The 72,089-nt window shown below is 39.9% G+C and overlaps 5 protein-coding genes across 9 annotated transcripts; 4 read left to right on the top strand and 1 right to left on the bottom strand.

Annotated features, from left to right (window-relative positions):
- The first annotated feature begins 8,147 nt into the window (after positions 1-8,147).
- Positions 8,148-9,311, top strand: LOC122073689 (probable receptor-like protein kinase At5g61350). Its single transcript, XM_042638315.1, has 2 exons — positions 8,148-8,577; positions 8,767-9,311. Exons 1-2 carry the CDS (start codon positions 8,148-8,150, stop codon positions 9,309-9,311), a joined length of 975 nt encoding a protein of 324 aa, XP_042494249.1.
- Positions 9,312-13,080: 3,769 nt separating this feature from the next.
- On the top strand, positions 13,081-16,240 carry LOC122073158 (receptor-like protein kinase HERK 1). Its single transcript, XM_042637693.1, has 2 exons — positions 13,081-13,429; positions 13,683-16,240. Exons 1-2 carry the CDS (start codon positions 13,345-13,347, stop codon positions 16,019-16,021), a joined length of 2,424 nt encoding a protein of 807 aa, XP_042493627.1. The 5' UTR covers positions 13,081-13,344; the 3' UTR covers positions 16,022-16,240.
- Positions 16,241-27,712: 11,472 nt separating this feature from the next.
- LOC122074131 (receptor-like protein kinase HERK 1) lies at positions 27,713-31,286 on the top strand. Its single transcript, XM_042638992.1, has one exon. The coding sequence runs from the start codon at positions 28,416-28,418 to the stop codon at positions 30,894-30,896; it is 2,481 nt and encodes an 826-aa protein (XP_042494926.1). The 5' UTR covers positions 27,713-28,415; the 3' UTR covers positions 30,897-31,286.
- Positions 31,287-35,062: 3,776 nt separating this feature from the next.
- LOC122074834 lies at positions 35,063-36,096 on the top strand. Its single transcript, XM_042639803.1, has one exon. It carries the CDS (start codon positions 35,071-35,073, stop codon positions 35,746-35,748), a length of 678 nt encoding a protein of 225 aa, XP_042495737.1. The 5' UTR covers positions 35,063-35,070; the 3' UTR covers positions 35,749-36,096.
- A 2,355-nt stretch (positions 36,097-38,451) lies between these two features.
- LOC122072959 (protein RDM16-like) lies at positions 38,452-41,328 on the bottom strand. 5 transcript variants are annotated; one of them, XM_042637404.1, is made up of 6 exons: positions 41,199-41,328; positions 40,998-41,121; positions 40,406-40,879; positions 40,095-40,289; positions 39,830-39,990; positions 38,452-39,673 (listed from the first exon to the last, which is right to left on the bottom strand). In XM_042637404.1, the coding sequence occupies exons 2-6, from the start codon at positions 41,037-41,039 to the stop codon at positions 38,800-38,802; spliced, it is 1,746 nt and encodes a 581-aa protein (XP_042493338.1). In that variant the 5' UTR covers positions 41,040-41,121; positions 41,199-41,328; the 3' UTR covers positions 38,452-38,799. The 5 variants fall into 5 exon arrangements, with proteins under 5 accessions (XP_042493338.1, XP_042493337.1, XP_042493336.1 ...); XM_042637403.1 differs by having other exon boundaries at positions 40,406-40,698; positions 40,783-40,879; positions 40,998-41,292; XM_042637402.1 differs by having other exon boundaries at positions 40,406-40,704; positions 40,783-40,879; positions 40,998-41,292.
- Positions 41,329-72,089: the final 30,761 nt, after the last annotated feature.

Genomic DNA, 72,089 nt, shown 5'->3' on the forward strand with positions numbered 1-72,089 from the left:
AACTTAAATTTATGGATTATTTAATCATGAACTAAAAAATCATTTTACATGTAAAAGAACAAGCATGTAACTATTAGCAAAATAAACATTACAATGTTCAATTATCAATTATTTTAAGAGTGTCAATCAGAACTAAATTCCTGACCTTTGGGTTTGAAACATACTGGTCCACTCAAGTTTTTACTATTACTGTGAAACTTCTTCTAACTTTCAAAAAATACTGTCATCTTTGGATGTATAGCATCCTCTAGGTTGAGAAATCCCTATTTTGTTTTCACTTACTTTAACTTTGATTTCTCTCTAATAATGTCACATTTGGGTGAACATTAGCAACCTTGCTACCAACTATCCTTCTATGTCTTTTTAAATAAAGAAGACATTTGATTTGTATTCCATTGCAATAAGATTAAATTTTACCACTTTGGTGGATTCCATCCAACCTCACTGCAATAGTCTACAAATTTATTCTGGCAGTTAAAAGCGAAATTGTTTAAGCATAAACAAAAAATATATATAAACAAATGCATGGTCTATCATTAATCGATAAACAAGTTCATATGCTGATATGCAAGTAATGTATGGGCTGATTTTCTTTCATTTCTTTAAATTAAGAGGAAAAATTATGAAAAATCACAAAATTCTCATACTTTTAATTTTTACAAAATAGACTATAAAAGTTAATCAAAATTAGGCCCATAATATATCAAAATGAAAAGCACGAAAAACTGAACTCAACGTAAAAAATCAAGAAGCACGAAAAACTGAACTCAACGTAAAAAATCAAGGTAAAAAATTTCTCACTGTTTACCCATATAAGCCATTTGAAGTTGCAGAAAAAATGGTTCAAAATCAATTATGGTTTGTTCAAACCAATCGGTTTGGTCTGATTGAACCAAACGGTTCGACCCAAGCAGCCTAAACCGATTCGATCATATCAGTCTCGGGTCATATTATAGGCCAAAATCCAGATTTTGGAGTCGGGTATACGGGTAAAAAAAATGGGTTTCGAGTCATGTAGTCAACGGTCTGATCGACCTTTAACTAGGTCAAATAAAGTTGGATCAAGACCTAACTCACTATATCACCGGGTTAACTCGAAAATTATGATTTTCATGATTTGAGACCCAAACCCTATACAAAATCAATTTTTCTTTGATTTTTCAGTGTATAAAATACAAAAGTCATAAACCAATCATAAAAGATTAACCATAGGTGTAGTCCTTAAACCAAGAACATACAAACATGTGGATTTGATCACGAAACTCTCTCTCATGTGCTTGAGGATCAGTCCCATGGAGATTGTAACAAGGAACTGCATAATGGAGTCAGTCCGTGCTTCCAAAATCATAAAGGTGTTAAATGATAGCTGCAGAGACCGTTAGCTTCTATTTATAATAGAATCCCTAAAACCCTAATTCATTCTCACAATGGATTGGGTTAGGAGTTTCCTAATCAAAATAGGTCTATAATTGCTTGGGCCCAATGGATTAATCGGTATCAGTTAAGCCCACATAAAAATCCTAACAGAGGGGAGTGTGAAAACATCCTCCGCCGCACTCACGTTCATTAGTTTATAATAATGAATATGTGCTGATGTCGTCTCGATCATCCAATGCTCATCGTACCGCTACACTCACGGTAGACAATAATTACTCACCTACCCAAATCGGACGAGAAATCTAAAAAACATGAGTGCTCAACTGTGTAGGGCTGATTTGCAATGGTGATTGGGCTTGGTGAACTTCTGAATGAGTATGAGAGGATTCTACAATTACTTCAGTAGGTGTCTACATGATACCAAAAAAAAAACGTGTCTATACTCTAGTCCCAAGCACAAAATCATTCCTTGCACACCTTAAATACAAGGCAAGGAAGCGGCAAAGGCCCCAGTTGTCATGACTGATATGCTTACAATCTTTGTTCAAGCGGACGACATTCCTGAATCCAAGATGGAAGTATGATACCTCCTGACGTCTGCACTTTATGGGACAAATGGCATCCGAACCAAACCTCATGGGCAAAAGGGCAGGTCAACAAACGAGAGGTGCTTCCCATTACCACAATGCGGACATGTGAATTCAATTGGTTACTATTGATATGGCAAATCTTCCCCTACAACTAACCCAGCCACACATGCTTGCTAAAGGAAAATCCTGACCCTTGGTAGTGTCTGACACCTCTAAATCGTCCTCCACATAGCATGCGATATGCTATTCCAAAAGATTACTCTAGATGATGATGTGCTGGCTGCTTGTCTGCCTTTTATGAGTCTATGTTAGGGGAAGTGTTACGTATAGGAAAGTGTGGTCCCTGCACATCTACGAGGGCAAATAGGAACATATGAGTAAGCATCAACAAGAATATCATCATTTTACATTTCATGAGGATAGATTGATTATTTCGTACCCCATGTGTTAAAACGCAGGAGCCATATTTCCCCGAAGGAAACCATTTTTCCTTGTATCTATTATGGCAACTTCCTATGACAATCCTCCCCATGCCAATGTCACAGCAAGCTGCAGGTCTTTGATTCGAATTGGGGCCTCTGTGACTTACGTAGTTCTGAGTGTGGCCAGGCCATGCAAGCCTGCTATGTAAGGAACTTCGAATCAAGGACCAATCCAGCATGGGTCCATGACAAGCCCATATTGTCAGGTCTAATTTTCATGGACCTATGCTGGGCTTCTACTAAGGCTGTGAATAAAACAAAGCCCAGACTTATGTCCTAATTGGGCGGATGCTCTAGTTCACTCGATTTAAACATTCGACAACAATTTACAGGGGAGGGGATTCATGCACGGCACCCCAACCCCCATGGATGATTCATTGATCCATCAAATTGAGGAGGAGGAGGAGGAGGAGGAGGGGGGGGCGGGGGGTGGGGGGTGGGGTTGATATGTTTTTGTGAGTTTTCTGTCCCTATTGGCTGTCTTGTGCGCTAGAAAGAGCGATTTATCTGGAATCCCAGTTTAATAAAAAAGAAATAAAAAAAAAGGGCATATACTTCATCAACGCAATTGGGTTGGATCAATCCTAGAACCCAAGCCTATATATCATACTATTATATAAAAGCATATACTCATGCTTTGTAGCTAATCTTTCACTTGACTATTTTATCCCTCTTGCTTATTTAAATACCTTATCTTTTTCGTTATATTTTTTTGTCAATCTTTTTTACTTTTCTAATATTGTTGGTACCCTTTTATATTTTTAATATTTAAATATTCTTTAAAAATACTCAAATCCTTTTCCTATTCTTTCTCTCACTTTCCTTCGCCTTTCCTCCTCTCTCTCTCTCAACCGTTCCTACTTTTTCTCTTTTTAAAATATTTTTTAGGATTTATTTTCTTTAAAAAAAATCTAAAAATCTATATTTTAGGACTTTTTTCTACCAAAATCTTATTAGTTTCCTTATCAATAATAATTCCTCACCCTCCTCTCTTATCTCTCTCTTTCCCACTTTCCTTTTTTTGTAATAAGCCTTTCTTCTTCTTTCAACCGTTCCTCCATTTTTCTCTTTTTGAAATATCTTTTAGGAATTTTTTTCTAAATCTATATTTTAAGAGTTTTTTTCTACCAAAATCTTATTAGTTTCCTTATCAATAATAATTCCTCACCCTCTTCCCTTATTTCTCTCTTTACCATTTTCCTTCTTTTGTAATTCGCCTTTCCTCATCTCTCTCAACTGTTCCTCTCTTTTAGAAATATCTTTTAAGTTTTTTTTTTTTTTTTTTAAATCTATATTTTAAGAGTTTTTTCTATCAAAATTTTATTAGTTTCCTTATCATTAATAATTCCTTACCCTCTTCTCCCTCACCTTCCTCTCTTATCTATCTCTCTCTCTTTCCCACTTTCATTCTTTTGCAATAATCCTGTCCACCTCTCTCTCAACCGTTTCTCTTTTTCTCTTTTTAAAACTTATTAATAACTCCATAAAAGATTTTTTTTCCTTTTTAATCTGTGGCTAATGCGGTGAACCTTTCATTTATGCAGGTACCACTTGTGCCACAGTCCTCACCCGTGCTATATTTTCTGAGGGCTGCAAATCAGTTGCAGCTGGGATGAATGCAATGGACCTGCGTCGTGGAATCACAATGACTATTGATACTATTGTTACAAACCTGAAGAGCAGAGCCAGAATGATTAGCACAATTGAAGAAATTGCACAGGTTTATTTCTTTCACCCATTAGTTTTGTTGCAATTTTTAGAAGTGAAAGGTTGTAATGAACCAGTATGGGCTACAGTTACTGTTTTTTTTTTTTTTTTTTTTACTCAGCAGCTGATTTAATTTTGTTGGCTACAGTTCTTTCATTAGGGAAAAAAAAATCTCTAACTATCATAGTTTACATTAGAGTATTTATCTCAACTTATTTGTTGATTCTCTTTAGAAGATTGAAGACCTTTGTTGTCCAGGCTCTTTTTTCTTTCCAGGGCTGGTTTGGTCCCTGCTAAGGTTGTTGAGTCTGATCATGACAACCATCCGCACCAAGGCCTTATCAAATGTTATTTGCTCACAAGAGTTTGAGCCCAGCCGCATATGTGTGCATGTAGATTTTTTTCTTTTCTTCATTTATTGCTCTCTCTCTCTCTCTCTCTCTCTCTCTCTCTCTCTCTCTCTCTCTCTCTCTCTCTCTGAGGTAGGGCTTGTCTTATTGGAACACATGAATATAAATGCAACTAAAGTACTAAACATACTAGCCCCATTCCAGTTACTTGTAGTTGGGTCCAACAATTCTGTTGCTCCTTATACTCTATTTAAGTTCAATTGTTCAAACACTCATGCTAATGCATTTTCTCACTACAACCTGATACTCTCGAGATTTCCCAGTACATTTTCTTCTTGGATTCTCAATGCATATTTGTGTTTTGTTTTGAGGAAATGAATCAGTACAATTTGGGCATTTGTAGCCAAAGAAAGCTTAGGAAAAACTTATTTGTTCTTCGAATTGTTCTTAGATGGGCAATGATTATTTTCTTTGAAGGAACATGTGTTTGCACCTCCTTAAACTCCGGAAAAATAGCATGGGTTTTATTTGATTTGAAATATTATATTTCAATTTTGTTTTTTCCTTTCTTTTATCACAACTTTTATAATTTAAATATGTGTCTTTAACTCAATTTGCAGAGCACTTCGGGTGTGGGTAGTTATTTCAAGCCTCAAAAGGATGGTGGTTCGAATCCACCAAGTCCCTTGTCTATATTTTCATTTTAATTTTAGTGGTAGTGTCATGGGAATTGATACATATCAAATGAAAAGCGAAAATGTCCTATAACTTTTATTTTGACATAATGAGTTCTTTGTTGATATAAGTAATGTATAACATGATCTTCATTTGTAAAGTTATTTACATCCTCTAAATTATGTTACATTTTGTAGTTTTTTTATTAAATGGATTTTAATGACACATGAAACCATATTTATTAATATTCTTCTTAGATTTCCGAAGGTAAGAAAGTTTTATTTCTATGCTTATTATCATGATTGTAAATAACCCAAACTCAGTAGTTTTGTTTGCACTTTTGGGCTTCCATTTGGTATGTTTCTTATTTTCCCACTTAAAGCGTCTCTGATATAGGTACTAACACATCGCCCACTATTGGGATTTAGAAGCTTTGCCCTTCCCACTTAAAACATCTTTGATATGCTTGTTCAATTTATCACCGGCAATGATAAAGTTTTGCAAAGTTATTGATGAAATGGCAGCCAACTCTATTATCATATGCTGCCCCCCCCCCCCCTCTTCCTTTTTTTATTTTTATTTTTTGTTACCATATCTAGCAAGTTTTTGAGTTATAAAATAAATGTTAATATTAGTTGGAAAATTTCCATTTTGTTTATGTTTCAAGGGTTAGAAACTCAATTAAAGTGACAAATTTTACCCGAAATAATATTGACTTTGTGTCAAGTTGTCCATTGCACTCAATCATGTAAATCATTTGTTCTCTCTCTCTCTCTCTCTCTCTCTCTCTCCAAAATAGCATTTAACCATTGATTGTTGAAAAAAACCGTACGTATAAAAATGTTTGGCCACACGTGCATTTGCACTGTTTTTTTTTACTAGTATATATATATATATATATATATGTATATATCTTTAAAATATATATTATATGGGAGAAGGTTCTTTGCCTGGCAGATGGCCCATGCATGCCTCTGCGCTAATGCAGGAGCAAATCACCATTCTTAAGGGGAATTTTGACTACCAATAAGAGAAAAGAAAAGTTCTTCTATTTTCTTGTGTTTTAGGCATGACTTTTTTTGACACACAAAAAACTTCACCATTCTCCAAGGGAATTTTGAAATTCCAAAAAAGAATCTTCTCTTGGTTAAGTACATATCAAACATAATGAGAATTTCTTAAACCAAAAAAATAGTACAAGAGCTTTTTTCTTCTCTTTTCTTTTCCTGACTGCAAACATAGCCTTAGGCAGTGTTTGATAGTGAATGGATTTGCAAAGAAAATAAGTCCTCCCAAAAACGTCAATGAACCCATGTCCTACTTCATTAAATCATGTTCATGAATTCAAGGATCCATTTTGAATTCCATCATCAATCCCCATCAACGAAGACCGAAAGACTCCAAAGTGATTGAATGCCATGGCAAGTAAAGGTCAAATCTTTTGTGTTTAATGGCCAAACATTATGCTCCTCACCTACTCATAGTAACATGTTTTTGTGGAGTTCTATCAACTTCATAGTTGAGTCACTGACCACACATCTATGGATTGCCTAGATGGTTAAGATGAATTGGGGATTGTGTGGATAGGCACACGATTCCGAGTTCGATTCCCCATCTATGTATCTCCGATTTTCTTATTAGGGATGTCAATCGGTTGAACAGGGAAATCAATGGATATGATACTAAAATGGGTAATCAATTTACCAATTTATAATCTCATAATCATTTATTTTTATATTGGTTTCATTCAGTTTGGTTATTGGTCAATTCGGTTTGGATCAATTTTTAGTCGGTCCTAACATACCTCAGTCCAAAACCAATTTGATTAAGAATCAATTTGGTTTGATTCGAATTTTTTGGTCAATTTTGATCAATTTTATCTAGGTTTTGACACCCCAATATACAATACTAGTACTTGAAACCATGATTCCAAGATAAGTAAGTCAGTGACAATGTGACATTAACAAGAAAAAAACCAAAAAAATACCCTACCGACATAACACTGGGACCCACTAACCGAGAAGATTGCCATACTAATGTATTTTTATCGTATCACACGGTAATACCATATCCTGGGTTAAAAATATAAAGAAACTAAAATGTAAAACGAAACTTCCCGTTCAAATTCATATCTTCATCTTCTTCCCAAATCGAAACTCTTCACAGCTTTCATATTCTTCCTCTCCAACCATGATTTCGAGTTGCAGTTGCGAAGGAACAGGATCTGAAAGAGGGATTATACATCTATCAACTAGACAGAAAATGGAAATTAATGGAGTTGACTGAAAGGGAAAGGGTCGGTGACTCGGTGCACATAATTGAATAAAACCACAAACCCAGCTCAGCTCCAGTCCACTGGTGAAGTGTTTGTTTTGTACTGTTCAGAATCATAAGAAGAAATATAAGGAGAAATTAAAGAAGAATATCTATTATTAAGGAAGTTACAATCATCACAAACCTGTTCCTGATCTCCTACTATATTAAGACGATCTGGTATCTCAATCTCTCTAATTTTCTCCAACATTACTTATTACCGAACAGGCGTACAGGAGGAAAATAATCCTCTGTTTTTCTCATCCCTGTTTTTCCTTGTTTTGCAACCTGCAGAACGCGACACGTGGACAACTTTAAGACCAACACACCGGATGTAATAATTCTTACCCAATCTTGACTGTTGGTCTCCTTGTTGTCTTCGTGTCATGTTCTACAGGTAGAAAAACAAGGAAAAACATGAAGGGAAAAAACAGAGGATTTTGATCATAGGATGGGATGACATAGAGCGTCACAGTCATTTCTCTCTTTCCTTTCTTCAAATCAATCTCATCTGAAATTTCTTCCCGTGATGGGTGTTACAGAACTTAAATTTCTTCTCTGGATTCTGTGTGTTGTATTTGGTACTCACCTCCTTCGGATTTGTACCTCTGGTCAATTACCTAATAGATTGCGGATCACCCACTAATACGACGATGGTGAATCATGTTTTCGTTGCTGATAACTCCCAATTCCTTAAGACCCATCACGATATTATGGCTACCACTTCGAATTCCATCGCTTCTCCTCTGTATCAAACAGCTCGAATCTTCAATGGACCAACTTCTTCTTACAACTTCCCAATCCTCCAACAGGGAAGGCATTGGATACGTCTCTACTTCTTCCCATTTCAATACCAAGGATACAATATGAGTATGGCAATCTTCTCTGTTACTGCCCAAAATTTCATCATCCTCAGTAACTTCCAAACACAGAACGGTTCTGTATTCAAGGAATTCTCCCTGCCTGTAGTTTCAGACAACCTCGTCCACTCCTTCATCCCTGCCGAGCATTCCTTTGCCTTCTTAAGTGGCTTGGAAGTTGTTTCGGTCCCTGATTCACTGAACACTGATGATGCCCAAAACTGTTAACCCTTTAGGGGGATTTCATGGTCTATTGAACCAAACGTCGGAGACATTTTGGAGGGTGAATATGGAGGTCCAGTGATCACAACCCAGAAAGATACTCTTGGGAGAACTTGGGTTAGTGATCAGAATTTTCTAGTGAACCAAAATATAGCCCAGTCTGTAACTGGGTCTGTTAATTATTTCAAAGGTGGACCAACCAGGGATATTGCTCCTGATTTTGTCTATGGCACAGCCACAAAGATGAACTATGCAAATGCAACAGTAGAACCTAACTTCAATATAACATGGAAGTTCAAAGTGGATTCTGGTTTTCAACATCTGATTCGATTTCACTTCTGTGATATAGTGAGTAGGGCTCATAACATGCTCTACTTCAATGTTCATGTTAATAGTTGGGTTGTTGCTCCAGATCTTGATCTTAGTTCTTTAACAGCGAATAGGTTGGCTGCTCCCTATTATATGGACTTTGTTCTTGGGTCAAGTAACATAACCATACTCTCTGTAAGCGTTGGGCCTTCTACTAGTGTTTCTAGTAGAAACCAGAAAGCGTTTCTAAATGGGTTAGAGATCATGAAAATTATCTCCCCTCATGGTTCAAAAAAGACAAGGAGGAGAAGGAGGAGGTTTCGTTTGATTGTTGGTCTGGTTCTTGGGGTACTTGGGGTACTTGTTATGGTTCTTGGTTACCATCCTCTTCTTCATACTGTACAGAAGACGACGACTAGCATATGATCACCATTATTCATTGGGACGTTAAGTCTGCCAACACATGGGTGCACGCTTCGAGGTACTCCAAGAGGTTGGATCTAAGTTGTTGTCTCTTGTGCGTAGTAGAAAATCTTTACCAATATGTAGGTGAAGTATTAGTAATTGCAATTCTTCAAGCTACTCAATATATGTTTAATAAGTCGTTTAAATACAAAATTAGTATTATTGTTACAATTAGTCATTCTTGAACTTTACATCTTGCTAGTTCTTGTACTTCTTTGCTTATAGAACTATTGCAAAAAAAAAAAAAAAAAACCATACACCCATTAGGTAAGAGGAAAGAGGAACAACATCACAACCTAACAAGTCACTAGAATCATAGCTACATGGGGTCAGCTATATGGATTCTTGTAGTTTTTCTATATCTTTGGAGAATTTGGGACACTTGACTAAATACAAGTGCGCATGAGGAGGATCGAAATCCCAAACTCGATATTGTCTGCCTAATTTTGATCAAGGCTCTAAAATTTGGGATCAATATGGAAATGCTTAAGGCCAATATCGATTCAGATTGGACTTTATCAGACAGATTTATGAGTTTGGATCGTCTGCACGTATGTTCACCTGGATGTACATGTAACGATCCAACATCTGTCCTACGTCCTACTATTAAAAGGGTGATATCGTTAGTATATCTCTCGACAATCTCTACTTCAACATTTATGTTAATGGTTGGGTTTAGGGGTGTCAATTCCTAAACCGAACCGGTAAAACTGGCCGGACCGAATCGATAACAACACGGACCGAACCGAAGCCTTATTGGTTCGGTTCGGTTTCGAGTATTGCAACCCCAAAACCAAACCGAACTGCACCGAAAACCGGATGAACCCGAAACCAAACCGAAACTGGCTCAAAACCCGGACCGAAACCGAAACCGAAACCAAACCTGTAAGAAACCGAAACACTCCAAAATTCATTAAAAAAAATAAAAATTTGCATAGTTTTGTATACATTTGTATGGAAAGTCGAATCCAAACTAGACCAAAAACCAAAACCAACCCGGTTACAAATCAATTTAAGAAACCGAAGTTCAGCAGTTCAGCATTTGGTTGTTTCCCAATGGCTCCATACCGGTTTAAAAAATCGATCCAAACCGAAATGAACATGATAAATCCAAACCGGTACCAACCCCAACCCAAACCACACCGAAGCCGACACCGGACCGAAACCGATAAATCCTTAATGGGTCGGTTTCGGTCAGTTCCAAAGTCACACCGAAACCGGTGGAACCGGACCGAAACCGCACCAACCCGGACCGTTGACACCCCTAGTTGGGTTGTTGCTCTAGATCCTGATCTTAGTTTTTTTACCTTAAAAAAATTAGCCCCTCCATATTATATGGACTTTGTTCTTGGCTTTGGCAATATAGCTATATCTCTGTGAGTGTTGGGCCTTCTATTAATTACATAATGATTTTTTATGTATCTATTTCTCTTCAAATTAATTTTTTTTTGAATTTTTATTCTTTTCTTACTTCTAAACATATAAGGGCCCGTTTGATTTTGGTTTTAGAAATGTGTTTTTCTATTTTTTAATGTTCAAAAATGGAAAAACAGCCCAAAAACTACGTGATTTTTCTGTTTCATTTCACTTGTTTTTTTTAAATATAAATAGAGACTTATGTTTATTTCTGTGTCTAAAAACAGGAATAGAGAAAGAAGTCAAATTTATTTTTCCGTTTCTAGAAACAAGTGGGAGGGACAAAAATTGTGAAAACCCCGATACTTCACTCGACCTACCCCAACGCCAATCTATTGTTGAAACTTCTTGCTATCCAGATGTGGCGATTCCAACCTGGTTGTGCGAAGCTCATAGTTTCGAATTGCCTTCATCCTTCTGAAGCTTATCTTCACGAAACATACTTACAACTCTAATGTCATGCCTTCACTCGTGAGTTGCATACCTGCAACCTCGTGCCTTCACTCCTGTATTGGACTCGACTACACTGTTGAAAACGTTTCAAAAAAAAAAAAAAAGATTTTTGTTGTTTCTAGACATAAAAACAGTAGAAACAAAATCAAATGGCTCATAAGTGAGTTTCCCATAGATTTAGAGAATTCTAAAAAGCTGCTCAATCAGTACTATGAATATATTTGCAAGGAGAATAAACCCATAAAAAACAATTTTTGGTGAATAAATAAATATATTAAACCTAAGGAGGGAAAAAAGAAGAAAGAAAACTACAAAGCAAGGATGCCACTATGAGGCATTAGGGCTCGAATAAGAAACAATACAAGGATTGCTGAAAAATCAAAACTGTAACAAACTAAATTTCACTAAAAATGTTTAAGAGACATCAAATTTTCCAATTGGTTGAACAAAGAAAATAAAGGACAAATCTAATGTGATAATTTTTCTCCATGTTCCATGAAAAATCCCATAACTTCATTAATCCCTATTCATGAATTCAAGGATTCCATCCCCAATCCCCGTCAAAGAAGACCCCAAAAACTCCAAAGTAATTGAATGCCGGACTTTCATCCTCTACCGTGGGTGCAGCCATTTTGCAAGCGTCGGACGGCAAAGACGATATCGGCGCAAGCCCCGATGCCATGCCTGCCATCGAATCCTCGCTGCACGGCCGCACCCGCGGCAGAGGATTTTTTTTCGTTGAATGCCATGGCAAGTAAGGGTCAAGTCCACTGTCATTATTGGCCACACACTATGATCCTCAGTCCTCACCTACTCATAGTCACATGTTTGTGGACTTCCCTCAGCTTCATAGCTGACTACCATGTATACCATTGGTCAAGCACGATAGATTTTTAAAAAACTAAAAGAACCTGAACTCATTGCTGCAAGTTTTACTATCATTCCTCTGGAGTGCGATAGCCACAAGTACCATGATGACCAAGGACAAAATGGCAGTAGGGATTGTTGCTCCAGTGATTATTGGCAGCATAATCTTCCTTCTATTCTTATTGCATGAAACACTGCAACATAAGAAAAATTATCCCATATGATAAATAAATGAATAACACACATTTCTAATAATCTCAAAGATTTTTTTTTTCCATGAAGGTGGTGATGATTAGAAAAGGCTAAGCTTCAAATAACTTACTATAATTTTAATTTATTTTTTTTGGGGGAAAGGAACCGTACCCGTTTGCACTTTGTACATCTAAACATAGTTTGGTGTAAAAATATCCAGTGTGCATAGGGGTAGATGGATTTTTTCACATGTAACTGTCTAGACTCTAGACATAAGGAACACCAGATGAGCAAAGTTTTTTCTTCTCATATTTTTTTGAGAGAGAAATAATAAATAAATGAAAAATTAATGTTATTTTATAAGGATAGATAGAAATAAAGTTCTATTTACTACTGATACTCCTAACCCTCATTCCATCCGTATCCTTGCGAATCAATGGATTTAGATTTACTACAAACCACCTCAACAGCAGTAGGTGATCTCTCAAGACGCTCATCGAGTTTGACCTTGTCTCTCATATCTGAAAATACCAATAATGATATGTGCTAACATATCAAATACACATCAATATACTTTTGGATGGACTAATTATATCATTTTTATAAGGAATATGTTTCATTATTTACAAACTATATGATAAGAAACTCTATTGAAATAAGCACCAGAGTTTTCTTTTGATAAATGTACTATTTCGTGATTTTGGAGCGTCGTTCCAAATTTTTGACCATACCAGAGTAAAATAAAATAAAAAATTCCCCGTCCCCAAATACCAGATTGAAAACCCGAATCAAACCCGCTGAGTGAGCCCCAAATCCTTTTATCTTCATCTTCGTCTTCATCTTCTTCCCAAATCGAAAACCCTCACAGCAATTGTTGTCGTCTTCTTCTTCTCACTTCATTTTTTTCTTCTCCAACTGTGATTTCGAGTTACTGCTGCGAAGGAACAGGAACTAAAGAAGGGATAATACATCTATCAACTAGAAAAGAAAATGGAGTTGACTGGTCAACATGAATCAATAAAACCGCAGACCCAGCACCAGTCCCCTGGTAAATATATACGATGGGATGACTTGGGTCGTGAAGACTTCAGGAAACAGCGATACTGACATTTTCACCTCTGTACATGTGAGAGAGAAATTGTGTGTGTCAGGTACCATGTCTTCCATTTCATTTTCTTTATCATGGGTGTTGCGTTCTTTTGCTGTTGTTCTTCTTAAATCTAGGTTATGGTTTTAGCTGAGCTTCAAGTTCATATATTTCTATCTTTCCTTTCTTCAACTCCATCACATCCCATTTTTTTGTGAAATTTCTTCCCGTGATGGGTGTTGAAGAGCTTAAATTTCTTCTCTGTGTTCTGACAGTGTTGTCTTTGGTTCTTATCTCTTTGGGGTTTGATCCTAAAGACAATCACCTGATAGATTGTGGATCACCCACTCATACGACGGTGATGGATCGTGTTTTCGTTGCTGATGAATCCCAATTTATTAGGACCCAAAGTGATATTATGGCTAGCACTTCCAACTCTATCGCTTCCCCTCTGTATCAAACAGCTCGAATCTTCAATGGAACATCTACTTACAATTTTCCAATCCGGCAACAGGGAAGGCACTGGATACGCCTCTACTTCTTCCCATTTCAATACGAAGAATACAACATGAGTATGGCAATCTTCTCTGTTACTGCCCAAAATTTTGTCCTCCTCAGTAACTTCCAAGCACAGAACGGTTCTATATTCAAGGAGTTCTCCCTACCTGTAACTTCAGACAACCTTGTCCTCTCCTTCATCCCTGCCAAGCATTCCTTTGCCTTCTTAAGTGGCTTGGAAGTTGTTTCGGTCCCTGATACACTGATCAACGATACTGCCCAAACTGTTAATCCTTCAGGGGAATTTCATGGTCTAATGAACGAAGCGTTGGAGACAGTTTGGAGGGTGAATATGGGTGGTCCCCTAGTCACATCCCAGAATGACACCCTTGGGAGAACTTGGGTTCCTGATCAGAATTTTCTAATGAACCAAAATGATTCCCAGTCAGTAAATGGATCTGTCAATTATGTGCAAGGTGGACTGACCAGGGATATTGCTCCTGATTTTGTCTATGGCACTGCAAGGGAGATAAACTTAGAAAATTCCATCCCCAGTTTCAATATCAATATGACGTGGAAGTTCAACGTGGATGCTGGTTTTCAGCATCTGATTCGATTTCATTTCTGTGATATCGTTAGTATATCTATCTCTGTCTACAATCTCTACTTCAATGTTTATGTTAATGGTTGGGTTGTTGCTCTAGATCTTGATCTTAGTATTTTAACATTAAAAAAATTAGCCGCTCCCTATTATATGGACTTTGTTCTTGGGTCAAGCAGTAGAACCATACTCTCAGTAAGTGTTGGGCCATCTATTAATGATCCTATTAGTAGTCTGAATGCCATTCTAAATGGGTTAGAGATCATGAAAATTATCTCCCCGCCTGGTTCAAAAAAGACGAAGTTTGGTTTGATTGTGTGTCTGGTTCTTGGGGTGTTTTCTGTGTTATTCTTGGTTACCATCTTCTTCTTCATACTGTACAGAAGACGAAGACTAGCATATGATCACCCTTCAAAATCATGCTTTCCTTTCTCCTTGAACAGAGGAGGGAATACGCAGAGTTCTAGTGCCACCACAGAATTTGGATTCCGCTTTACTTTTGTGGCACTGCAGGAGGCCACAAACAACTTTGATGAGACCTTGGTTATTGGGGTTGGTGGTTTTGGGAAGGTATACAAGGGGGTTCTGGAAGTTGCAACAAAGGTGGCAGTGAAGAGGAGTAATCCCCTGTCCCAACAGGGCCTTGTGGAGTTCAAGACTGAAATTGAAATGTTATCCCAGTTCCGCCACCGTCATCTGGTTTCACTGATTGGCTACTGTCATGAGGGGAAAGAAATGATACTAGTTTATGAGTACATGGAAAATGGTACCCTCAAGAATCATTTGTATGGCAAAAATCTTCCCAGCTTGAGTTGGAAACAGAGGCTCGAGATATGCATTGGATCAGCCAGAGGAATTCACTACCTTCATACTGGTCCTGTGAAGGCCATTATCCACCGGGATGTTAAGTCTGCCAACATCTTACTTGATGAAAATCTCATGGCGAAGGTTGCTGATTTTGGGCTTTCGAAGACAGGGCCTGAGATCGATCAGAGCCATGTGAGCACTGTAGTTAAAGGAAGTTTTGGGTATCTTGATCCAGAGTATTTCAGAAGACAACAACTGACTGAGAAGTCGGATGTGTACTCATTTGGGGTGGTTTTGTTTGAAGTCCTTTGTGGAAGACCTGTAATTGATACATCCCTTCCAACAGAGATGGTTGGCTTGGCTGAATGGGCAATGAATTGGCAAAAGAGAGGGCAATTAGAGCAAATCACAGATCCTAATCTTGCTGGTAAAATTAGGCCTGAATCTTTGAGGATATTTGCAGAGACAGCTGAAAAATGCCTGGCTGAGTATGGTGTTGATCGACCCACAATGGGGTATGTGTTATGGAATCTAGAATACGCACTTCAACTGCAGGAGACAATAGCCACAGAAAATGAAACCGCTGAGAACAATACCAATCAAACAGATGAGCTCTCCACAATGATGAACGACGATATCGGCAGTGAGGAGACTAGTCTTGTTGCTGAGCATTCGGAGTCATCCCATGTGGATGATATTTCGGGTGTTTCCATTCGTAAGAGCTTTTATGCTACTGACTGTAGATATTAGCCTTATGTTTGTGATATCAAGTAGACCATGATGAATCTAATTTTATCAAATGGCCAAGCCTTTTCTCACCAAAGAAATGCTTCAGTAGTTTTGCCTTGTACAGGAGGGGCTGCCAGAGAGGGCTTGCTTCAAAAGAGTGCTAAAGTTAGTGCTTACATTTGCTTGTATCTTGATGTATAAGGTCCTGAGTTCTTTATATGTAAAAGTGAAGTTTGAGTATCAACGTTGCCAACTTTTCCTCTGCACTCTGCATCACCCCTCCTAACCTTCTACCCACTTCTCCTCACCCTATTCTCGCATCTCCTTCCCATCCATGTCATTTCAAGAACTTGGTCCGGTGCTCATGAATGCTAGGAGCCATAAACATGGGTATTTGCCTGTGGGGTTGCGAGTGCTTTGTAAGCATTTGGAAAGAGCTGCGGGTCTACATTTTCTACTGTTTCAGCAGTGCCAACATTGCCATTCTAGTCCAGTAGGCAAGATGAATCACTTTTGCAGTAACAGATCGTTCATTGATAAGAGGTATAGCTCTGATCTCCAGTGGATTCTAAATTCATATATTTGATTGTTTGATTTTAATTTCATTGTTGATGCTTTACAAATGATCCGATATTTCGTTCATTGTTGAATTATTGAAACAAAATTACATATAATAGTTCCTAATGTGAGATAATTAAGCATTTTTTTGTTGCTTTGGCTCTGGTGGACCAGGGCTGTACATGGTCTTGACCCGGATCTGGCTCCTCTACTGCACAATAGAGGTGGCAGTTCAGATCCAACGCCCTGGAGTAGGGGTGTCAATTGGACGGTTCAGTTTGGTTTCGGTCGGGTTGAATTGGTTTCGGTCTAGGAATGAGGGAGACCAAAACCAATCCATTAAGGAACTTCGGTTTTTGGTCGGTTTCGGTTTATCTCAGCTTTTCAATATCGGGTTAATATCGATTTATATCGGTTTATTATTGGACTTAAACCATAATGAAATCTTACATACATAACTTATAGTAACAAGATTTGATGAAAAAAACAGTTTTAGTTTATGATTATGATTAAATCATGGTTTATGGTTTTAAGGAACTAATATTGAAACCAATGGATAACAAATTACTAAGAAGATAACTAATATTGAAATCACAAATGAACCCTATTATATCTAATCATTCATTTAACTATCCAACTAGTTTTGTATAGTGAACAAGGAAATCAATGGAAGCATTATTACAATTTACAAATCAATTTCTCTATTCATAACCTAATATTTAATGATTTGTAACAATTGTTGTAACCTGACAGTCACTGAGAGGGGGGGTGAATCAGTGAGTCTAATTCCGATCCAAAAAAAAATTGTCTGATGTCTGACTAAGAAAAGTCTGATATACCTGTCCCTGTTTGCACACAATCGTATGCACACTCAGCCTCTCATAGGCACTTCCAAGTGTGCACACACATTCTACATTTCACGCACTTCAATATAAAATGTAAACAACAAGCACCCACAACACATGGTTTTTACGATGTTCGACAATTTGCTTACATCCCCGGAGTAGTGTCTGTAAAGACTTCGTATCTACTCAATACACTACTTTTAACTGCACCCACAGTCGGGAGCACTTACACCCAATTTTCTCAAGCCGAAGTTGGGATGGCACTCTCAGTGCCGGTACAATGTGTATCACCCACTACACGGGAGTACCCACTCCCGGTGCTTAGCACCTACTAAGCACCCAATAAAGAATACAGTAAATTTGGGCTTATATCAATGCCCTACAGTCAAGCTCTGCCTAACATATACATTTACAACTAGCTAGCATGTTTACAGTTCATCCACAACTAACCTAGCATGTATACATTCATCCACAACTAACCTTAACATACATACATGCATATAATCTAAAATCAAAGGTCAGAGAATCTCACAACCAATTGCTTGGGATGACTGAAAACTTGTACTGACAAGTTTGGTACTCACACCTTCTCTCTCATTGGCTTCTTGCTCTTCAAAGCAAACACATCATTGCTTTCTTCTCTTCCTCCTTGGCTTTGGATTAATGTATCATTAACACACTTCAACCACCTCTTTTATTAATGGCCTAAGAACATTTATCATCAAGTATTCATGTTCATTCAAGGACCAACAAAGAGGGGGAAGCTTCTCTTGCCAAAACCGTAGCCTTCCTTCTCTCAAAACTCATTTTTCTTGCATCCATAGTGTGGGGCTTGAAAAAACGAAGAAGTAGCAACTTGGTTCAACCAAATCTGAGTTAAATGAGGGAGATATAACCATTTGAAGTTGGAGCATTGAAATAGTCTGAAATAAAATCTTCGTAGGAGTGGCGTAGGCTACGCCGGCGGTGCGCGCAACAGGGGAGCAAATCTGGCCGTAGATCTCATCAAAGAGTATCTAATAATATAAGCCGTCGGATTCCCATAACGGATAGTAAACATGAACCATAGATCTAGGATCATATGATGTCATGATGACGTGGGCAGTCAACGTTGCGTCAGCGGTGAGAAGCGTTGTCGACATCCTATTGGTTAGGTCGGCACGATTCACAGAGGGTTGTCGGCTATGTCTCATAAAGTATACGCTACTCGCAGCCCTTGGATTGAGATCTTCAGATCTGGTTTAAATCAGATCTCATGAGATCTTGAGAAACAGCATCTATCTATGCCACTTTTTGCATGTGCGTAACACTGTAGCATCCTCGATCATGTGCAGCTCTAGCATATGGTTCTTGATAAATCCGACGAATGGAAAATCTCACGAAAGCATATTAAGCGTCTGATCCAGCGCCAATTCGTGAGCACTCTTAGATGGGAATCAAGCCTACGTGGTCGAATCTGGACGGTCCATTTTACAACCCTATACTCTCTTTTATTACAATCAAGCCCCTGCCTCTATATATTTTAGTGGTTAAAGACCGCCTGCAACTCAGACCTTCAAAATCTTTAAATTACACAAAAGCCCTTCAAATTTCAAAAATAAATTCTGAAAAATCCACCCAACACCGAGAGCATACTGATGAATTTTCGGTTTGGATTTTTAAACAGGCTTTACGAAAACACTTATAACTTTTTCAAACGATATCCGATCGAGATGAAACGAAGTGCGTTGGAACCGTAACTGGACGCTCTATGACTTTTCAGAAGACTCAATCATCTAACTCAACCATGTAAAAAGATCAAAATGCCCCTAGACCTTTCTAATGACGCATCTTTCTCATGCGGAATCGGAACACGATGAAATTAGAATCGTTGGAAAGATTGGATTTTTGTCGTATTGTTACATGGAAAACACTTCCTTTAAAAAATTCATCTTCAATGCTGAAACTGCCCTTGACTACCACAAAAGTCATAACTTCTTCATACGGTATCAGAATGTGACAAAATATAATGCACTGGACTAGGTAAATTACAATCTATCTTTTTCATCGGTTTTATCAGTTTGGGCTACGTTTTGACACCCCTACCCTGGAGTGTTTCGACATGAAACCCAACACACAACACGTACCTCGAGATGTTCTAAGGCATGGATCTGAGCTATCACCTCTATTGTGTAGTAGAGGAGCCTTGTTCGTCTTGACCCACTCAGGAAGTACTGCACTTTCTGAATACCAATACATGAAGGAATGTTAAAAAAAAAAAAAAAAAAAAAAAAAAAAAGTGAAGGAATGTGGATACTTGTATAGAATAAAACCAGCCTGTAATGTCCTTATTTATTTCATAAAAAATTATGATTGATTTTCTGGACAAGGGTCAACGTTTGACCAGTGAGAGCAGAAGTCGTAACCATGTTGATGGCTTGATGGTGATGACAATGGTTAGATATTTTTAGGGTAAAATGCTATGACCTTTCTCTTTCCTCTAGTGACTACTATGGTTTAGCTTATATTTTTACTTTTAATAGAAAAGATATATTATATAGGAAAATAAACGTTCTTTGATTGCGTAGTCCCTACACCTAAACACAGATCATGGCAAAACGACGCTCCCACTTGTGAAACTTGAAAAAATCACCTTTATTTATGCCCATATGCCCCCCTCATTCGCCCCACGAGACAAGGAGCACTCTTTTCCCTATTTGATTTTTTTAATCCCTCCCTTATATCCTAACCTTTTTCCTAGGTGAAGTAGGAAACTTAATCCTATGACCTCATGGGAGTATGGGACCCGGTTACATATCGTCAAGTTACCAACAAGTTGCACCAACTACACTAACGTTGTCTTCACTTTGGGTTTTTCCATTTTAAATCTATTAATTTATATCGGAAAGGTTAGTCAGATGGGCACGCCACTAGGTGCTTAGCATGTGTCATTATTTTTCCTCCTTCCTTTGGAAAAGGCCCTTACTTTTCTATTTCAGCCCCTCATTGGTGCATGCCACTAGCTTAAGTTGGCGGCATGCCCAACCCTCTCCATGTATATGTTAGAATCGTTGGATCAAGTGGGTGATAGCCCATGCCAACGAAAAATTAACATAAGCTAGGGAGAGTTCCATAAAACATAATTTGGTAGCATACATAGAAGCATCAACAATTGTGAGATGTCTATCTTTCATGGAGTGGGGTAGTCATTTTGCCCCTATGACTGAGGGCAAGGGCCGTATTGCCTTTCAAAGTTGTTTTTCTTTTAAAATGAAATAAATTAAACTAGGCATCTAAGTTTTAAGGAAAAGTTTTAATTAAACAAATAGAGGACTTAGTTTTCTTGTGTCCATGGTGAATAAAAATTTATTCACCATGGGGCTTGAGATGCACCACGAGAGGGGGAGGGGGAGGGGAAGGGGGTAACGGGAGTGTATTTTGAGAAAGTACTAAAATCCTTTAGGCATTTGTGAACCCTAGAATGGTGGATATATCATCCTCCGTTAGTTTATGACAAAAAATTTCAAAAATAATAAAAGGAAAACCATTGTGGAAAACATGGTTTTTAGAATAACTGAATGGTCATATCATCCTTCCTCTTGGTTTTTTTTTTTTTTTTTTATCTCTAAACTGATGCCCTTCCTTCCACACACACACACACACACACACACAAATTGTCTAAGGCCCCCAAAACCCTAAATTTGACCATTTCAAAACTTCCATGACCCATTCAACCGATGCAAATCCAGTATTTTAAACCATTGGGTTTTTCCCTTCGACTCCGTTTGATTGCAATGAGAATTTAAAGGGAAGGAAAGTGAAATTTTTATACTTTAAAAAGAAATGTTTATAATCATTACCCCACATGATTGTATAAACTACTTAATTTTTTTAATCATATTTAGTAACGATATATTTTACATATTATTGCAAAGGGTTTTGGATGCAAAGTAAAATAAAATTCTATAACCAAATATGGAATGAGTTGAAGTTAAATGTTAAAGTCACATGGGTAATGATTACATATATTTCTTTTTTAAGTATGAAAATTTCACTTCCCTTCTTTTTCATTCTCCTTACAACCAAAAATAGGTTTCAACCTGATTTTAAAATGTTTGATGAAAAATATTAAAATTGCATAGCCCATTCTCTTTCTCCGATTATCCAACTTCTAGCGTCTTAGAATTAATATGGCGTAACATATGAGTAAATGTTTTTTTAAGGACACTACAAACGTGGACTCAATGCATGACACGCTGGTTGTAGTCTTTGCTTGAAGAGCAAGTGCTAGAAGTATGAATAATCTAAGAATCGACTTCTGTCACATGTGATGTGCCCCTCTCCCTCCATCTACCATTTCCCCTTCCTCTCCATTTTTGGACAATTCCTTAGACTATGATAGTAAAAAAAAAAAAAAATAATGACATTATATCCTATAGAGTGCATACGGCCATGCAAACTAAGAAGACGCGTATACGTAAGCGTAACACGGACAACCGCGGCTGATTTCAATCCAATCATCAAGTTGCAGCATGGGACAAAATACAACAGCTAGGGCACCCAAAAGACGGGTATATGAAGGACCCCGGTCATCAGGAGTGGCAAAGAAAGAGTGGAAGTGACCCTTACTGGTTGCAGTTCCAAAGGGGCCAATCCAAAAACTGTTTTATAAACGGAATCTTCTGTTTGGTGCACTTATGGTCCGTTTCTGTTTTTTTGGAATAAAAAGTGAAAAAAAAAAACTGAAAAAACGAGATTGGATGGAACTCCATTTTGGAGTCCCGTCTTCCCAGTTTCGTTCCATTTTACAAAAAAAAAAAAAAAAAAAAGGTTCCTGATAAAAATCTGAAATTTTGAAACACCATTTTTTCGTTTAAAAATTGCATTTTGACACATAAATTGAAATTTTTGTTTTTGACATGAAACGGTGTTTCTGGAACAGAAACGATATCAAACAGAGGCTAAACAATCATAAAACTAGTTTCTGATCCAGTTTAATAATGGAACGATTTTCGATAATTGGATCGAATTTAAATTTGCTACGTACTACTGCCAAGAATTAAGTAGAGGAGATCCAAGGTCCAACTTTATGGAGCATATTTCTCTCTCTCTCTCTCTCTCTCTCTCTCTCTCTCTCTCTCTCCCCCCACGGCCCCACCCCAACTATGAAACTTAAATAAATAAATAAAATAATAGGTGGGGCCATGGGCATCCGACGGCTTTGTTTAATTGCATCTGCAGGTTCTATCTATCCTCAGGTACGTCCAAAAGCAATTAGATGGCTGAGAAGTGATGGGGTACTAGATACAAATAAAAGACTGTTCGTACCTACTCCCTATTATATATCAAATGTTAAAAGGCGCTGATGTGTGAACTACTCACCTTCGATTCAAATTGGATATGAGAGAGAATTGGGATAGGCTTCGACCGATTCCGATCCAAATCGGGTGGATCTGATCGATTTTTAAAACCTTAGCGGTAAAGATGTGAAACAGTCAATTCGAAGCGGTTTTTTACTTGTACTAATGTAAACCAAAGTTGAATTGTTAATTAAGGTGATTCGATATCGGTCCAATTCAATATTGGGTTTCATTGCTGAGTTGGTTTAATGGGCTTTTATTGGTCTGTTATAATTATTGGTTTGGGTTTTTTTATTTCGGTTCAAGGGTTAACCGTACGGCAGTTGGACTTGGTAAACGATGTAGGGTTCCACTCCCATCCATTGATCCGTGTTCCATGAACCAACCACAAAATTATGGCTGTGTTTGGTAGGCAAGAGAAAAAAAAAAAAAACTGAAAAAATAAAAAAAGAAGAGAATAGACAAAAAAATGAAATGATAAGAAAAAATAAAAAATTATGTTTGTTTAACTACAAAAGAAAACTTCACCATTTTTAAGGTGAATTTTGAAATTCAAAAAAAAAAAAGAATCTTCTCTCATAACATATCGAGCACAATTTAATACCAAAAAAAATAAAAAAAGACATATTGAGCATAATAGAATTTCTTCAACCAATAAAATAGTATAATTTTTGTATTTTTTTTTTCTCTTGACTAACAAACACAGCCTTACCAATAAATGAAAAAAAAATAATATAAAATACATAATGAAACAAAACTCATGATTATACAATTATTTTTTATGTGTCTACTCTCTCCATTTTTCTTTTCTTCTCTTTTCTTAGACATAGCCTATGTTTCACAACTTGGTGGGTAGGGTTAATCAGTTAGAAAGGTTGATGCAATGATCTCTTAGCCACCATTATTTTTTTAGATTTTATCCAAGGGATAGGGTTTCCTCTATGGCAGGAGTTTAAAGGTTCTTCCTTCAAATCTTTCAAAAGTGGATTCTTTAAGATATTTCAATATTTTGAATGAACAGTGAAATATGAGGAGTATTTAAAAGTGATTTATATACTGAGGTTGTGGAAATTTTTTCTCCTTTAAATTGTGTTTGTAGCAGAGAGAAGAAAAGACAAAAATACAAAAAATTCTCTTTGTGCTTGGCAATGTCCTAAACCAAGATAAATTCTTTTTTTTTTTTAATTTCAAAATTCAATTTGAGAATGGTAAAATTTTCTTTTGCACAACAAATTTTTTTTTTAATAAAAAACATGAGAAAATATAAAACTTTTTTTTTCTTCTCTTCTAATGATAGCCAAACACACTTACTTTTTCTATTTTCTTATCATTGCATTTTATTGTCTATTCTTTTCTTTTTTTCTCTTTTCTATAATTTTTTTTTCCCCTTTCTTTTTTTTCTCTTCTCTTCACTACCAAAGTACCAAACACAACCTTAGGTAATAACAAATTTGAGTTCTCTTTTAAGGGCTAGTGAAACTTTCTTCCAAGTGGGCAAAGGAAGAAAAATAATAGGAAAGAGCAATGGTGGTGGGTTTTTCACTTTATCCCCTTTCCTTAGATTGTCTCTTCCAACTTTTTCTTAGAAAAATGTAAGTTAGGAAAGAAAATTTTTTATTTCAAATATATGTGATTTTTGTGTCAATTTTATATTTATTCCAATCGAAGTGTTAGCCTTATTGACCAGAAAATATTTTTCTTATATATTAGGTGGTAATAAACCTTAATTCTTTTGTCAGTGCAAGTCAAGCTTTCTTCTAGGCGGGTCAAGGGAGAAACAACATAGGAAAGAGAACTGGTGGGCCCAGGTGGGACTTTCCACTTTATCCCCCGTTTCCTTTTTGTGTCTCTTCCAAACTTTTTCTAAGAAGAAATATATAAAAATAAAAGCTACAAAAATTATTGGGTAATTTACAACGCCACCCCCTGGAGAATGCCAATATTAGAGGGACACCCCCTCTCTTTCATCAAATTGGACTTAGACCCCCTACCGTCAGTCAACGTTACATAATATACCAAGAATGCTGACATCAGCAGTTAATATTTTTTCTAAAGTCCATTTTGCCCTTCAAAATAATGAAGTACCAAAATTGCCCTTAATGGTTCTATTCCCAAGTCAGCCTCAATGAGTTGAGAAGAAGAACGGCTAGGCTTGCAGATCGGCGACTGCGAACACTCTTTCGACGACGGCGACGACGGCAACTACGGCAGCGAACCCCCTCCAGCGACTACGGCAGAAAAATGTCTAATTTATTAGTTTTTACTCATAAGGGCAAAAACGTTATTTCAAAGCATCATATAACGTTGACTGACGGTAGGGGGTCCGAGTCTAATTTGGTGAAAGAGAGGGGGTGTCCCTCTAATATTGGCATTCTCCAAGGGGTGGCGTTGTAAATTACCCAAAATTATTTTAAAAGAAAGACTGATTTTGTGGCAATTTATTCCATTGAATTGATTGATAGAAAATATTATATATATATATATATATATATATTATAATAATAAATTTTTAATAAAAAGGTTTTTGTGCGAGAGCGTAACTTTTACATCCAAACACATTACAGATGAAATGATCCATCCACCCCTCAAGAATAGAAAATGACATTTCTGAAGATGTTTTCTCATACTCTAACCCTCCTGCATGTGTAGGAAACACTTTTCTGTTTTAAGTGTTAACGATCACTTTCTTTCTAAGTAACCAAGGGAGAGAAACAATGGGAAAGAGCAATGGTGGGTTTATCACTTTATCCCTTTTTCTTAGATGTACATCCATTCTAACTTTCTCTGGTGGATTTGTCACTTTATTCCTTTTTCTTATATGTACATCTACTCTAACTTTCTCTTAGAAAAAATAGATAAATTTTTTTCTGAAAAAAACTAACAAAATTATTTCTGACATGCCTTATGAATGGAAGAAAAATGTAAAAAGAAATTTGGTTAAAGGGTCTCATGATCCAGACCTGCAATTTCTATAGGACCTTCCAAATTGAACCTTTGATATTTATCTGTTTCAGACTTTTATGTTAGTTGTATACTTATTCCATCAAGTATATGCTGGATTTCCTCATAAAGAAAAGCATATACCAGATTGATTGACTATATGCTCGTCTTTGAATCATTTCTACGTAATAAGTTCTTGTTGTCATATTTAAATATAGAAAAAATGGTCTTTTTTTTTTTTGGGGGGGGGGCGGGGGAGTGACCCTTGTGTCCAAACAAATGGGTGTAAGGTTATCAATTTCAAACCAAAATCAAAATCAAACCTAATTAATCGGATCAAATCGAACCAAATAAATTCAGTTCATATTCAGTCTGAGCATGTGAGTGTATGCTATTCGGTTTGGTTCGGTTTAGGATGTTAAAATCATCGGTTCGAAACCAAAATCGAGCCAAATTACTCTTAAAAGTTTAAATTAAAAAATGAAAAAAAAAAAAATCCCTACATCGCTAAGACTTAAGAGGGATTTTCATATTTTCTTTTGAGTTTTGACAATTTTGGAGTTAACCATGGCCATGGTCCATAAGGCCCATAATTTGAACCAATTATGGTCTTTACTCCATCACAATCATGGTTCAAAAGTGAAACCGTTTTTCATAATTGAATTAAAATCGAATATCATAATCGAATTAAAATCGAAACCGAACAAAATCAAATTGAAACGGTTTGAGTATCTAAATAAGGAACTGAGTCGGTTCTCGATTTAGTTATGGTCCACCATATTGTCATTTGAAACTGAACTAAATAACCGAAACCAAACCGATTGACACCCTTAAATGGGGTGAAAAGATCAGCACACCCCCCTCCCATTGGTCTCCATACACACATAAGAATCACACTCCTTCATAGAAAACATTTCCCTCAATTATTAAACAATTCATCATTAATTTTAAATTAAAAAAATTGACATCTCCATCCTGAGTGATCATGAGCTAATGTGGCATAAAAATAAGACAAAAGTAATTATGAATATTAACATTATTTATTATTATTTTTTTTTGTATTACTATTGTCTTTTCTCCTACCTCATACAAGACAACATACACCCATCCATTGTTGTATGAAGTTAGATAAATCCGTTATGATGATAAGTTCAGTGTAATCAATGTATCTACATATGACTAAGGATGTTAATCCTAAGCTTGCATCGATTATTTAATGTGTTGGGCTCAAGTTTTGTTGGTTTATAAACAGCTAGGATACAATACAAGGGAGTGAATCCGATTGAATCGACCCATTTACAAACCCGATTTAAACTGACACGTATAGTTAGACCGTTATTTTGATTTTTTTATAAAATAAGGGGCTATTTTTTAATTTGTATCTTATTAGCAATATCGATATGTATTAGCCATATTAGCTGATACATATCAGTATCGAGTGGAGTGAACTGGATCCACCGATCCAGAGCCCCACTTTCGTGGAAAAAAATCGTCTGCAATTCCGATCTCGTACAATTCCGTGAAATACCACCTTCAGGGGGTGACACGTGTATTGATACCAATGCAATGGTCCAGATCTGGGGTTGAAATCGTCTGCAATTCCGATCTCATACAATTTCGTGCAATACCACCTTTAGGCGGTGACACGTGTATTGATACTAATACAATGGTCCAGATCTGGTACAGTTAATAAAACATTAAATCAGTGAAAAGGCATTTAAATCAGATCTGGACCATTGCATTGGTATCAATACACGTGTCACTCCCTGAAGATGGTATTTCACGGAATTGTACGAGATCGGAATTGCAGACGATTTTTGTCCCCAGATCTGATTTAAATGTCGCTTCACTGATTTAATGTTTTATTAGTTGTACCAGATCTGGACCATTGTATTGGTATCAATACACGTGTCACCGCCTCAAGGTGGTATTGCATGAAATTGTACGAGATCGAAATTGCAGACGATTTCAACCCCACTTTCGCTACTTTCTGCCATCCTCCACCGGTATTAATGTTAAAAGCTCCTTCCTTTCTTTCCCCTTTTAATTTGATTCTACACACCCCTCTCTCTCTAGTCTCTTCTCGTCTTCTTCTCCATCTCAGCCCCTTACCAACCCTCCTTTCAGTCATCGCAGCAAACAGCGGCTGTGTTTCAACTTCATTACTAGACGTAAGGTCAGCTGTTCCTCTTAGCTGGATTCCTCATTTGTGTTTTCATTTTATAGCCCTCTTTTTACTCTGCTTTCGCTCTCTTCTCTCTTCTTTGCATCCTTCAAAATCTTCCCCCGAATCTGTAAACCAGAACAAAACAAAAGGGTTGATCAACTATTCATCTACTCCGAAGTTCAAATCCTCTTTAGATTCGCAACTCTGCAATACAATTTTCCGCTGAAGTTAGTTACTATCTCTTGTATTGATCGGAACACTGTGTACTACGGAGTTTTTTCACCTCTGCGGAAGAGAGAAATGGGATTGCCTTTGCATTTAAGGTGGCGTTGGTAATGGGGATTCTGGGTTTCCCTCTATCTGGAAGTTCTTGTATATTGTGTAAGGTGCCATCTTTTCCATTCTGGGTTCTTATCATGATTGAATCGCGTTCTTTTGCTGCTGTTCTTCCTAAACCCTAGCTTTTTTTTGTTTTTGTTTTGTTTCTGTTAAGCTTCAAGTTCACATCTCTCTCTTTCCTTTCTGTAACTCCTTCTCATCCCTTTCTTCTGAAATTTCTTCCCGTGATGGGTGTTGGAGAACTTAAATTGCTTCTCTGGATTTTGTCGGTACTGGCTTTGGTACTCTTCTCCACGGGATTTGTACCTGTAGACAAGTACCTGATAGATTGCGGATCACCCACCAACACGACGGTGATGAGTCATGTTTTCGTTGCTGATAACTCCCAATTCCTTAAGACCCAACGCAATGTTATGGCCAACACTGCGAACTCCATAACTTCTACCATCGCTTCATCTCTGTATCAAACAGCTCGAATCTTTAATGGAACAGCTTCTTACAACTTTCCAATCCGCCAACAGGGAAGGCACTGGATACGCCTCTACTTCTTCCCGTTTCAATACCAAGAATACAATATGAGTATGGCAATCTTCTCAGTTACCGCCCAAAATTTTGTCCTCCTTGGTAATTTCCAGCCACAGAACGGTTCAACGTTCAAGGAGTACTCGCTGCCTGTAACTTCAGATAATCTCGTTCTCTCCTTCACTCCTGCCAAGAATTCCTTTGCCTTCTTAAATGCCTTGGAAATTGTTTCTGTCCCTGATACACTGATCACTGATAATGCCCAAACTGTTAATCCTTTAGGGGGATTTCATGGTCTATTGAATGAAGCGTTGGAGACAGTTTGGAGGGTGAATATGGGTGGTCCACTGGTCACAACCCAGAATGACACCCTTGGGAGAACTTGGGTTCCTGATCAGAAATTTCTAGTGAACCAAAATCTTGCGCAGTCTGTAATTGGGACTGTCAATTATGTGCAAGGTGCACCGACCAGTGATATTGCTCCTGAATCTGTCTATGGCACTGCTACGGAGATGAGCACATCAAATGAAACGAATGCCAATTACAATTTGACATGGAAGTTCAACGTGGATGCTAGCTTTCAGCATCTGATTCGATTTCACTTCTGTGATATCGTGAGTACGTCTCTCCACGAGCTCTACTTCAATGTTTATGTTAATAGCTGGGCTGTTGCTCGAGATATTGATCTTGGTACTATAACAGTCAATACCTTGGCTGTTCCCTATTATATGGACTTTGTTCTGGGTTCAAGTAATAGAACCATACTCTCTGTAAGTGTTGGGCCGTCTACTGATCTTCCTGATGCTATTCCGAATGCCATTCTAAATGGGCTGGAGATCATGAAAATGAGCGACTCTGTGGGCAGCCTTGATGGTGAGGCCTTTATCTCCCCCAATGGTTCAAAGAAGAAGGTCGGTTTGATTGTGGGTCTGGTTCTTGGGGTGTTTTCTGTGGTGTTCTTAGTTACCATCCTCTTCTTCATACTGCACAGAAGACGACGACTGGCACATGATTATCCTTCAAAATCATGGGTCTCCGTGAATGGAGGGAATACTGACAGCATGGTTAGTAAATTCTCCAATGGAACTATAACTAGTGCCACCTCAGAACTTGGTTTCCGCTTTCCTTTTGTCGCACTGCAGGAGGCCACAAACAACTTTGATGAGAGCTGGGTTGTGGGGGTTGGTGGTTTTGGGAAGGTATACAAGGGAGTTCTGAAAGATGGAACAAAGGTGGCAGTGAAAAGGGGTAATCCCCTGTCCCAACAGGGCCTTGCGGAGTTCCAGACTGAAATTGAAATGTTATCCCAGTTTCGCCACCGTCATCTGGTCTCACTGATTGGTTACTGTGATGAGCGGAGAGAAATGATCCTAGTTTATGAGTACATGGAAAACGGGACCCTCAAGAATCATTTGTATGGCCAAAATCTTCCCAGCTTGAGTTGGAAACAGAGGCTCGAGATATGCATTGGATCAGCCAGAGGACTTCACTACCTTCATACTGGTTCTGCGAAGGCAATTATCCACCGAGATGTTAAGTCTGCCAACATCTTACTTGATGAGAATCTCATGGCTAAGGTTGCTGATTTCGGGCTTTCAAAGACAGGTCCTGAGATCGATCAGACCCATGTGAGCACTGCAGTTAAAGGAAGTTTTGGGTATCTTGATCCGGAGTATTACAGAAGACAACAACTGACCGAGAAGTCGGATGTATACTCATTCGGGGTTGTTTTGTTTGAAGTCTTTTGTGCAAGACCTGTAATTGATCCATCCCTTCCAAGAGAGATGGTTAACTTGGCTGAATGGGCAATGCAGTGGCAAAAGAGAGGAGAATTAGAGCAAATCATAGATCCTAATCTTGCTGGTAAAATTAGGCCCGATTCTTTGAGGAAATTTGCAGAGACAGCTGAAAAATGCCTGGCTGAGTATGGTGTTGACCGGCCCACAATGGGGGATGTGTTATGGAATCTAGAATATGCTCTTCAACTGCAGGAAACAAGCACTCAAAATGAGATCGACGAGAACAGTACCAATCAGATAGGTGAGCTCTCCCCACTGGTAAACTACATCAGCAATGAGGAGACTAGCCTTACTGCTGAGTATTTGGAGTCGTCCCATGCGAATGATACGTCGGGGGTCTCAATGAGTAAGGTGTTCTCCCAGCTTGTGAAAGCTGAAGGCAGATAGAGGAAAGAGGTTTTATGCTACTGTAGATATTGGCCTTATGTTTGTGATATCAAGTAGAACATGATGGAGCTCTAAGTGTTTCAAATGACCAGCCTTTCCCACCAAATAAATGCTTCAATAGTTTTGCCTTGTACAGGATGTGGAGCCGCTTCAAAAGAGATATGAAGACCCTCTGATGCAGATGAAGCTTCCATGATCTCAGTGGTAATCGTTTCATTGCATATGAATAATTATTGTTAAACTAGCTTTGTTTGTAGAGACGTCACATGCATTTGAGTTTCATTCTTCTTAATATTTTGTGAATCTAGGCATTGTTGCTCAATATCATTTTTAGCAAGGATATTATTATAAATGAGTTAGAGTGAATTGAAATTTTTGTGTTCAACAAAATGGGTGCTTAGTGCTTACATGAAATATGTATTGAATACAGATTTTTGGTGAATATTGGATGTATAGTTGTCACGACGGCTAGGCGACTCATGATGTCGGAAGAGGCGTAAACTTAGGGTGACACCCACAAGTTGGCGCCTGCCTATGCAGCCGAGGCAACCATAGTTTGGCAACACGCCTGGATGCCGCCGTGAAAACTAGGATGAGATAAATCAATCAAAGTTGAAATGGATATTGAGCTTTCTATTTTAGCCTGGTTACGTGCATATCATTTGTTTGTCAAGAAATGAATAGAAAATAAACTAAAAAATTTCAAGAAAAAAAAAATTTATAGTAAAATCCTATATGATTTAGGTGGGAAAATTTTTTGTGGGAAGAAAGAAAGCAAATTTAATCATCCCCAAGATGATTTCAAATTTGAGAAAAGAATGTTTCTTCTTTTCTTTTGTTTTGAGAAAAAAAACTACTAGAGAAGAAGTTTGAAAATATAATTCTTTTCCTGTAAAAAATCTTACAATTTTGAAATGGAATCTCGTTGTAATTAAGAAGAAAGCAAATTTCTTATCTATTCATTTCTTGCAAAATAAACAAAGCCTAAAATCTTTTCAACCATAAAAAATGTATTTCTGATTTTTAGGCCCATAGGAAATGAAAATGAAACTAACATTTCAAACCCCTAAGTCCTAACTATATAGAGTCATTTAGAATATGACCATTTGATTAAACACATTCTAGTTTCATCTTGACACACACACATCTTGAACTAGAGGACTTCAGGCTATAAATAGGATGAATAAGAAGTATAATACAGCCACTAAAGTATAGATTAATGGATGAAGATGCTTGTAGTGGCCAGGAACAGCTTTGATGACTTCTTACTATGGAGGAGGCTTACATAGATATAATCATCTAAGTCTTAAGGTAGGGCTGGTTCAGTATAGACTTTGTATCATATCCAATGATGCACTTCTACCTGACCATTTCTTTCTTTAATCCTTCTTCCCTTTAAATCTTTGTTTCCAAGAAACATACAAAGCAACCCAATCATTCTGGACCCAAATGCAACCATGGATAGTTTCCTAGAACCCTCTCTCCATGGGGTTCGAGGAGTGGAAATCGGATCAGCAGAATCAGCCAGCTCCCAATGCCAATTCACCCGGATTTGAAATTTTTTTGTTTGAAAAGAACAAGAAAATGGAATCTTTCATTTGGTGTCTATGGTTCGTTTTTTTTTTTTTTTAAATGAATCGCTGTTAGGGTGGGGGGGGGGGTGGGGGGAACAGAAAATGTTGAAACATGGATAGAAAATGTTGAAACATGGTTAACATTTGGAAACGTTCCATTTGGGAAAAAATCATATATCCCTAATAAATTTCCTTAAGGCCAAAATTTCTTTGTCTCCTTCAAACTCTGAAGAATCAAAACCTTTTTTGTCTCCTTGAAACTCTCATTCGAAACCCTTTCTGAGAAGAAAAATCCTATTCGTTTCCCTCTCTTCCTCATGAGTGCAAAAAATTATCTCCTTACCCCTATGAAATAAAAATTAAACCCATGCTGATTCTCTTGCGCACTCTCATTACACTAGTGTAGGGGACACGAGACTAAACAACGATCTCTTGTACTTTGGATTTTTATCGTATTGTCTACTAATTGTGAGTAAAGAGATCATATAGTCTCTTTCATATGTGAATCCAGATCATATGATTTTCACCGATATAGTTTTCTAGCTTTGTGAATGAGGATCACCACTTTTAATCTCTTCCCTATATGATACATTATGGGTTCTAAGAATCAGAATTGAATCCATCAAATTGATCGATTAGATCAAAATTAACCATGATCGATCAATTTTCCACCCGATCCAGAGCAAACATAATTGGATCAGCCTATCAGATCCACTCGATCTGAACCGGACCACCTTCTTGATCCTCATTAGGGTCAATGGAATATGGGATTCAAGATTCAACGATAGAAAGAAAAAGAAAAGGTCAAATGGTTCCTACATGTTGATGGTAAGAATGTTTTCTACACCCCCACTTCAAATATTGTTATAAGAGCTGATGATGTGGCTATTTTGACTTTCAAATATAAAAGTCAAGGTTTTTTATTACCATGTTTCCATGCCTCTTCATACATGTTTATACACATCTATGGTACTTTGACCAATATCATGTACTCTCCTATAGCCTCGGATTTTTAGCGTTTTATTTTTTCATGTGACAAACTCTAATAACCCTCAAACTTGATATGTGAGCAAAGGGGCTTAAGTTGTTACCATCTAAAATTTGTGCTCCATTTAATATGCTATTTGGTAGTGTTTGGCATTTATACTGGGAGTGAAGGAATCGGACTCCCTCCCTAGTTTTAGAAAGATGTCTACTAGGAATAGTTTTCCTTTTATCAAAAAAGGAAAAAAAAAAAAAGTCTTTCTTGTCAAGGTTGCGTGTGGTAACATTCTAAAAAAACGTTTCTGGAGTTTTTTTTGTTCTATGAGAACCAAAGACCTGAATAAAGCATTTGGTGTGTTTTGTTTTTGTTTTGTTTTTTTTTTTTTTTTTTTAAAGAAAAAGTGAGAAAAAAAAAAGACGAGAATTTACAGAACGACAAAAGGTAGCTACGTCGTTCTAGTTTCGTTAAAAAAAAAACGATATTTTGACGCATAAACTAAAATTTCCGTTTCTGACACTAAACGTTGTTTTTGGAACAAAAACGTTACCAAATGCAGCCTAAGTCCATTATAAGATTTATAGGTCTCCGGAAAATTTTTCATGTGGCAGATCAAATTTTGATTAAATTTTGTGGACAAATAAACTTTAATATCTTTTTTTTTTTTGGGTTAAACTAATATCTCTTGTTCATGTGCCAAATTTTAATCTAAGCGGTATTGTCAAATGTTCAAAATAAAGTTTTAAGAACTTAGGAAATATTAAAACTTTTGAAAAATTAATGGATGACTAGAAATAGAAATATAAAGGGTATGTGCCACTACATTTAAAGCCATATAACATAATTTGAGTATGAAATTTGACATGTGATAAATAGAGTAATTGGAATTATCATATCATCCTTCCATATGACATCTTTAGGGTTATATGCATGCAAGAGATATTTATTTTTATTATTATTATTTAGAAACTCAAACATTAACCCGTTTGTGCTAGATCAAACAATCCAAATTGAGGGTATACTATTAAATTATACTAGTTACATCGTATAAGTCGAGTATAAAAATCGGAAATAAACCAATTAGGAACTGAATTTCGATCCCAAATATGAACCCGGATCAAACAGGTTCAGTACGAGGACCAACTTCCAAAATCGAGGCAGGAGTTGGTCCGGTTTTTCAAATCACACCAGCACTCCTTAGAACAGAACCAGATACCCGGTTCAAACCGAATGATTTAAACCCTTGAATGATATTCCACCCATTAGTGTGGGGCCCACACTAACCCTGGGAAACTCCACCCAAAAAATGCATTTATCATTTAAAGAAGAAGTACCACGTGGCAGGGCAAAATAAATCTCTAAAATACATAAAGAAATGGATAATGACCTGATCAAGGCAATTTTTGGCAACTAAATCTTGTTTTTTTCATTTTGGCAACTCAATTTTTTCAGTTTTTAATACTCTTTTGACTATAAACAAATAAATTCAAATGTGGAATAAAAAAATTCTCTCTCCTCCTGCTTAGGAGACTCAGTAGTAAAATCTTTTCTTTCACCCAACAGTACAATTGCAAGGAATTCAAAAAAGGGTAAGCAGAAACAGTCATGGCTAAGTCTAATGATGCAAAATCATTCCAAGCTCTTACTCATAAAAACCACCCAAAACCAAATCAATAACCCACTAAATAGGAATCCTGATAAAGAAAAAGGTTTTTCTGTTTTTTCCATTTTCTCTTCTCCTAATCTATCCATCATCACAATCTTTTCTTACAATCCAAGCCTTATTTCAGAGAATTTTTATAGCCTCTCAGAAACCCATTACAGAGAAAGCAAGAAAGGAAGAATGAATTCTGTCTGCATATCAAGCTGTGTTGATGATGCCCGTCTCCCAGTGCGAGCGACTTACAGGAATCTGTACAAGTGGCCAGAGTCAGATGCAGAGTTTGTGAGATCTGTGAGCTCTAACTCAAATGGAAGCAGCAGGAGCAGCAACTGGGGAGGTGGACATGGGCACCCAAGAGTGGTGGATAGCATATCCTGTAGGCAGATGTACCTGAGGAGTTATACCTTTTCAAGGAAAGAGACAGTTCCAGAAAAAACTGTTAAGTGTTTTGGGGGAGTGAAAGAGAGGGTGGTTCACAAGAATCAGAAGAAGAAGAAGAAGAAGAGGAAGGGAGGTAGTGAGAAGAAGTGTGCGGTGATGAGGAAAGTGAAGGACATGTCTTGTGCTGCTCTCTTCAGGATATTTCACAACCTACTGTCCTGCACCACTAGTGTTGATGTGGCTGATCATTGAGAGTTCTAACAGTCTCATCTCATCACACTTTGATTATTTCAATCTTGAGAGGGTTAGAAGGGAAGGGTTTGTGTGTTCTTTCAGGATTGGATTTGGGTTTCTCCATTCTCCTTCTCTAGTTCTGAGTTTAGTTAAAGAGATAGATGTCTATAATGGGTTTTTAAGTTGTAACTATTAGATTACTAAAAAGAAAGGAAGATTGGTGTTGCTTGCTGTTATTCTGATTTTCTGAAGCCTATGTCCTGTACTGAATTTACTCTCAGCCAAATTGAGAAAAGGAAAGTTTCCAAATGTTAAAAGAAAAACTTTGATCATCTCAGAACTAATGGATTTTTTTTTTCTTCTTCTTTTTGTGGTAGTTTAGTCCTTGCTTGATGGGTTTTGTCTCTGCAACTGATGTGATTACAGAGGGGAAGAGTGACAAAATTAACAATGTATACATGCAAAAGAGCAGGAGAAAGGGTAGAGGTGATCCTGTTAGGTAATTAACTAATTATATCCGCATTTAAGATGTTTAAACTCCATTATTACCTTAATCTTAAGGGACATTTTATGGCTCAGTTTTAAGAGTAATGTTTGTGTCTTTAAGGTTCAGGTAAAAGGAATCGACAATTAATCCGTCAGGATTCAACCTGAACCCTAGTAATCTTGACTAATTTGGATCATCAGGAATCTGAACCACAGATCCAATTCCGGTTTTTCAACCCCTGATCAGACTAGAATGGGGTTGGTCAAAGTCAAACATGGTTGTTCTTGGATGGGAGGCCAACTTGATCAATCAATGGAAGGTCAATATTAGGGTGATTTTTCTTTTGTTATCTAAAATTCTTTCTGTGTATGAGATCTAAGCTGATCATGTTTCACTCTCTAAATTAAAGATCAATGCCTACAATGAGATGATATTATATCTTAAGTGCACTCAATGAGGAAATAACTATGTAATATATGGTGATGGGTCAATCTAATTTTTTTATTATTAAAAAATGTGTGATCATTATTAAATATAAAAGAATAAAAAAACTTATAAAATACAACATGATAAAAATATGCAAATTATAATGCAAGTCTCCTTGGCTTCATCACTTTTTTTCCATTTTTTTTTATTTTTAAAACTCCAATGAGATTAATGTGATTAGCAATTCTACACCATAAAAGTGAAAAGATTGAGTTCCTTTACCCACGGTGAAGAGGAATAAAGGTTCAAAATATCTTTAGCCAATGGCTGTCATTGCACTTAAATGAGTCTTCAGGAACAATGAAGGGGGCTTTCAAACTTTCGACATCCAAAAGGGTAGATAATTACGGCGGCATATTGGGTAAAGAGTAGGTTAAAAAACTTTTCTTCAAAGTGAAAACCCCTAATCATAAAAGTTGATATATATACCATTAACTAAAGGTAAAGCAATGATTACAAAACTTGTCGATCAAATCAGATGATGGAAAAGGGTATCTAAGAGACTTGAGTATTAAAATAAAGGGCAAGAGAATGTTAAACGCTTGCGTGACCACTACACCACCACATTGACTAACGGGAGGCCACATAGAGCTTCTTAAATGCATGGGGTGGGGAGCAACAGTCTTTTCGTGCCCCCTTACATTTGGGTGTAAACAAGCAAGTGGGTAGCATTCTTTTTCCCTTAATTATAATGGGGGAAAAGATGAATTTAATTATTGGAATGCCGCTATTACCTTTAGGGGAAGAGTTTTATGTCCAAGAGCATGACCACGGAACCAATGAGAGCCCACGTGAAAGTATCAACAAATGATGGATTTATGCTTTTCATTGGAGGTGGGGTGGTCATCTCACCCCATCCCGACTCTAGAGTGAATCTACACATAGGCACCACACTTCCGGACGGTCTTTTTCCCATACCTTTCTTGCAATTCAACAAATAACTCGAGGAATATATTATCATCTTCCATTTTGCTTTTTCTTTTTTTGGGAAAAAAAAGAAGATGAATTACACTAAAGAAGAAGAGAAGACATTGTTTTTAGAAGTACATATACAAAAATTAGTCCTAGAAGTTATCGCTACCATAGAGAAGTCAGCCACATGAGCAACCAATTCATTAGTAGGCATGAGCGAGATAGAAATGGTATGGAATATATTATCATCTTCCTTACATATAAGAAGAGCATCAAATATATTGTGAGTCATACAATTGAAATGGGAAGCAAAATTTTGTGACTCTATAAGATTTTTAGGCATACAAAAACCTATAAACTAAGGATTTACGCCCCCCCCCCCCCAAAAAAATCCATAAAATAAGGGGTAAAAAAAATAAACATATACAACAGCTGATTGTTTACGTGACATCATATGTGTGACCTTATTTATAACTGTACCTATAATAAAATCTTTATTAATCAAATCAGCCATTCACATGAGTCGTCTGTGACCATTCAAAGAAATCAGAAAAAATCAAATGGTTGTTGCCGTTTGTTAATCAGCTAATTTAGATTTACCTTTTAAAATCTTTCAAGAAAGGAAATGTTTAATTTCGAGAGGACGTAGGAGTGAGAGAACTAGAAGTCTTGTGGGCAGGTAGCACAAAAAATTTCTAAATAGGAAACACAATGGATTAAAGATCTGAAAATAGCAAGCACTCCATGACTGGATATCCATAGCATCAGCTAGATACTTTCACCAGGTCCATAAGGGGATTGCTCGGCTCTTGACTGGACCCCACTCTCTAGTGATATTTACATTGTTAGATACATGTCTACGTGTTATTGAGAGACATTATGAAGCTCAAGATACTAAAAATACATGAGAAATGCACCAAGGATCGGTAGAGCTATGGAGCTCTACAGACCCTCTCAACCCCCTCAGGCTCACAGAGATACTATTGCATGCCATCTAAGTGAATGATGAATATTTTCTTAAGCAATGCAATATCCTCTTGTCAAAATATGCCATACAGGAGCAAACCACACCAGCACTACAAAACAAGGTGGAGGGGGAGGGGTATCAATAAGCACTTACCATCTGAAAAATGATACTGATTTCTAATTCTCAAACCCATCATCATCCATTTTTCCATGTATACTTAATCATCCGTATAGTTAAGGGCCAGATCCCAATAGTGACCAACCCCAGCATCAGAGAACACTTTCCTTGCGGCAGCTTCGGTCCTACACTGATGAACAAGAAACCTGTTGAAGCTTGGCTTAGCAACACTTCCCTGCCACACTAAATCACACTTGTTAACTGGTTTCTCCTTGTTTTCATCTTCACCGTCTTCTTCATTCCCCACTGAGGCAGCCCAATTGATCCGCTGGAGCATCAACTTCCCATACCTCTTGATGGGCTTACTACCACCTTCAACGGCCACCACACTAATACCATCTGAAATGACAGCACAGCCCGTCAAGCGATTCTCCTGGGCATTGACATCAACCTTAAAGCGGGTCTGTGGATGTGAAAGGTCATTGATCCGATACACCGACACAAGGGTCTCCACTGTATTTGGATCCTCAAAGAGCTTCCTTTCTTTCTTCTCACGGCGCTCTGCTGGTGTGAGCTTCCGTGCAATGTTTCTGTCAACATGGGCTTGTTCACGCTCAGCAGCTGCACTCCGTATTTCCATTTCAAGCCTGGTGGGATCTTGTGTTGCTTCTGAACCAAGAACTTTCATGAGATTGCTCATCTTCACCTTGGGCTTTGGGGGTTCTAACAGACCTTGCCTTATCATTTCCTGCCTATCTTTTTCCTTTGCTAAGCGCCGCTGTGTGCGCAATTTCTTCTGTTCCTTCTTGGTAAGTTTCAGAGGCTGTGGAGGTGGCGGAGCAGGTTCTGCAGGGGGCTCAATAGGAAGAGGATGTTCGACATAAATTGTAATCTTATCCATTTTAAGTTTATCTCCAGTGATGTTACCTTCATTTAAATCGCCATAGGTTCCAGAAAGCAAAAGTGGTATATCCCTGACAAAATAATTACACAAGATTAGGCAAGTAATGTATTAAAGTCGTATAAGAAAATTTTCCCAATTGCCTTCAGTATAGTTTGGTCAAAAGCACCTGGACCAACGCATAGCAAGAAGTACGTTGTTCAAGGAAACAAATAGAGGATCAACTTACCACCACTCAGTTTCTGGGATTGGGTCCTTCTGTTTTTCCTTGTGGACAACTCTCTCTGACACCTCTATCAAATTCGGATTGATATCAGGCTCTGCCTTTGCCTTTGCCAGCTGTGCTTGCTTTGTCTTCAACTCTTTAGCTTGTGCTTCTCCAAATTGACTCTGAAAACCATAATTTTATCAGATAAGAAAGGCATAAAGAATATCGAGCAGAGGGACAGATCAAGAGATAAGAAGCCACATTAGCATCCAGGGATATTCAATACCTTGAATCTAATTATTTCTGCCTGCTTCGACCATTTTCCTTCCTCTACAAACTGAAATGCCATCCTCTTGGGTCTCAACAGCTTCGTTTTATTGATGCCCATTCCAGGGTCGAAATGAGGATTCAATTCTGGATCAACATCCAGCTCAGGTTTAAGAATCTGGAAAGCTTCCTTTTTCTGTTTGTTGATGTTGACCTGAAGAATTTACATATACATAAAATTAGCAAGTACAGTAATGAATAAAAGTTTGAATAGTACCAGGAATATAAATACGAGGAACCAGCTAAACAAGCATGAAAAAATGAACTAACCTTTAATGTGCTGAGATTTGTTAGATTAGGCATATTGATTACATTTCCATGCTCATCTATTTCCCTACCAAGTGCATCCAGACGGAGAACAGGGGCTTTGGATGGCTTCTGCTGGACAGCAACATCTGTTGTAGTGTTCCCTGGAAACATGTTTATGAGAGGAGCAAATTCTGGGTCCTGGTGAAATCCCATCTTTGCAGCAAGTTCTTGTGCTCGTTTTACAGCTTCATAGTTAGGTACGGTCGTAAGCCCAGGAAGAGCAGTCACGCCAGTGGTGGGGGGCTTCACAGAAGCTGTAGCTGCAGTAGGCACAGTTGTTATGCTTAATTTTTCCTGCGAAACGGAAGCCACTGCTGCAGTAGTGGGTGGGATAGAACCTTGCTGCCTTGCTGTGCTTGATAGCTGAGATTTAGGTACCTCCTTGTCTGTTGATCCAAACTGTTGGCTACCATCGGAGCTAGCTCCTTTATTCAACTAGATAAACAAAAGAGACATGGTCATTGGACTAACAGAACAAAACAGAGGGTTCCACTAAAACTAAAGGAATTAGTTACAACAATTCATTATGAGAATGAAATATTACTGAACTTACCAATGGAATCTTTTTCAGCTTTTCTGACAATTCCTTTTGCATCTGCAAAGCTTTCTTAGCTTTCGCTAAAGCATCAAGAGACAGACTTCCACTCTTGCCAGCAGCTGAAGTTGTCCCATCTGTACTGAATTTTCCAGGAACCTCATGAGATCTGGTAATACTAACTCCCTTATTTTCATTGGTGGTGGAAATTGAAGATACCTTGATAGAAGGAGATTGATTGGGTGCAGAAGTCTCAGGCACTACCTTTGATGCCATATTAAGTGGTTCCAGAGCAGCACCCTGTAAAGGTGAAATATAACGTAAGAGCCAGGATATTTTTCCCCACAGTGAATTCATAAGGAAGACTTTATGGGCTCAAAAAATTGATATCAACACGAAGCATATAGAAGCGAAAACCATTGAAGATCCATCGCTAGTAGGACATAGTACTTGGTTCACCCAACCAAAAAAAAAATAGTAACGCACTTGTTGCAATGCAGGAAATAAACTAAAGTAAGATAAAAAAAAATGTCTAATCAGAGCATGGCCTTCCAAGGAAGTTTAAAAGATGTAAGTTGCCAGAAACCATTCTGATATTATGAATGGAAAATCCATATGTGCCTTATCTGTTTCAGTGCTAAAATAGCACAACTGTCCAAAGTCCATTTATTGATGGCATCATGCCAAAGTAACTATGTTATTCAGCACAGCTGTCAAAGACCAAATTTTGATCAAGATAGATCCGAACTTGTTTCAGTAAGGACTTGAAGTTAAGTATCTGACCCAATCCAATAAATAAACAAATTGAATCTGAATATACTTACAGCCAATGAGCTTTTAGAAAATAGAGGGCCAACTGGACTAGCCACTCAGGTATCTGACCCAATCCAATAAATAAACAGATTGAATCTGAATAAACTTACAGCCAATGAGAGCTTTTAGAAAATAGAGGGCCAACTGGACTAACCATTCTGATATTATGAATGGAAAATCCTTATGTGCCTTATCTGTTGCAGTGCTAAAATAGCACAACTGTCCAAAGTCCATTTATTGATGGCATCATGCCAAAGTAACTATGTAATTCAGTACGGCTGTCAAAGACCAAATTTTGATCAAGATAGATCCGAATTTGTTTCAGCAAGGACTTGAAGTTAAGTATCTGACCCAATCCAATAAATAAACAGATTGAATCTGAATATACTTACAGCCAATGAGCTTTTAGAAAATAGAGGGCCAACTGGACTAGCCACTCAAGTATGGGGAAATAGAGAGGGTTAGGGAAGTTTGACTGAGTATGCACCTCAAGATTTCCTGCTCAAGGGATGACATGCAAGGAGTGATGGCTGAAGCCCATCAAGAAGGAATCTGATGTCCTAGTACAAATCAATTGCCTTGTGCTATGAAGATATTCAAAAAAAATCCATCCTTCTTTCCTTTTCTGACCTGATGAGATAGGGGCTCAACTCCATGGGTGTTCCCATCATGTAAATTCTACATTTCTGACCCCATCAATGCTTTCAGTTTATGGACATAAAGCTAACCATTGACCCAGAAACTACTAAGATATAAGAATAAAACTGTAGCATAAAAAATGCGGTTCTCACTTTACAATTACAAAAGGCAGACAAGACAAACTTCCAACTAACTAACCTGCAGAATGAAGTAGCTTGATTTCTTCTATTTCAAAGTTCTTCACAACAACAAGAGATTGTATCGCCAATTATAGATGTTTTTCACATTCCTCTTAAATCATATCGGTAAGAAATCTTTTCACCAAGAGATTGTATCAACAACTAAAGATTGAGTTGGAACTAAAAAGCTAGTGAATGAACTGTTAGGACTCTTATGTGGGCTTAACCGATACCACTAATTGACCCATTGGGCCCAAGAGAATAAGGACCACTCTAATTAGGAAACTCCTAGCCCTTTTCTATTGTGGAAGTGGAATAGGGTTTAGGGATTCTATTATAAATAGAATACTAATGGTCCCTGCAGCCATTACTTACACAATAATATTTTGGGAGTACTGCTTTCTCACAAGAGCAAGTGCAGAGATAGAGAGAAAACCCCAAATAAGAGGCTGCAAAAGATCTCAGTAGAAGGACCCCTATAGCGTGGTTCTTCATCACAGATCGTGAGGCAAACAGTCGTGGGGCAAACTTCAACCTTGGTTTAGGGACTCCATTTACGCTCAACAGGTACGTGATTGATACCTTCTATTATTCATTCTTGTATTATATACACTGTAGGTTATTCACATGATTCTAGGGTTTAGAATCCCTAGCAATTGGTATTAGAGCCAACCCTATGATGCTAGAATCAAGAAAATTAATTTTAAAACGTTTTTCTTTATGGGGTTCGGGTTCCAATTCATGGAAATTGCCATTTTACTCTCACTCAATAGTCCCGGACGGGAAAACTTTCTTCATGAAAGTTGTAGAGGACGAGAAGACGGTCGCGGCAGTCTACCGCACTTCGCCAAACTCTGCCAGCATGCTCCGCCGAAAACCGGCTGCCCGTGAAGGGGAAAAAAAAAAAAAAAGAAGCAACGGGTCATCATCGGGTCAACTCTGTAGGGTTTCCGAGTTAACCCGATGATGCAGTGAGTCAGTCCATGACCCAACCTTGTTTGACCCAGTCAAAGGTTGACCGTTGACCGGATCATCGACCACCCGACCCGAAATCCGGTTTTGACCCAGATACGCGACCCTAAAATCTAGGTTTTGACCCGTGACTAATATGGTTGAACTGGGTTAGGCCACTTGGGCCGAGCAACCTGATTTAATCAGGCCAAACTGGTTGGATTGAACAAACCATAATTAATTTTGACCCATTTTTCTTACAACTTCAAATGGATCGTATGGGCAAATGGTGAGGAATTTCACCCTAGTTTTTTGCATTGAGTCCAGTTTTTAATGCTCTTTGTTTTGATATATTATGAACCTATTTTTGGTCAACTTTCATGGCCTGTTTTGTAGAAATTACAAGTATGGGAGTTTTGTGATTCATCTTAATTTTTTCTCTTAATTAGAAGAAATGAAAGAAAACCAGCCCATACATTATTCGCATATCAGCATATGAACTTCTTTATTAGCTAATGATAGTTCATGCTTTTGCTTACACACATGGTTTAAAGTATCTCCGATACCGATACGATACCCTCCGATACGTATCTTAAATTTAGCCGATCGATACGATACATGAAATTTTTAAAATCCTTTCGTATCGATATATATCCTACGGTACATACCGATATGCACCAATACACTATCGATACGTACTAATACTCTATGAAAAATATAAAATCGAGGTGAAATATACATTTTGGTATGTATCGGTAAATATCGGTGAGTATTTGTATGTATCGTTGGTACGTATCGATGAGTATCAGTACATATCGGTGAGTATCGGTACGTACCGATACGGTGCGCTACGGTCATATAATGGCCAAGATGGGTATTTTTTTCAGAAAACATTATTTTTTGAGTGTTTTTCTTCCAAAGTTGCTGCCAGCCATATTTCTCTCTAACTAAAGTGGAAATCAAGGTTGGGAACAAGGATTTTACATTTATAGGACAACTGCAAACCTTGAATTCTTAGTGCGATACCCTCAATTTAGTGTCTATGCATAATACATGTTATCAATAGCTTTTTTTAACAAATATTTTATGCAAAAGTGTTTAGAAAGGTGTTTCATATCCATTTATATGCGTATCTTTAGCGTATCTTAGTGTATCTCCGATACGATACGATACCCTCCGATACGTATCTTAATTTTGGTCAACCGATACGGCGACCGATACCGATACTTTAATCCTTGAGTTACACATATTTTTTTTTTGTTCATGCTTAAACAATCCCACTTTTAGCTGGCAGAATGAATTTGTAAACTATTGCAGTGAGATTGGATGGAATCCACCAAAGTGGTAAAGTTCAACCTTATTGCAATAGAATACAAATCAAAAGTATTCTTTGTTTGAAAAGACAAAGAAGAATGATTGGTAGCAAGGTTGCTAATGTTCACCCAAAGGTGACATTATTAAAGAGAAGTTAAAATTAAAGCAAGTGAAACAAAATAGAGATTTCTCAACCTACCATCCAAAGATGGCAGTATCTTTTGAAAGTTAGAAGAAGTCCCGTAGTAATAGCAGAAACTTGAGTGGACTAATACGTTTTAGACCCAAAGTTCGGGAATGTAGTTCTGGTTGATACTCTTGAAGTAATTGATAATTGAACATTGTAATGTTTAATTTTGCTGATAGTTACATGCTTATTCTTTTACACATATGTTTATATGTTGAATAGAATATTCTTTATTGAAATATTCAACAGGATGTCTTATAGTTTTGGTATACTTGATATTCCTAAGCTTACTGGGGATAGTTTCAACAAATAGATGGAAGACTTAGAGATCTACATGATTCTCAAGGACCGAGACCTGTGTACTAGGACCACCAAACCAGCTGAACCTACTGCAACCAGTACCCCAACTGAGAAAGGGGATTATAACAAGTGAGTCACTGCAAACAAGAAGTCCTTAGCTGTTATTAAAAGTGCTTTGCCTGAGTCTATCAAGGATAGTGTTGCTAAAAAGGATATTGCTTCTGAGTATTTGACTGCAATAAAAGCCAAGTTTGATAATTCTAAGAAATCACAGGCTCAAGATCTCATGAGCCAATTGACTGAGGCTAGATCTGATGGAGTAGGAAGTGCTAGATAGCACATACTGGAACTAGTTTCCCTGGGAAACAAGATCAGAGGTGCAGGTATTAACTTTGATGATGCCTTCGTGGTCACCATTGCTTTGAACTCTCTACCTAAGAGCTACAAGACTCTTAAGATTACTTATTATGCACTGAAGGACAAATGGGGTCTTGATGAATTGATCACTGTGGTAACCCAAGAAGAGAGAACAATTAATAGGACCAAAGTTGAAAGTGTCAATCTTACTCAAGGTAAGACTTCATCTTCTATGGGACCTAGCAAAGGAAACAAGTTCTTTAAGAAAGGAAAATACACTCCATTCAAAGGATAGAAGAACAAGAAGGGAAAGCAAAACTTCAAAGAATCTGGGGGACAAAAAGATATGAGTCGCATAAAGTGTTTCTGGTGCAAGGCCAAAGGGCATATGAAGAATGATTGTTTTAAGAGGAAGGCCTACCTTGAGAAAAAGAAGGATGATGGTATGAATCTATCCTCAGTATGTTCTAAATCTTACTAGATTAATGTACCAATTGATTCATTGTGGTTAGATTCTGCATCATCTATTCATGTCACTCATTCCTTGCAGGGGTTCCTAAGCATGAGGGTGCCAAGCAAGGATGAAGTGACGGTGTTCATGGGCCATGGAGCTAGAGTTGAAGTGGAAGCCATAGGAACTATTAGATTGTTTTTTTCATTCAGACTTATTTACTGATTTGAAGGATGTTGTTTATGTTCCCTCCATGAAGAAGAATTTGATTTCAGTTTCTAGACTTTGTTCAGACGGTTATTCTGTTAATTTTAATCAAGTTGGCATCTGCTTATTATATGATTCAGTCTCTATTGATAGTAGTACTCTTGTTGATGGGCTTTATAGATTGAATTGTAATTCTTTATGGGCTCTGAATGTGGGAATGAAACGTTCTCTCATAGATGAGAAATCTTCTGTGCTATGGCACAAAAGGTTGAGTCATATTTCAAGAAAGATGATGAAAAGATTGGTGAAGGGATATTGGAAAATATTGATTTTCAGGACATGGGAACATATATAGATTGCATTAAGGGAAAGATGACCATTTCCAGGAAAAAGAATGCTACTCGCAGTATTAAAGTGTTAGACCTCATTCACACTGACATCTGTGGGCATTTTCCTGTCCCTACACTCACTGGGTACCGTTATTTCATAACTTTTATCGATGATTAGTCAAGATATGGGTATGTCTTCCTTATCAGTGAGAAATCTAGTGCTCTGGATGTTTTCAAGATTTTTAAAGTTGAAGTTAAACTTTTTCACTCCAAGAAGATCAAAGTGGTCAGATCCGATAGGGGTGGAGAATATTATGGGAGAAGTGCTTTTGAGCAATTACTTGGTCCTTTTGCAAAATTCCTGCAAGAACATGGGATAGCTCCTCAATATTCCATGTCTATAACACCTCAGCAGAATGGAGTAGTGAAAAGAAGAAACCGCACTCTGAAAGACATGGTCCGTACTATGGCGAGCAATACCACTTTACCAGAATCCTTATGGGGAGAGGCAATTAAAACTATTGTTTATCTTCTTAATAGAGTGCCAAGCAAGTCTATGAATAAGACTCCCTATGAACTCTGGAGTGGCAGAAAACCTAGCCTTAGACACTTGCAACTGTGGGGGTGTCAGGAAAATGCCAAAATCTTTAACCCTTAAGAAAAAAATTGACTCAAGGACTACAAGTTGCTATTTTGTGGGATACCCAAAGAGGTCTAAAGGGTATAGATTCTATTGTCCTGGCACAAGACACAAAATTGTAGAGACCACTCATGTTAGATTTGTTGAATGCAATGAAGAATCTAGTACATCTCGTAATTTCTCTTTTGAAGAGGGGGAGTATGACACTCTTGAGATAGCACCTATCGAGTTGAGAAATTCACTACTTGATCTTGATCTCATCCTGTCTGATGATATGGTCACTCAAACTCCAACTGAATATGACTTGCAAGTTGGGACAGATATTACTACTGCAGACCCACAATCACCTCCTGATACCACTAATACTGGAAGTCTTCCACCTGAACCTGTAAGGAGGTCTACCAGAATGCGCAAGCCTTCTTTGCACTCTGATTATGTTTCTTATTTGAATGAGTGTGAGTTTGACATAGGACAAGAAGACCCGGTTACTTGTCTTCAAGCTATTAATCATAAGCATTCAAACAAATGGGTGGAAGCAACAAAGGAAGAACTATCATCCATCAACAACAATGGAGTATAGGAATTAGTGCAAATTCCAAGGGATTGCAAGGCTATTGTATCCAAGTGGGTTTTCAAAACCAAGACCGATTCTCGAGGTAGAGTTGAACGCTACAAAGGTAAACTCGTGGCAAAGGATTTTACTTAACGAGAGGGGATAGATTACAAGGAAACCTTCTCACCTGTCTCATCAAAGGACTCATTCAGAATTATCATGGTCATTATTGCCCACTTTGACCTGGAGCTACATCAGATGGATGTGAAAACAGCCTTTCTGAATGGAGAGCTGTCAGAGCAAGTGTACATGAAATAACCATAAGGTTTTGAGGAAAAGGGTAAAAAGGACTTTGTTGAAAAAGTCTCTTTATGGGTTAAAGCAAGCATCTCGACAATGGTACTTGAAATTTGATCGAGTTGTGACTTCTTTTGGTTTTGTAGAAAATCCAATAGATCAGTACATATATCTAAAGCTCAGCAGAAGTAGTTTCATCTTTTTTGTGCTCTATGTGGATGACATTCTGTTGACTAGCAGCAACAAGACCCTGTTGATGGAGACCAAGGGTTTTCTATTAGAAAACTTTGAAATGAAGGACAACGGTGAAGCTAGTTATGTGCTTAGAATCGAGATTAGTCGTGATAGACAGCGGGCGCTTCTCGGGTTATCACAACGGGCATATCTTGATAGAGTTTTAAAAAGGTTCAACATGTCTAAATGTTCAAGTGGTAAAGCACCTATTACTAAAGGAGATAAGTTGAACAAGCAACAATGCCCACAGAATGATAATGAGAGGAGCTCAATGAATGGCAAGCCTTATGCCTCTACCGTTGGAAGTCTGATTTATGCACAAGTTTGTACTCATCCTAACGTTGCCTTTGCAATTAGTGTACTTGGCAGGTTTCAATCTGATGCTGATCTGGCATATTGGATTGCAGCTAAGAAGGTCATGCGTTATCTACAACGGACAAAGGACTTCAAGCTAGTGTTCAGTAAATCTGAGAAATTTGAAGTGGTGGGGTATTCTAACTCGGACTTCAGGGTGTACTGATGACTGAAAGTCTTACCTCTGGATACATTTTCATGTTAGGAGGAGGAGCTATTTCTTGGAAGAGTGCCAAACAAACTATTCTAGCTTCATTGCAAGTTGAGTTTGTGGCACTTCATGAGGCTACCAAGCAGGCAGTGTGGCTGAAGAATTTCATATTTAAACTGAAGGTTGTAGACTCCATCTCTAAGCCTTTGCATTTGTGGTGTGACTATTTCTGATGTTTTCTTTATAAAAAACAACAAGAGATCAAGCAGCTACAAACACATTGAGATAAAAAATATCTTCTGGTTCGTGAGAAGATTAACACTAGGGAGATCATTGTTGAGTATATTGTTACTGAAGAAATGGTTGTTGATCCTCTGACTAAAGCTCTTCCAGTGGGAGTTTTTAGAACTCTTGTTTCTAACATGGGTGTGATGGAATATTTTGATATGCTTGTTTAGTGGGAGATTATTTATCCTTAATGGTATCGTAATGAGCATTATTTTGTTAGATCATACATTGTGAACACAATTTATATTGAGGATGTTTACTTTCCAGAATAGTGTTCATTTATATTCTCTCATCACATTATTGTATGATTATTGTGTTTATTTTGACATGTCATAGTTAATGGCGGTATTTAGCTGAGTTTCGTGATTTATGGTGGTTTTTAACCTAAATCCATGGAGATGGTTGTTAACCACAGGCGGTATGCCAAAGTGAGATATTAATTCAAAAAAATGGCCGTTTGCCTAAGTATTGATTAATATCAAAGTTCACTACCTGTGAGGTAATGTAGGACTAAGTTTGAAAACGCAAACTAATCCAACTGCAGGAACTTTAAACCAAAGAACAACCACAACCAATCCCAACACACCAGCAAATAGCAGACCAACAGAAAATAGAGGCAAACCAGCTGCTGTTGACTTCAATATCCAATACTACTTAGGTCAGATTATAATTGATCAAGTAGATGAACTAGCAGTAGTAATATGATGCAACAGTCCCAAATCAACAGCAGGAATCACAGAAACAGAATAGGACAGATCAAAGCAATCGATTCTGGTTCTGTTCTGGAAAAATCACTACAGGACAAAATATGAGAGATTTCGAATATCTCACTAATGGCTGCACAGAAACAGCCCAAATTTGGATTGATCCTTAGTGGGGAATGGGAGAGCAGTCTACCAGAATTTGAGAGCAAACTGACGGCTGGAACTAATACCAACAGTAGAGGCCGATTGGCTCTTTTGTCAAAAAATCTGGGCAGAAATCAGAAATATAAATACCTGAATGTTTCGACAGCAATAGAACCTTGAAAGCCAACTTGAAAGAAATAAGAAAGCTTGAAGAAAAACCTCCTGAACTTCATGCCGCAAGGAGTCGAATGGATCAAACACCAATCCCTAATCCTTGATCAAACACAAGGAACATCCAGTGAAGCCAGCGACAGCAACAAGACTCTTTTTTTAAAACATAAATCGTCTCTCTATGATGAGAGCTCTCTTTTATTTATAATAATGATGGGGGGGTTTACAAGTAATAGTAACTCAGAGTTACTAAATCTGAGTTACTAAAAATTGATTATAAGAAGTTACTAAAAACTGGAAATTAGAATCTAATGAAAATAGAAACTAGTCTAGACAGAAATTAGAAACTAACAATGACTTGAAATTAGAAACTAATTTAGCTACTGAAATTAGAAACTAATTTAGGTACTGAAATTAGAAACTAAATAACCCCATCTAAAAATGAAACTAAAGAAAAAGGAAACAAATCACTAAATCCCGTATGCAACCTTAGAACCCCTAGTTTAGACCCATCAAAGTAGCGCAATATACTCCAAACCACATGGACTAAAGGCCCAACACGTATACAACCCAACCCTAAGCTTATTCCTAATAAAACAAGCCTAGTTTGGTGAAGAATCTGCATCAAATGTGTTCAGTGAGACCTTTACCAGCAATGGTAAGATATGTAGATCTGGACCAAACATGATATGGTTCGGCCCGACCGACCGCGGCCCAATAGATCCACCCATGACTTGGAGGAATATATAATGTACTATCGTCTTGTTAAGCAAGCAGTTGTAATTTGGGGTTTTTTCAAACTAGGGTTTCCGAGCGAGTTTTCTCACCGTTGTTTGAGTGTAACCTCTCTTCTACATAGTGAAACTTCTTCTTCGCCCGAGGACGTAGCACACCACATCGGTGTGTGAACCTCGTTAAATCTCTGTTTGTGGGGATGTCTTTGTTTATTTTCATATTTGTTGGTGTTTGCAATAACAAACATGAAAAGGTTACTATTGGTGTGTTGGCATTTGAAGCTGCAACTTTGATGTCAAAGGTTATGGCAATGTCTGACCGATAAGCAAGTTGTTAGGTTGAGGGAAGAGATCATGAATTTGGTTGGTATCAGGAAGCTTGTGTCTGAAAATGATGAATTCCTTGTGGATTTGGCCTTTGCAGAAATGGTTGAAAACTTGCGGTTTGTTGTGAAATCCGTGGCTAGGCTTGGAAAGAAGTGCTCAGACCCTGTACTGCAGCAGTTTGAGAATGCGTTTGATAAACTTGTCAAGAGTGATGAGGGTCTACATCACACTTTGAATACTTGGTTGCATGAGCCCACAAACCCTGACCTTGTTCTTTTCATTCATTTTAAGTTTGTTAACATAAATTTGGCAACTGATATGGTGTAACATAAGTATACACCATGTGTTTGCTGAGAAAATAAGAACTTGTGAAAGAGATGGGTGTATATAAGAACAAACAGTACACAACATAGGAGCATATGCAGTTTATTGGCTAGGCAGTCTCCTAGTCAAAATGTTGCCCTCACGCAAGCCCAGCAACCTAGATGCTTACCTAGCTAAAGCACGCTTTGTCTAGCCTGGACACCTGGTTTAACTAGGTATACAAAGGTAAGACAAAAACATAAATTGTTCTTTGGGAAAACTGATCCAGTATTAAGAAAAACAAGAAAGGAGAAACAGGAGATTAGGAACCCTGTGGCTGATCAAATCCTAATATAGATTAATAGCTGTGTTTGGTCACATTTCTGAACAGGACAAACCTAAGAATGGTATTATGTCCACGTTTTTAGTCACCAACATTTCTGGTGGAGAATGATTTTACAAAAGTCTTTGGAGCTTTCGATTCCTAGCTAAAGGGGGTGAGGAGTTCCATGTAAGCATATAACAAGGGTAGCAATATATAAGCTTGAGATGATGCTAAGGGTTTCCAAAAAGAATCAATGGAACATCCCATGATGGTGATAGATTTTATAATGGTCACAAACATTCTGCGATTGCCAATTTCCCACTAGAGAACCTGAGAGTGGGATCATATAGCCATTTACCAACACCATCACATCAAACTCTTCAACAACCACTTGGCATTTTTCATTTTCCCTTTATTTATTTCTTTATTAATTGTGTGTGTGGGTAGGGGGTGGGGGAGTAAAAAAAAAAACCCCCACTGTTGTCTACTCACTTGAGGAAGTTGCTCCTTGACTTGACTATGGTGAAATGAGGATGAAGCCCATACACAGCAAAAGCAAGAACAACTATTTACATTAATGTTTCATTCCTAAATCACAAATAAATGAAAGTGTTTTATGGGAGTGGTTCTGTTTTTAAATATCTTTAAGTCATTTTATCCCCACAAAGATTAAAAGTGGGTTAACGAAAAAATCACATTCACAACAGGACACACATACAATTCAAGAGAAACCTACATAGGCATAAAAAAGAATAGAAGTTTTTTCTGTTCACAGTATCTTGAATTCCTTTTATCCTCACAAAGAATGTAAGTGGGCAAGTAACAAAACCACACCAGGACACAAATACAATTCAAGAGAAACCAATATCCAAAAAGACTACTTTTTAGAGGCAGTACAAACCTAATACATCTCAGGCTTCAACCCTTTAGATACCAATCAACAACCTTCCAAGGCAGCCCTCCTCTTCAAAACAAAGATATAAAGAAGTAAACAGAACTGAAAGAGGAAAACCTGCTAAAAATACACAAAAACCCTTACAACATCCGAATAAAAAAAACGATGCACCCAACAATCTAAACCTTGCCAATACTAATAAGGACCCAATGCGAATTAAGTATTAATAACCCTTAATAAGAATAAAAATTAAATAAATATCCCAACAAGAACAAAAGAAAGAAAACAAAGATCACAAATTGCAGGTACCTCTTTAGCTGATTAACGAGCCCGCCAGAGCACTCTCTCTATCTCTGGAGAATCCACCCACCCAGACAAGAAAACAAATAAGAATGGGTTGTCCCTTTCCAGATAAACTCGCATGAGGCAGAGGACTGGAGAAGGTACCATCGAGAATCCACCCAAGCTAGCCCGACAGGAAATGTGAACGGATATCCAAATCAAACACAGCATTCTCGAAACTAACATTTCCCTAGAAAATAAATAAGAATGGGGTTGTTCATTCTTTTCGGTTTAGAGGAAAGCTATTCCCATTCCCCTACTCGCGCTAGTAGGAAATGTACATCACGCCTGCACCGGTTAAACTGATCGGATCAGCCAAAGAAAACCGAGACTGACCCGACCCGATTAATTAACGTATGGTCATTCCAGATGCAAGGCTGCAACCTTAAATTTTTTTTTTTTTTTTTTTAATCCAACAAATAAAAATTGTGATTAAAGAAGTAGAGGGGGTAGAATGTTTTCAGGATTATAGACATTCATAGACGTTTTGTCTATAAGACTTTGGTGGGCTAATTTGGCCAAAAAGAACAATTAGTACATTTGAAGGCCTGAGACAAAAAGGTAAGTTTTGTAAAATTATTATACATATCTAAAAATAAAGGTACTATGCTTAAAGGCCAAAAGTTAATTGTTAGGTCAAAAAGTAATATTTGTAAATCTTTCGGGTTGCTCCGAACTTCCTTGACATCACATCATTTCAACTTAGCCTATTATGCCTCAAGTTGGAGACCTCTTGTGTATGTTTCAACAGAATTTCCTGTCATCAAGTGATTGGTCATGAGCGATAGACATTTTCCCTTGAATAAGAAATAAAAAGCCCAACTACTCAGATTAAGACAAGGGTTAGAAACAATCGCACAAATCATGATAAAGGAGTTTAAGTTTGGGATATTGACCATCAGAGAATCAATCGTGAGAAAGTTTACCTATTGTGGAAGCGCTCCTGGTTTTTAGGTTGAGTTGTATTAATCCATCATAAGGTAAGGGTAAGAATTTGAAAGGGATTTAGCTTTCATTTTTTGAAAATTATGTTATTTCGATGAGATCATATAAAATAACATATAATAATGAATGTAGGAAGAAATAGTTCAAAATATTCCCAGGGATAGAGTTGGAATTAAAATAATACATAATTAGTGCTGACAGAGAAGCAATATGTAAACCCAAGGGGCTAGCTGCTCAAATACGCTTGGCAAATTCGTAGGAGAGAAGGATGTGCCACAAATACTCAGATTTGTCGTTGATACGGTAGAATTTGTCACCCAATAAAGCAAAGACACGTGGCATCCGAGGGAGGGACGCGTGTCACCCATCCGATAGAGGCCGCAAAGCTTCAAACCACGTGAGGAGAAGATACCCAAGGGGGGTTCCCGAAACCCTAGGCCGAAGAACCCTATAAGAGGGAACCCAAAAGAAACCTGGGGGAGGTACGCCGACACCCACCATTATTCCTGTAAAAACACTATTCTACCCATCACTAACTTGGGCATTGGAGGACTAATCCCGGAGATACCTCTGTGCCTCTGCCTTCTGTGCTTGTGCATTGTCGGCTCATACGGATTTTCGACAATAACAGATTGGCGTCGTCTGTGGGAATGACAGTAATGGTGGAGAAAACCTACAATCGTAAGAAAACAAGAGCAACACCAAGTATAACACATGGATGAGGGGGAAGCTTCAGGAGGGCTCCCCCCTAGATGGAAATTGATGAAGAACGGGAAAACAATGATCGGGAAGGTTCCGCGAGGGATCGACCCTCGGTTGGATATTCGGTACACAGAGATAGTAATCTTTCACCCCCTCCTAGGGTGCAGGAATATGTGACAAGGGAGCAGTTTGACGCCCTTTAGGAGAAGTACGATCGAATGGCCAAGACAATGAAGGAGGTCTCCAAGGCCGCCTCTCAAAAGACTGACGGAGCACCACGAGGCTCCCATGTCCAGCTAGAGCGAGCCCAAGACGAGGACCGGAGTAGTTCAGGATCGATAAGGTAAGGCTGAAATCCTAGAAACCAAGCAATGAGGGAAAGCCCTGCACCCAAAGAAAGGATGCGGCGCACCACAGGGGCCAGGCATGAGGAACCACACCAAGGGGACGGACAGAGACATGAGGACTCGGGGTTGAAGCAAATGATCCTAGACCTAAAAGATGAAATCCGGAAGGTCGTAGAAAACCAGATAGGAACTTGCGAGCTGGACCTCACTAATGACACGGCTCTAACCGATGAGGTCATGAGGGACCCACTCCCGATCGATTTTCGTCTACCCAAATATGACACCTACGACGGGTCTGGAGACCCCATCGATCATCTGGAAGCCTTCAAGGTTGTGATGCAGTTCCACCGAGTCTTGAAAAAATTCATGTGTCGTGCCTTTCCTTTAACGTTCAGAGGAGCAGCAAGGTTATGGTACAACCGCCTGTCGACGAAATCGATTCACAGCTTCAGCAATTTGAGTTACTTCTTCGTGAGGGGATTCTTCAGTAGCCAACCCCTTCAGAAGACTACATTGAACTTGACCAACGTCAGACAACATGAAGGAGAGTCATTGCGAAGCTACATGAAGTGCTTCCAGTAGGAGAAGATCATGATCAGAAGTTTGGACCCGAAAGAAGAGTTCACGGCCTTGTTGGGAGGCGTCAAAGATAAAGAGCTAAAAAGGTCTTTGGTGAAGCATACACCGAAGAACCTAGCTGAGTTGAGGGCTCGGTGTGATAAGTATATTCAGATGGAAGAAACCCTCCAAGCTAATGAGGGAGCTGAAGCGAAGACGAGGAGGAAAAGGACCTCAAGAGATGATGACAAACCTTCCGAGGGCAAGAGACGAAAGTCCGAACATGATCGGGCACCCAATCTGCCGAAGAAGTTTGAGAGATATGCGCCACTAAATTGGAGACAGATGGACGTGCTAATGAAGATAAAAGAAACTCCAGATGCCAGAGTCATGAAGTGGCCTGGGAAGATGGGATGACATCCTGAGAGACACAATATGGACAAGTATTGCCACTCCCATAGAGACCACGGCCATGATACTGAAGATTGTTAGCACCTAAAGGGAGAGATCGAAGGAATGATCTGAAGAAGATATCTAGGTCAGTTCATAGATCGCGAAAATGAGGATGCCCAAGATGGCAATGACCGCAAGGACAACCGCCAAAGAGATGGTAGAGGCCGCCGTGAAAGAAGGGGGCCAACCTACAGGGGCAATCAGGATTGGCAAAGGGATCGGACACCCGAGGAAGTTAACCATTGCCCCCGTGACAATCATAAAAGCCTAACTAGGGTCATAGCAACTATCAGTGGAGGCCTAACCGCTGGAGATAGTTCCATCTTGGCCAGGAAAGCAAAAGCCTATGCGAGAAGCGTGCATGTGGTCGAATGGTCAAACAAGAAGGCAAGGACGGGGACGGTTATCTCCTTCTCTGATGACGACCTAGAAGGGGTGTAGACGCCACATGACAATGCCTTGCTAATCACTATGACCGTAGCCGATTGCAGAGTAAAAAATATCTTGGTAGATAACGATAGCTCAGCTAATATCCTATTCCTTGAAGCTTTCCAGAAGATGGGTCTAGATAAAGGAAAGCTGAAGAAGGTTGAACACCCATTATAAGGGTTCTCGGGTGCCCCAGTCAAAGTAGAAGGGTCGGTTGAGTTGCAGGTAAGGGCAGGACCAAAGACCGTCAGGTAACAGTTATGATCAACTTCCTGGTAGTAAACATCACTTCAGCGTACAACGCCATACTAGGGAGAGTTGGCTTAAACTTATTAAAGGCAGTTGTCTTGTAATATCCCGCTTCTTAAACCCGGTCTGATTTCGCGGTTGAACCGGTTTAACTATGCAGGAACCGAGCCAGAGGATATTAGAGCGGGTTCCTTATGGGCTATGATGGCACGGGTGACCTTAAACACCGGCTGGCCCGACAAGTCCGAGCCAGTGCCAGAAGAGACGGGAGTGCCCAAACCGTGTACGTGCACCTACCATAAGGCTATGTACGGATAAAAAAGGTATTATATCTGTATTTTAAGATATATACGTAGGCTACAATGTATGCCTGGGGTGGGGTTTGAGCCGAGGTCCGAGCCCGGTCAAAATCCCAAGTTTTGACTCTCGGATGGGTATGTCAGGTGGGTACACCCACCCACCTGAGTGACCCATCCATCACTATTCACTTAAGTAGGAATAGTATATAAAGCTTTATGACTTTTCTTTCCATTTATTACCCCCGTACGTTTGGTGAGAAAAGTAAAGAGGAGAGAGAAAAAGAAAGGGAAGAAGAAAGGAAGAGGAAGAAAGGAAGGATTCAGCGGCGCCGAAGCTCGATCTTGCCATTCCGGTGCCGGAAGAGTAATCTTCAACGCGAGATCTACAGTTGGAGGTAAGAAAAGCTGGGTTTTATGAACATTAACCATACCCACGCTTTAAACCCTTGATTCGAGTATGATTTCTTAAGATCTTGTAAACACACTTTGAAATGATGATTCTAAGGCTTAATAGATGATTTATGTGTTGATCTTGAAGGATTTGAAGAGATATTGACAAGGTAGAAGGAGCATTGTGAGTTGGAAGTGATTTGGAGGGTTTGAAGTCATTCTTGAGCAAAGAAGGTAAGATGGTTCCCCTCACTTAAGTCTAAGTTAGATCTAAGGTAGAACCATCCTATAGGACTTTAAAGGTGTGAGGAATGGGTTGAGAAAAGCCCCATTTGGGTCCCCAAGGAATGGAGGAAGATGAGAAGAAACTGGGGTTTTTCCGCCAAAACCGGCGGGTACAACCGGTGGGTCCCTACCCACCTGAGGCACCCACCCGAGAGGACCAGGGGGTCCCTGGCCAAACCGGCGGGTAGGACCGGCGGGTCCTACCGGCGGGTCCCTACCCGCCGGTCCCAAACCGGCGGGTTGGTCCGGTGGGTGGACAACCCACCTGAGTGACCCACCCGAGTGGACAGAATGTGATTCTTAGGTCCGATTGAGCCCAAATCGGACGTGGGACCTTCTTTCGACGTTCTAAACACGATTTTGACGTCGGATTTCATTAATTTTGATTCTAAATTGGTGAAGTACTAACCCCGCTCAATTTTGTTAGGTTCACCAAAGCCTTCCCGATTCGCTCCGGATCTCACCCGTACCGAGCGGGACTCCTTGTACGCTACAAGTAAGTGGAGAGAGAGGACGTTTGGCCTATTTCAAGGCATTTGTTTGGCATTCATATAACTATATCTAATTTAGTCATGTCATCATGAATATGCTATATAGATTAGTCATTTCACACTTCGATGTGCATTTATGCTATGTTTACTTTTCAAATGCAAATTGAATGAGATGTTATATGTGGAATGTGTACATCATGTTGCATAATGCCTTGATAGACTAGATGCCGTGGTCGGCTTGGAAACGAATGCATTGGTGGCCCGTGGTATGGGACACGGTGGCACTATGCAGTCGTACTGCATATAGGAGCATGCGGTATTAGGATTCTCACCATCCCGTGCTACGACCCTTCCCAACAGGGGTTAAGGTGTTGGGTTGCCATTTGGGGGGAAGCAGGGGTCGCGGTTGTCGGACACTGTGGCGGTTAGGCATTACGCCCGGCGAGTCATGTAGGACAGTCGGCAACCCCGGTGGTATTTCAAGAGGGCCAATCGTACTGCTTTTAAATTACTGGAGTCAGCACTGTCATTTAATTTATTTACATTTCTGTTGAGAGCCGGTGGACGGCATTGTCTTTATTTTCCGAGTACTCACGGTGGGCCTTCTCCAACAGCCCTATGGGCGTATCGCGGGAGGGAGTTCGCGGCTCGTACCCGGAGTATACGCGCACTGTGGTTGTAGTAGCACTAAAACCAAAGACTTAGTAATGTTGATTAGGTGTATGTGATCTAAAATGATTTGCATGGCATGTAGTGCATATGATGTGTTGTGATGTGTGGACTGTTGTGTGTGGTCCACCTCTCTACTTACTGAGCTAGTGAGCTCATTCCACGTGTACACCCCTTTTTAGATGATTTTGCAGGTCATGCACCTGAGGAGCAGGGGGTGGGTCCCACCGTCGAGTTCCCTGAGGAGGACTGGTGGACCCCTGAGGAGTTTGAGCACGGCGTAGACTGCGCGTGTGAGAGCTGTGTTGCGGGGCAGCGGTTCTGAGGCCGAGCTGAGCTCCAGCCTTGATACCGATGCCGGGCTGTGTACTCTGATGTTTTTGATAATTTCCTGTATATATTTGATATTCAAACTTTATTCTTTTTGTGTATATATATCATGCCTTCGGGCCCAAATGTATATAATTATGGTATCGCCATTTGGGTATCAGGTATATGGGAATTATTACAGGTAAAACTTAGTCTTCCGCTGATTTGATGAGTTGATGTTAGTGTGTGTATGCTGTGGTGGAATACAGTATCTGATGATCCTGGCAGGTTTGGGTTAACCGGTGTTAACTCGGTCACCGCTCCGGTTCAGTGTGAACGGGGTGTGACAAACGGTGGTATCAGAGCGTGATGCTCTGCTTCACTCACAGCATACCATTAGAATCCCGTAGATTCTATAATAGGAAAATGGGGTTGGGCAAATATAAAAGCTTTAAAGATTAAAAGTCAAAGAAAGGAAGTATAAAAATGGAGTTATATTATAAGTTGCATTCATGGCATGCGTGAGTGTAGATAAAGGGTAATTAGGTGGGTACTATAACCTATAAAGTACTATTTCGATGAAATTTCGGCAGCATAACGGCGTAAAGTGGGATTTCCAAAAATTTTACACAAAACCTGATAAACAACAGATAATAATATAACAAAGAGCACAAATAGAAAAAAATTACATCACCACAAAACCACACAGGTACTCCACATATGAAAACACCACAACAATCCATTATCCAAATGTATTTCATTCCATAAATGAAATTCAAGTTACATCGTAATTACAAGGAATGAGAATAAAGAAAGGTACAATGTCTACAAAAAGAGAATAATGGATAAACAGCTGGGCGGGCAAGCTAAGCCTCACTGGTCGTCGTCATCGTCGTCGATGATCACCAAGTTCGCTGGAGGCCTGGAGTTAAAGTCGAAGCGGTGATCGTAATAATCTAACCTCGTGTTCACCAACCGTACCTCCCTCCGAAGCCGGCCATAATCTGCTGAGATGGCGGTGGCCCTGGTGTCCAAGTCCTGACCCAGCCTACGGAAGGAATCCTCCAAGGTGATCTGCCGGGAGGCAATCTCGTCCAACCGCCTCAGTATCTGGACCTGGCCATCCTGCAAGGCCCGCATGGAGGCTGTCCTATCCTCATAGTCGTAGTCACCACTCCCAGGTGGTGGGGCTCCATATGGTGGGGCTGCAGCTCCGGAAGAACTAGGACCCGGACCTCTCGACTCCTGAGGCGCCTCCTCAGGAATGCCACCACCCATCGGCTCCTCCTCCTCGTCCTGAGGAACGTAGTCCTGGTCCTCCTCACTGGACTCCTCCATGAGGACATCCTCTACAGGGGCAGCCCTCCTACCCCTACCTCTCCGAGCTCCCGATCTGGGAGGTGAATCCATGAGGGTATGGAGACCCATCTTCAAGAGGTTGCTTCGATCGAACCTATCAGCCGGAGTCTTCCCCTCCTCTCCGCTCAGATCCACCCCGAAGAACTCGAAGATCCTAGTGAGGATCCTGCCGTAGGGGAATCCTCCGTCCTCTGGGTGGGAAGCATGGTGCTCCATCGCTCTGAGGATGATATAGGGAAGGCACAAGTGCTCCCTGCCTCCCTCTGCGGCCGTAAAAATACAGAATGCTATAAAAGCTGTCATGAAACCTACCTGGTTCCGATGACCTCCTCTGGGGAGCAGGTTGAACTGGATCAACCGGGCGAAGAGACGGACCTCAGGGAAGAAAGATGTCTCGGACTCCGGGCGACTGCTGCTGCCGCAGATGGTCTCGTAGATGAAGTCCGGTGTCTCCATGCTCATGAACGGTCCCTGAGGTCTACTCCTGGGGGGACTGTAGTATCTGTGTCCCGCCGCCGACATACCCAGTATGCTGGCCAAGGTGCCTACCGTCAGCTGGATATCCACCCCCTTCACCAAGCTGCTGACGGTGAATTCCCCGTACTGGTACGATACCTCCAGGTTGCAATAAAACCGACGGACGAGCTGATCGTAGCACGGTCGGTCCACCTGAAGAATAGTGTCCCAGCCCAATGCTGAGAACCTCTCCTGAAGTTGGGCCTTGTGGAAGTCCTCGACTACCACGGTCTTTTCCATCAACACTGGCCCCTTCAGGAAGATAGGCCATTTGGCTGCGGCCTCGGCACTAGTGAAGTGCTCCTCATCGTAGTCTGAAGGGTCAGTCTGAACAGGTGCAGGTCTCCCTGTGCGATGAGCTGAAGTGCTGGTCTCCGCACTTTTCCGCTTAGAAGCGGTGGTCTTGCGTCGAACACCAGAGGAAGATGGTCCTCTGCCGGTGCGTGAAGACATCCTGACAATAAGTAAAGAAAGTTGGGTTAGTACAGTAAGAAAAGACAGCAGCATTAAAGAAGGGGAAATTCAAAACCCAATTCCTGCAAAATGGGAACGGCAACGATCCAGGAAGGATAGAAAACTTATGACATGAAACATGGTGATGGCAATGCATGGAAACGTGCCAAAACAGTAAAATGACAGCAAAGGACAGCAAAAGCAATAGGCATGAGTGAAATGGGGGAATTCAAGTTCATTGAGCAAATTGGAATAGAATGGAGTGAAAGCTTGAAACCCTAGGTCTAGAATGAAATGCCACAGTAGTAAGATGTTGAAAAATGCAAGAACATACCCCAAATAGATTATGGAATTTGAAGAATACAAGTTGGGATGAAAATTTAGGAAACCAAGACAAAAATAGGAATTTTCATGGGAAATACATGGGGTTGCAAGCATAATAGATGATTCAATGAAATCTAACTCATATCTAGCGTAAAACAAGCGGAATGCATTACAAAGGAGTCGTCAATTTGAGCAAAACAGTAAGGATTGAAGAAACCCCAAATTTGGGAACCTAGGGCATCAACTTGGGTTTTTCTCCAAATAAAGTGGGATGATTCCTATAAACTACAAATGAGCACAATGGAATCATCACAAACACATGATAATACTTTTCTATGGTGGAAAATAGAGAAAGAAAGCCTAGAAAGTAAATCCCAATCAAGCATCTCACCCAATTTGAAATTCTGGAAAAAGGAGAAGAAGAAGAACTTACTTGGATGAAGACGAGTTGACTCTTCACTAAAGCACCGTGTGGATGAGCGGAATCGTGAGTTGGAGCGCCGAGTAGACTCCCAAAATCGTCCAAGAGAAAAAGGGAAAAAAAGAGAGGGGAGAGAGTGAAGGAAACAAAACAAAACAGGGCCTTTCTGGCCCTGTTCTCGTTTTATCGGCCAAGACCGGCGGGTCCAGACCGGCGGGTCCCTACCCGCCGGTGACACCCGCCGGTTTGGGTGTTGGGACCGGCGGGTCAGACCGGCGGGTCCCTACCCGCCGGTTCATCCCACCGGTTTGGACAGAGGGGAAAATTTTTAAATTTTTTAAAAATTTTCTTTCTTTGTCTTTTCCCTTCTCTTCTCCTATTATGAATGCATTGGTTCTATGGTGGGTATTAATCCTATGATCTATATGCTATGGTCAAGTGGGACCATTAGCATGTATGTTGTGAACTTTGCCGGTATATTGGAATTGAGCTATGATTAATTACAGGCTATCATACACTACAACACCTCACATAATGGCATATGATTGTGTGCCTAAATCAGTCTACGGTGTTTAATCAATATGGTGTGTGATATGTTCCAGGTACAAGGATACGATGGTACGTACTAGATCCGGTAGTAATGCCCGAGGTACCTCGCGGGGTCCTCGTCGGGTCGGTCGACCACAAAATCCCAGAGGGGCCCGTTCTGTGGGGCATACCTCGCCTCCATTACCTGCAGAGACCCATGGTCAGGGTGGGGCACATGGGGACCCACCTATGACTGCACTCCCGGACCCTCCACCGGTTATCACACCGGGAGATGTTGCTACAATAATCCAGCAGTCCCAACAAGCTTTCCAACAACAAATGCTTCAGCAACAACAAGCATTTATGACTGCCATCCAGCAACAGTTGGATTTTTCTCAACCGGGTCAACCTCCCCGGGTACACACTCCGCAGGACCCACCTGTAGGGTCGGGAACGGGACCACAAGTGGGTACACCTCCAATCCCACCATTCGGTATTCCTCAGCATGGGATGCCTCATCCTTATGCCTACTATCCTGCCTATGCTCCTAACTTCCCGGCGACGAGTAATACGTCAAGGGTGGTAGAGTCGTTCAAGAGGAACTTACCACCGGTATTCTCTAAGGTGGGGAGTGATCCTCTAGAACCGGATCAATGGATCCAAGAATTGGAGAAGATATTTGAGGTGCTTGAGTGCACGGATGCCCAGAAGCTCATTTGTGCTGGGTTACAACTCAAGAAAGAGGCAAATTCTTGGTGGCAAGCTTCCAAGCCTATATTAATGGCTGCTCATCCAGAACCTACTTGGGAGCAGTTTAAGGAGTTGTTCTTGGACAACCACTATCCGCGCAGTTTCAGGGATCGGAAAGAGACGGAGTTCATGGCCTTAACTCAAGGAGGTAAGACTGTCCTTGAGTATCAGCAACAGTTTGAAAGTTTGTTCCATTTTGCCCCAAGGCATATGCGAACAGCTGAAGAGAAGGCAGCAAGGTTCCTAAAGGGCCTAAAAGCATCTATTGGGTCTGTGCTGGAAGTCTTGGATTTGACCGAATATGGCCAGATTGTACAGAAGGCCAAAACAATGGAAGATAAGCAAAAGGGTGAACAGTCCCTCACTCCTGGACTGTGGAAGAGATCAAATCCATTCCCAGATGTGGGAAATTCCTCCAAGGCATACCGTGGATCATATAGTTCGGGGCCTATGTATAGGCAGCCCTATAGGCCATCTGGCTATCCTCCTAGGCCAGTTGGTGGTTCGGGTTCAACCTCTGTTCGCCCGAACACTAGTGTGGCTCCTACAGCTCCAAGGCCACCTCGACCTTCATCTGCAGCGGGTCAAGTGCAGAGGGGCCCCGCTCCAGTTCCGACGTCTCAGATTCGTTGCTTCAATTGCCATTCCTATGGGCATTATGCGAAAGACTGTCGGTCCCGACCAGCCTTGCCCTCCAGTCAGCCCTCTGCGAACCGACCTCCCTTACCTCGAGGCAGTCAACCGCAGGGAAGGATGTATGCCCTATCAGCCGAGGAAGCTGAGGCTAGTACAGAAGTTGTAGCAGGTACATTTTAAATTAAGAAGTTCATTATGATTAATATTGATGACCTGCTGAAATTATATACATTGTTATATTAGGTATCCTACCCATATCGGGCATACCAGCCTATGTTTTATTTGATTCAGGAGCTACCCATTCCTTCGCATCTAAGAGATTTGTGGGGAAGCTTGGGATGTCACCAAAGATCCTAGACCATGGAATGATTGTTAGTATGCCTACTGGTAAAATTGCACAGTTGAAGGAAGTGTATGGGCCGTGCCCGGTGGAGATTAGTGGGAAGAACTTTGATGCGCAACTCATTAAATTCAATATGCAGAATTTTGATGCTATATTGGGTATGGATTGGTTGTCGGCTCATCGAGCTAATGTGATCTGTGCGGAAAGGTTGATTAAGGTAACAGATGACGAAGGGAAAGAGTGGGTGTACCGAGCAGATACCATGAAAAGGGTGAGGAAGGTTCTGGTCTCCGCTCTCCAAGCGGTAAAGTTACTAGAAAGTGGATGTCAGGGTTACATAGCCTCGGTACTCGATGTTGATGCAAGAGTTACACCTCTAGAAGAAGTAAAGGTGGTTAAAGAGTTTCCCGATGTTTTCCCAGATGATCTGATGCATCTACCACCTGACAGAGAGTTGGAGTTTGCCATAGACTTGATTCCTGGAGCAGCTCCAGTATCAAAGGCTCCATATAGGATGGCACCAGCTGAATTGAAGGAGCTGCAGATGAAATTACAGGAACTATTGGAAAAGGGGTTTATTCGCCCAAGTGTTTCACCTTGGGGTGCCCCGGTGTTGTTTGTCAAGAAGAAGGATGGTAGTTTGCGTATGTGCATAGATTACCGGGAGTTGAATAAGCTAACCATTAAGAACCGGTATCCATTGCCACGCATTGACGATTTATTTGATCAGTTGCAGGGAGCCAGAGTATTTTCGAAGATAGACCTTCGGTCCGGCTATTATCAGCTCAAGATAAAGAGTAGTGATATACCCAAAACAGCATTTAGGACTCGATACGGCCATTATGAGTTCCTAGTGTTGTCCTTCGGGTTAACCAATGCGCCGGCAGCATTTATGGATCTAATGAATCGAGTATTCCAGGATGTGCTCGACAAATGGGTAATTGTTTTTATTGACGATATCTTGATCTACTCCAAGACCGAAGAGGAGCACACTCAACACTTGAGAATGGTATTACAGAGGTTGAGAGATCAACAGTTGTTTGCCAAGTACAGCAAGTGTGAATTCTGGCTTGAACAAGTTGGATTCCTGGGGCACGTAGTGTCTAAAGCCGGAATCGAAGTGGATCCTGCTAAGGTAAAAGCAGTAGTGGAATGGGAAAGTCCCAAGAATGTTACTGAAATTAGAAGCTTCCTGGGATTGGCTGGATACTACCGGCGTTTCATCGAGAATTTTGCTCGGATCTCAGCACCAATGACCAAGTTGACTAAAAAGGGTGTGAAATTTGACTGGGCAGAAGAATGTGAGAAGAGCTTCCAGGAATTGAAAGAAAAGTTAGTGACTGCCCCTGTGCTGACTATTCCTGAAGGCACAGGTGGAATGACGGTCTATACCGATGCTTCCAAAGTTGGGTTGGGTTGTGTTCTCATGCAACGCGGGAAGGTAATAGCATATGCATCCCGACAACTAAAGGAATATGAGAAGAATTACCCCACTCATGACTTGGAACTAGCGGCAGTCATTTTTGCCCTTAAGATCTGGCGACACTATTTGTATGGGGAGAAGTGTGAAATATACAGTGACCACAAAAGCCTGAAATACTTCTTCACTCAGAAGGACCTGAACATGAGACAAAGAAGATGGCTGGAACTCATGAAGGATTATGACTGTGACATTCAGTATCATCCCGGCAAGGCTAATGTAGTGGCAGATGCATTAAGTCGGAAGACACAGACTGTGTCGCTTTCATGCTTAGCAGTAAGCTCACCACTTGTGCAAGAGGCGATGCTAATGGAAGAGACCCTCTTGTATGAAGGGGCAACCCTAGAGCTTGAACCTCAACCAGAAAACCTTAAATGGTTGACGGTATCTTTATCGGCTCTACAAGGTGCATCCGGCAATTAGGCAAGAGGTGATTGTGAAGCAACCTTTGGATCCTGAATTACAGCGTATCAGAGTTAAGGTTCAAGACCAAACAATGAACGACCCAGATTTTACTTTAGCCAGTGATGGGGCATTGATGTTTCGAGACAGATTGTGTGTACCCGATGATTTGGATATACAGGATAAAATCGTGAGAGAAGCACACAGCTCCGAGTACTCACTTCATCCAGGAAGTACCAAAATGTACAAAGACCTCAAACAGAGTTACTGGTGGCCAAGCATGAAAGTCACCATAGCTTTGTATGTGGCGACTTGTCTTACCTGTCAGAAGGTGAAAGCTGAGAGGCATCGACCTTATGGTACCCTTCAGCCACTCCCAGTACCAGAATGGAAGTGGGAAAGGATTACAATGGACTTCGTCACCGGACTACCAGGTACACCTAAGGGAATGGATGCGATATGGGTGATTGTGGATCGGCTTACCAAGACTGCTCATTTCATTCCTATCAAGACCAAGTTCTCCATGGCCAAACTAGCACAACTTTACATGGACAACATAGTGCGTTTACATGGAGTGCCAGTGAGCATTGTTTCAGATAGGGACCCAAGGTTCACTTCCAGATTTTGGAAAAGCCTACAGCGTGCCTTGGGATCGCAACTGAACTTGAGTACAGCTTTTCACCCACAGACGGACGGTCAGTCGGAGCGAACCATACAGATATTAGAGGACATGCTCAGGGCATGTGCAATGGAGATGAGTGGCAGCTGGGAAGAATATATACCTCTTATGGAGTTTGCATATAATAATAGTTACCAAGCTACAATTGGGATGGCTCCATATGAGGCGTTATATGGCAGAAAATGCAGAACTCCTTTGTATTGGGATGAGGTAGGTGAACGTCGAATGTTAGGACCTGAGATGATCCAAATGACTTGTGACAAGGTCGACGTTATTAGAGAACGGATTAAAGCAGCTCAGTCCCGTCAAAAGAGCTATGCGGACACCCGCAGGAAGGAGATTGAATTTCAGCCAGGAGAAAAGGTATTTCTCAAGATCTCTCCTACTAAAGGTTTGCAAAGGTTTCACAGAAAGGGGAAGTTGAGCCCAAGATACATGGGACCGTTTGAGATCTTATCCCGGGTTGGCTCAGTGGCCTACATGCTTGCTCTGCCACCTTCGCTTGGGAATGTTCACAATGTATTCCACGTATCCATGCTGAAGAAGTACGTGCATGATCCATCTCATGTACTACCCGTGGAACCAGGGTACCTAGAAGCTGATATGACTTATATAGAGCAGCCAGCTGAAATTTTGGACCGTAAGGTGAAAACCCTGCGCAACCGCTCCATTTCCTATGTAAAGGTGCGATGGGCTGATCATTCACTTGAAGAAGCATCTTGGGAGGTAGAAGAAGAAATGCGAGCCAAGTACCCTCATCTTTTTGATCAACCAGGTACGCAATTTCGAGGACGAAATTTTTCAGAAGGGGGGGGTAATGTAATATCCCGCTTCTCAAACCCGGTCTGATCTCGCGGTTGAACCGGTTTAACCATGCAGGAACCGAGCCAGAGGATGTTAGAGCGGGTTCCTTATGGGCTATGATGGCACGGGTGACCTTAAACACCGGCTGGCCCGACAAGTCCGAGCCAGTGCCAGAAGAGACGGGAGTGCCCAAACCGTGTACGTGCACCTACCATAAGGCTATGTACGGATAGAACAGGTATTATATCCGTATTTTAAGGTTATATACGTATGCTACATTGTATGCTTGGGGTAGGGTCCGAGCCGAGGTCCGAGCCCGGTCAAAATCCCAAGTTTTGACTCTCGGATGGGTATGTCAGGTGGGTACACCCACCCACCTGAGTGACCCATCCATCACTATTCACTTAAGTAGGAATAGTATATAAAGCTTTATGACTTCTTTTCTTTCCATTTATTACCCCCGTACGTTTGGGGAGAAAAGTAAAGAGGAGAGAGAAAAAGAAAGGGAAGAAGAAAGGAAGAGGAAGAAAGGGAGGATTTCAGTGGCGCCGAAGCTCGATCTTGCCATTCCGGTGCCGGGAGAGTAATCCTCAACTCTAGATCTACAGTTGGAGGTAAGCAAAGTTGGGTTTTGTGAACATTCACCAAATCCAAGCTTTAAACCCTTGATTCGAGTATGGTTTCTTAAGATCTTGTGAATACCCTTTGAAATGATGAATCTAAGACTTAATAGATGATTTATGTGTTGATCTTGAAGGATTTGAAGAGATATTGACGAGGTAGAAGGAGCATTGTGAGTTGGAAGTGATTTGGAGGGTTTGAAGTCATTCTTGAGCAAAGAAGGTAAGATGGTTTCCCTCACTTGAATCTAACTTAGATCTAAGGTAGAACCATCCTATAGGACTTTAAAGGTGTGAGGAATGGGTTGAGAAAAGCCCCATTTGGGTCCCCAAGGAATGGAGGAAGATGAGAAGAAACTGGGGTTTTTCCGCCAAAACCGGCGGGTACAACCGGTGGGTCCCTACCCACCTGAGACACCCACCCGAGAGGACCAGGGGGTCCCTGGCCAAACCGGCGGGTAGGACCGGCGGGTCCTACCGGCGGGTCCCTACCCGCCGGTCCCAAACCGGCGGGTTGGACCGGTGGGTGGACAACCCACCTGAGTGACCCACCCGAGTGGCCAGAATGTGATTCTTTGGTCCGATTGAGCCCAAATCGGACGTGGGACCTTCTTTCGACGTTCTAAACACGATTTTGACGTCGGATTTCATTAATTTTGATTCTAAATTGGTGAAGTACTAACCCCGCTCAATTTTGTTAGGTTCACCAAAGCCTTCCCGATTCGCTCCGGATCTCACCCGTACTGAGCGGGACTCCTTGTACGCTACAAGTAAGTGGAGAGAGAGGACGTTTGGCCTATTTCAAGGCATTTGTTTGGCATTCATATAACTATATCTAATTTAGTCATGTCATCATGAATATGCTATATAGATTAGTCATTTCACACTTTGATGTGCATTTATGCTATGTTTACTTTTCAAATGCAAATTGAATGTGATGTTATATGTTGAATGTGCATATCATGTTGCATAATGCCTTGATAGACTAGACGCCGTGGTCGGCTTGGAAACGAATGCATTGGTGGCCCGTGGTATGGGACACGGTGGCACTATGCAGTCGTACTGCATATAGGAGCATGCGGTATTAGGATTCTCACCATCCCGTGCTACGACCCTTCCCAACAGGGGTTGAGGTGTTGGGTTGCCATTTGGGGGGAAGCAGGGGTCGCGGTTGTCGGACACTGTGGCGGTTAGGCATTACGCCCGGCGAGTCGTGTAGGACAGCCGGCAACCCCGGTGGTATTTCAAGAGGGCCAATCGTACTGCTTTTAAATTGCTGGAGTCAGCACTGTCATTTAATTTATTTACATTTCTGTTGAGAGCCGGTGGACGGCATTGTCTTTATTTTTCCGAGTACTCACGGTGGGCCTTCTCCAACAGCCCTATGGGCGTATCGCGGGAGGGAGTTCGCGGCTCGTACCCGGAGTATACGCGCACTGTGGTTGTAGTAGCACTAAAACCAAAGACTTAGTAATGTTGCTTAGGTGTATGTGATTAAAATGATTTGCATGGCATGTAGTGCATATGATGTGTTGTGATGTGTGGACTGTTGTGTGTGGTCCACCTCTCTACTTACTGAGCTAGTGAGCTCATTCCACGTGTGCACCCCTTTTTAGATGATTTTGCAGGTCATGCATCTGAGGAGCAGGGGGTGGGTCCCACAGTCGAGTTTCCTGAGGAGGACTGGTGGACCCCTGAGGAGTTTGAGCACGGCGTAGACTGCGCGTGTGAGAGCTGTGTTGCGGGGCAGCGGTTCTGAGGCCGAGCTGAGCTCCAGCCTTGATACCGATGCCAGGCTGTGTACTCTGATGTTTTCGATAATTTCCTGTATATATTTGATATTCAAACTTTATTCTTTTTGTGTATATATATCATGCCTTCGGGCCCAAATGTATATAATTATGGTATCGCCATTTGGGTATCAGGTATATGGGAATTATTACAGGTAAAACTTAGTCTTCCGCTGATTTGATGAGTTGATTTTAGTGTGTGTATGCTGTGGTGGAATACAGTGTCTGATGATCCTGGCAGGTTTGGGTTAACCGGTGTTAACTCGGTCACCGCTCCGGTTCAGGGTGAACGGGGTGTGACAGTTATAGTTATTGGGATCGGATCGACTGTGGCTGATATTGATACCATATTGGTATAGCAGCAATTGTTATACTCATGCCCTAATTTTCCTTATGTTACCAACTACAGGTGAACCACAGGAGAATGCCAATATCAATGGTTACTGGGTAGCAATAGTCTTTTTCGGAAAAGGGAGCAATGACCCCACATGCACATGCTACTCAAGTATTAAACACTAGAAGCACTAAATAAGAAGTCAGTGTAAGTCTCAAGTCATTGAAGGGAATTACCCGACCCACAATAGTGAAATGCACCAAGATATCGCCCACATACTTGCGCATACCCTAGAAACCCTCTGTACAACATGGTGAAGTTGTCCCAACTATGTTGGGCACAATTAACCCACACCTATAGGAGTATTGACAAAATAGGTCATTCATCCATGGGGCCTTGGCCCGCGCATCCATTCACCTCAGACCACCCCCAATAGTTAGTGCAACCTATTAATGAATGGATTAATATGTTAGATCACACTGAGGTGGGCCCACTAGTGCAGATTGGAGATTAACCCAGTAATGGGAGAAAAACCATATAAGTTATTATAAATAGAGATAAGTAAAACTCATTTATTTCCCAAATGGGCCTCAGTTTAAGTTACCATATAAAGAATTATAAGTAAAACCCATTTGTTTCCAGAATAACCATCATTAAACTTAAGTTACCATATAATGAGTTATTAGAAAAACCACTATTTCCCCAAACAACCTCTAGTTCACTGAAGTTACTATAAATAGAGATACTTGCTCATTCATGTCATTCCTACCAAACTAAAGCAAGAGAAAGGAGAAAGGGAAGCAAGGGAGAAGGAAGAGGAAGGGAGCAAGGGAGGTCACCTCTACTCACCCTACACCGTTGGTGAGTTACACTTTCTCTCCCACCTCTATTGTATGCTTGCTTTCTCTCTCCCTTACCCCATTTTCTTCACCCGAGCTAAATTAGGAACCCTAACCGAAATCCCCTCTACCCACCCACTCAATCTAAAAATTGAGTTGAAGGATTTTTGTAGGAGACCTAATATAGCTAATTAAGCCACTCATTATTGAGAGTGGAGACCTCCCACATGAAAAGCCCAATTTAGGCAACCCAAAATGCTATAATTTGGGTAATTGACAAATCTTATATAATCACCCATCCTAACCTAACCCTATGTTGGGGGAAAGATGTTGTACACATAAAATAAGGGATTGAGGTGATCATAAATGAAATTAGAGACCACTTGTGAAAATAGCAGATTTAGGCTCAAAACAAGGGGATGTTAGACATGAAATCAATGGTTTCGGGAAGCCTGTTCCTAGCACACTGAACATGTCGTACCGTACCATATTGAGCAAAGGTAGAAAGAGAAAAGGA

Source organism: Macadamia integrifolia, chromosome 3, assembly GCF_013358625.1.
Source record: "Macadamia integrifolia cultivar HAES 741 chromosome 3, SCU_Mint_v3, whole genome shotgun sequence".
In the NCBI taxonomy this organism is placed as follows: Eukaryota; Viridiplantae; Streptophyta; class Magnoliopsida; order Proteales; family Proteaceae; genus Macadamia; species Macadamia integrifolia.

What these genes read in the sequence shown, in the direction of transcription:
- LOC122073689 (XM_042638315.1), top strand. Translation starts at nt 8,148, where the DNA reads ATGGTGAATCATGTTTTCGTTGCTGATAACTCCCAATTCCTTAAGACC. An exon ending in CACTGATGATGCCCAAAACT is followed by an intron (nt 8,578 to 8,766) that starts GTTAACCCTTTA and finishes ATTATTTCAAAG; the next exon opens with GTGGACCAACCAGGGATATT.
- LOC122073158 (XM_042637693.1), top strand. Translation starts at nt 13,345, where the DNA reads ATGACTTGGGTCGTGAAGACTTCAGGAAACAGCGATACTGACATTTTC. An exon ending in AGAGAAATTGTGTGTGTCAG is followed by an intron (nt 13,430 to 13,682) that starts GTACCATGTCTT and finishes TTGATCCTAAAG; the next exon opens with ACAATCACCTGATAGATTGT.
- LOC122074131 (XM_042638992.1), top strand. Translation starts at nt 28,416, where the DNA reads ATGGGTGTTGGAGAACTTAAATTGCTTCTCTGGATTTTGTCGGTACTG.
- LOC122074834 (XM_042639803.1), top strand. Translation starts at nt 35,071, where the DNA reads ATGATGCAAAATCATTCCAAGCTCTTACTCATAAAAACCACCCAAAAC.
- LOC122072959 (XM_042637401.1), bottom strand. Translation starts at nt 41,255, where the DNA reads ATGGCATCAAAGGTAGTGCCTGAGACTTCTGCACCCAATCAATCTCCT. An exon ending in CAGAAATAATTAGATTCAAG is followed by an intron (nt 39,991 to 40,094) that starts GTATTGAATATC and finishes TATGGTTTTCAG; the next exon opens with AGTCAATTTGGAGAAGCACA. An exon ending in ATCCCAGAAACTGAGTGGTG is followed by an intron (nt 39,674 to 39,829) that starts GTAAGTTGATCC and finishes TTATTTTGTCAG; the next exon opens with GGATATACCACTTTTGCTTT.